We start from the raw sequence: 71,678 nt of genomic DNA on the forward strand, positions 1-71,678 counted from the left end.
TAGCTACAATATATTATCGATCACATAGTTATGAAATTATAATTATTATAATACTTGAGTAAACTATTCAACTCAACTCATTAATCATTGAATAACATATTATAGTAGATATGAACAATAGTTATTACAACATAGATATATTTAAGTAGGTAAATAATAATTTTAAGTGGGATTTTTAGTACCATAAATCTTAAAATATTAACTTGTCGATCCATGAGGTTCAAATTCAATTGGTTCAGGATTAAAAAATTTAAATCAATTAGACTTAGGGTGTTAGGGTTGATCATAAGAAGATGGGGTGGAATTTTTTTTTTTTACGATTTCAATTGTTTTAGTCTGAATACAGAGGTGCAGTAATGACTTCTGAAATAAGAAATTGGCAAGAACAAGATGATTCAGTATAGGAGTAGACAGGAGCATAATGACTCAATAGAAGGAATCAACAAGAGCAAGATGACTTGATAGGAGTCGACTTCATTAAATCAACTTTGTGCGATATATGATTGATTCCTAGAGAAAGTAACATGTATCATAAGACTTACCGGGAGTTTCCTGGATGAGGTCTCTCTGATGCCTAAGTTATGAGGGAGCCCAAAAAATATAAAATGGAGATAATAATAAAGAATATGTAAAGTAAATGAGATAGTTAATGATGATATGATTTTTCTTTAGAATCGATAGCCCTCCTTTTTTCTTAAAGCATCATCTGATCCCCTTAGAATCTCCCTCTCTTTATCTTATATTGGGAGAGAAGTTTAAGAGAATTTTTAGCCTTGTTTTAACGCTCATCTACTTGTGATTCATTGCATATGCTAAACTTTGTCACACCTTATTCTTTTATAATTGCATATTTCTACTCTTTTGCTTGGAGATCTGCTTTTTGTATATTTTACTTAACAGGATGTGATTTAGAGCCAAAATGATGCATTATTGATGGTGGAGCAAATAGTGGAGAAAGAGGCTCACACTGGCCGTGCTCGCTGTCACGGGAGAGTCTCTTATGTAGCAAACACGAAGAAATGGAGGAGAAGAAGAAACAAGGCAGAACATGGTCGTGCCTACCAAGCACGACCGTGCCTCATATTTCCAGGTTTAGACACGGCCGTGTAACACTAGGAGACACGACCGTGTCCCTCCAACAGAACGACGACAACAGGAGCTGTGCCTATCAGGCACGGCCGTGCCCACTTCTTCAGCCTGATCCAGCAGCAGCCAGGACATGGTCGTGCCTCACAAGCACGACCGTGTCCCATTTCTAGTGCCGTGTCTACCTTTGGCCATGCCTTATTGCACAACTGTGCCTCCCAAAAGCCGCGACCTTGTGAGACCGTACCTCATAGGCACGGGCATGCCTGGCAACAGAGCAGCGGCTGCACCCGTGCCTCCTAGGCACGGCCGTGTGACGGGGCGTGCTGGGGGCGTGTGCCTATAAATACATCCTTATGCACTTTTTGAAGGCTATCTTGGGTCATTCTCCAAAACCCTTGGTCTTGGCTTGGCGGCGGCGCCTCCCCCTCTCTAGGGGAGGCCCTAAACGCTCCATCCTTTGCCAGTCCACCTCGCCATTCATCTCCACCGATCCATCCTATACCGGAGCAAGAAGAACTTCAAGAGGATGCTCACGCTTCAAAGATAAGTCTCCCCCTCTTTGGTGGATGATGTTTATTATGCATACTTGTTGTAACCTTCTTGTAATGGAGTAGATCCTTGAGTTTAGGATGTAGGATGAACATCTATGTAATGATGGTGATGTATGAACTAGTTTATGTCATTTTCCCTATTCAATGAAATGTGTACATTTGTTTCATGTATCATGTGTCTTGAATGTGTTTGATGAAATGTTTGTGTGAGCGCATATGCATGATTATGAGGGGTAGATTACTTTGTAGGGAGATCCTAGGATCGTATACCCGGGACGCCTCGTGACAGGAGGAAAGCCTTAACCGGACCTTCCGAGGTGATTCCTACATAGTGGTAAACTCCCATAAGGGATATCTAATGGTTGATGGCCACTGGGACAAGGTCCTTAACAGGGTACTCTGTGACAGAGGGTAGGCGTTGGATCGTATACCGGGGCGCCTCGTGACAGGAGGAAAGCCTTAAACTGGGCTTTCTAACGTACCTTTACTAGAGGGCCACAACATAGGACTCTAAGGTAAATTGCCAACAAAGTCTGACGAGGTCGAGTTGGTATTTTGGTTAGAATCCCTACAAGGTGGTGAACATTGAGAGTAAGGGAACAAACATGAATTAGGGATATCGCCTAGCATTGATGTGAAACCGAAGTCCTAAACTTATCCATCTCACCCATAAACCCCAAGTCAATCTCTCTTTCTCTCACACACACAACCAAATCCTCAACCAATCCGTTTTCCTTGGAGTCTAGACAACTATCTTAGTGACATCACTATAGCTAATACACAGTCCCTGTGGTTCGATATCTTTTTATTACTTGACGACAACCGTATACTTGTGGGAGTCAGTGGTTAGTCCGATCAAGAGCAGGCCTGCTTTGATACAAATTGTAGGATTGTAGATGCGCGCTAGAGGGGGTCGAATAGCGTATATGTCGTTTCTCGTTCGTTCGTTCTATCAGAAACACTTAAGCAGCGGAATTAGTAAATTAGCACAGGGACTCACAGATTTTACTTGGTTCCTAACCCCCCACGGTTAGTACATCTAAGGCCTATATATAGGAGGCGCCCGTCCACTAGTGGTCTCCTTTTCGAACCTTGTTCGGAGGAAGAGAAACTCATCTTACAGTCCAATAAAGATAATAATAAAATACAGAAAGTAAGACAATAAGAAATTAAACCAAACACGTGTGTCGAAGCTGATCTGGAAGTCCTGAGCGCCACGCACTCCTCCTGGAACTTCCCCGGTTGCAAGAGCTTGGCCCCGTTCGCGTTCAGCAACAACACTAATGGAGAGGATGGCTTATAGAAGTTATGTTCTGGTTATGCACGTTCATCCTAATTATATAGCCCCTTCCAGGCAACTGGAAACCTTATCTAGGCGACTAGATAAGATCTGATCCGATCTGATCTTCTCGATCTTATCCGGGTTGAGTCTTCCAGATAGAGGCACCTAGAAGTCCACCTTAGAGGCGCCTAGACCATCCTGGTCGACTGGATCTGAATAGAGGCACCTAGATCCAGTTGACTCAGGTTTGACCTGAGTTAACCCCAGGCTTGGTTCAGCTGCCTCTGTTTTCTCCACTTATATTTTCTCCGTCTTGCTTCCAGCTCCTGGTTCCTGCAAAACAAGCATACAAACAAATAACCTAAGCCTTACCCTGTGGGTCTAACTTCGGATTTCTACCAAAATCCTGTGTTAGTTTGACGCCTACTGTTCCCACACTAGGAACGCGCCCTTACCCACTCCACTCAGGAGAATATTTTGCCAACAAGTCCTCCAGACTTGTTGGACTTTCCGCTTAGCCTTGATCCTCGGCCCCCAGGATTTGCTGCTAGGCTACCGGTCTACCTGACCGCCTAGACTTCCACCAAGCATTCGGTCCTCTGACCTATTTGGATTTTTGTCATGCTTCCCGGTCCTCCTAACACTGCCTGGACTTGCACCTGGTGCACTTGACCTTGCTAAGACTTCTGCCTGATCCTCCAAATCAGGACTTGCCTTTGCCTAGCCTACAACTAGGACTTTCCCTACCTAGCTTCACTCACCAGAACTTCCTTGCCCAATCTTCCTGATCAGGACTTCCACAAGCCTAGTCTAACCGACTAGAACTTCTCGCTAGTCATCTGACTAGACTTCACTCACATCCAAACATTAGGTCCTGTTTGGATCAACCCTTGGTCAAACAGAACTGACCTAGGTGTATTGTCAAACATCAAAACTCTAGGACCAGACCTAGTGCACCTTGCACCAACAGAAAAATCCATTTTAGAAACATAAGCAATGCATCATTGCTACTGAAGTGACAAGAATGTCGAGATCCGACATAACCTTCGTGACTATGATAATGTATGATCATGTCCTTCTATCCTCGATATATAGATTGATCAATGAGGCATAGATTGTGTCATCCTCTTATCAATCTTTATATTTCTTAATCCCCAAGTAGACTCACTCAAGCAAATGAACTCAATATCTTATATTGACTCATTTCAACATGGTCATGCATTTCGTGGTCCTACTCTATCAAGACGCCTCAAGATATCACTCCCGTCATATGGGAGGGATAGATTTCATCTACATCACTCACATCCTTTCGCATAATTTGACAACACCAAAGTACATAACTCCTTATGTAGGGAATCATAGTGACTTCAAGTCAAAGGATTATTCATACTAATAGTCACATGAGAAAATTTATGATACTCATATAACGATCCATAAAACTTTCTCATGATGGGTCAATTCAGTATACATTCTCTAATGTATACATATGTATCAACTCGATATCTTATATCCATGACTTGTGAGATCAAGTTATCCAGTTGACCTACATGTTAGTCTCAACGCATTAATATCGTCCTTAAATATTAATGTTTGACTATGAATGATTAATAGTAGTGTTCTCTACATCATCTCATTATCAACTCAAACAATCGATATGATATAGATTAGAACTAGCTACCTAAGAATATTATTATACTTAGTTATTTGGCATAAATATAAAATAAGTATAATAATCAAAACCCTTGCCTTTATTAATAATAGAATATGATACAAAAATCCCTAGTCAATCATCACATAATTGGCTTTAGGGTTATTACCAATAAAAAGACAAGCACATTGTGTGTTTCTCTCACAACCAAAATGAACATTATCAAAATCAATGTCCAAAGGGTAGGCTTTCAAGTAAGAACAAAGGAGGGAGCTCAAATCAAGGAGAAGCACCTAAGACAAGATCCGAGGTACCATTAATTAATGATATTTCTTTATTTTAAGATAAAGAGCATGTAGAAATAAATTTTATCATCTTAGTGCCAATTATCATGAAAATAGGAAATATGATAGACCTAAGGATAACTTTAGGATATCTCATGGTAGACCTACGAAATCTAAGGATAAGAATACTCTAGGCAAGAATCCTAAGGAAATTATATTTATGCTTAGAAAAAAATATTCAAAGCAATCATGAAAAATCAAAACTTGGGAATTTGATGATTGAAAATCAAGTTTTGAGGTCAAGACTTGATAAATTGAAGAATACCTTAGAAAATATGTTCAAACAAAGAAACAAGGTCTAAGCTTGAATATACATGAACCATCCAAGGACAAGAAAGGTTTGGGTTACAAACCTATGTCCAAGGACAATGTGCCCTGATATCATAAAGTTTCATATAGTCATGAAACTCACTCTAGGTCTAGGAGTCAAGTTAAGGTTACAAGAGAGGTTATTCTTAGTGTCAACCTTAAGGAGACTTGCATGACTAAAGCTTCTAACAAGCCTAGAAATGTCATTAAGAATGTATCTAGGGAAGCTATCGCTAGTGAGTGCCTAGTGTACCCAAAGAGCTCCAATAGATATTGGATTTCTAAGAGTGTAATATCTTTACACTAAATGGGTATAAGGTGTGTCAACTCTAATTGGAAGGGTGGTTAACCCAACAATGGTGAAGTTGACATTTTAAGATATTTTCAAGATATTATGATATCTTGAGAATGATCATCTTTGAAGGTTTCTATAGTGTGCTCAATAAGAATTGAGTGTTAAAACCGATGGAATCAAAATATCTCCACAATGGTATGATATTGTCCACTTTAGGCCTAAGCCCTCATGACTTTGTTCTTGGGCTCTCCCCAAAAGGCTTCATACCAATTGAGATACTTTCCATCCTTTTAACCCCATGATCTTTTCCATGTACTTTAGATGTGGGACTATGTTTGTACCCTTGCAACCCAACAATCCCCCCTCAAACAAAGGACTACAGGCCTCCCTCAACGTCATTTTTGATGTCTGAATCCTCAACCCACCATGACTTTTTGCCCCTCGGTCCATCCGACCTACTAGGACTTCCCACCTAGTCGCAGCTAGGACTTTTTGCCCCTCGGTCCACCCGACCTACTAGGACTTTCCACCTAGTCGCAATCTAGGACTTTTTGCCCCTCGGTCCACCCGACCTACTAGGACTTCTCACCTGGTGTCTGGTCCTCTTAATTCAGACACGGGAGCACCCACTGCTTCCTTTGTTTAAGGTTCAAACCACATGGTTAGATCTGGATCATGGCTCATCCGGCGGTTAGTCCGGTGAAGAGCGATCTCGCTCTGATACCACTTGTTAAAATCGATGGAATCAAAATATCTCCACAATGGTATGATATTATCCACTTTGGGCCTAAGCCCTCATGGCTTTGTTTTTGGGCTCTCCCCAAAAGGCCTCATACCAATAGAGATACTTTCCATCCTTTTAACCTCATGATCTTTGATTCCATTTTGAGAGATTGAAAAGAGCACTATCTCGTTGAAAGGTTCTATACATCTGCCCTTTCTCAACGCATTTCTTTAGAGAAAGACTCCGTTTTTTTTTCCTCTTTCCAGATGGGAAATCCTTCTCAGAACATGGAGTGTGAATCAAATCCATGTTTGAATTGAAACTGAGATACTCATGCAAGTTCTTCCCTTCTGAATCAGATAGATTCATATCTGAAAGAGGCTGACAATAAGTTCTTTCAAAATTAACTATTTGTTCCTCTGTTAGAGGTGTTGTAGAAATGTCTGCGATCGAGTAAATAGCTCTACGAACGAATGGCTCGGATCGAATTGGAAAATGGAAAAATTTGTACAAGTTATACCTTTCGTCACCACTTTGTGTAAAATCGTTAGGTATAAATATGTCAGATACCTGTGACTCGATTGGCAAAATAGTCTCTCTCTCCCCAAAAATATGTTTTTTTTTACCGACGCACGAAGAAAATATTTTGTTGCGAATGAACAAGATAGTGAGGAATTGTCCATATGTAGGATCATAATTATTGATACGGGTCTTTTCCACATAAAAAGGGAATCTTTTGTTACAATAGAACCAGAAGCGATTTGGATCATTCAAGAATAAATGGTTTCACGGGATTCAGCCAATTGTCTCGATCATGGAATATCATTGATAAATAGGAATCCGTGTTATCAAAGGATTTCCTGCGATTATATTCTTTGTAATTAAGAACAAATGACATTAGTTGACATACTAGGGAAGATAATCAAATTTAGAATGCCTAGATAGAGATGTATGATTCCTTGATTTAGGAAAAACTTATTTTACATCTTATAAAAACTCATAGGATAACTTGTACATGTATTGACATACTTTAGATATAAGTGAGATGTTAGGATGATGAACAAGGCTCAAGATGTTGATTTAGTGCATTAAAATGAGCTTTAATTTCATCAAACCAAATGCATTTTGTGTTGACCAATCATGGGAAAAGCTAATGTGCAAGTGATGTACATTTAGCTCATAGATCATAGTTAAAATTATGTTTGAAAATCATTTTAAAAGTACTTTGAAAAACCTTGGTGAAGTCTATTTGCTAAAAGGAATCACTATTAATTAGGTTGATACAAAGTTAGAGTGAAATATTAAAATTTTTAAGGGTTTTCAACTTTATGCCATTCTTTAAAAATAAGATATACTTTCATATAAAACTATTTTTTTAGATAATATTTGACATAAGTAATATCTATATAAAATTTTATAATTTTTTAAAAATTATAGAATTACTTATGCATTTCTAAAATTCAGTCTAAGAATTAAAATTTTAAATTTTCAGACCACCGATTGATTGGTGTCAATTACCAATCGATTGGTAGCTGTATTTTTGGCTAAAATAGGATGTTTAAGCCATTTAAACTCACCCTAGGTATTGTAACTATCCATAGCCCTCTGATATGCTTAGATAAGCATTCAAAGGCAATTTTCTTGATGAAAATGAGAAAGAGATGTTAAAAAGAGAAGAATGTGAAATTAAGGAGGATGTTTAGATTCAAGGTTAAACTTTTAATCTCATGACTTTGATTTTAAAATTTTTTTATGGTTTAGGAATTCAAAATCATTGTTGGTGTAATGATGAAGCATGCTTTGATGGGGAGGTCCACCTTAAAGGCATGAGTTGGATATGAAAGGGGGAAGATTTGGAGAATTTAAGGATTGTGTGCTCTAGTTTGAGCATTGGATGAAATGGAAGATATGCAACCTTTATTTGTGAGGATTGAATAATATGAATGAGTTTTGAGAAGATATTTTTGATGTGTGTCAAAAAGGAAGAATGTAGGGTTTAAGTTAGGAAACCATCGTTCATTCATGCTTTGGCATGAAAAGAAGGATGAAGATGAAAGTTGGGTTAATGAGTTAGCCTAACTTAAACATATTATCAAATATCAAAAAGGGGGAGATTATTGGTGCAATCGACCTCAAGTCAAGATTGACCAAGTTAACTAAGCTCGAGTTGACTTGAGTTGGATTTCGATGTTTGATCAATATATTAGTTAGACATTAAGTAGGTCAAGATTGACTAGATACTTGATGGTGAAGGAAAGTCTAAGTAGATCAAGGTTGTTCGGATATTTGATTATCGGAAGTCCAACAGAAAGTTGGCAAGAGAAAAGTCCAAGTGGAGCAAGATTCACCAGACACTTGGTGGTCAGAAATCTAACGGAAAGTTGATAAGAGAAAAGTTCAAGTGAGTCCATGTTGACCGGACACTTGGCGATTGGATTCAATGGAAAGTTGGAAAAAGGAAAATCTAAGTGGGCCAAGGTTGATCAGGCACTCGGTGATCGAAAGTTTAATGGGAATTGGCATGAGAAGGGAAGTCCAAGTGAATCATGGAAGACTAGACATTTAATGATGATGGAAGTCCTAGCAGGTCAATATTGATTGGAAGGCAACGATGAAGTCCCGACAGGTTAAGATTGATTGGATGTTATGCAATGAAAAATCTTTCCAGGTCAAAGTTGATCAAATGCTAAGTAAAGAAAGTCTCAGTAGATTGAGGTCAATCGAATACTAGGCAAGATGAGAATTCAAGCCTTGATAAGGTAAAAACATGAGTATTAGTTGATCATTGGGTGTATCGATCGATAGATGGACTCTAAATCTCAAAATTAGGATTTAAGGTGTTAATTAATTAGGGTTGCTACAGTAGCTAGGGTTTGTTGTAGATACTAAATCCCAAAAAATAGGATATACTACAGTAATTAGGGTTTGCTGCAGTAACTTTAGGGTTTGCTATAGTAATCAGATTTTGAGTTTTCTACTACTTTTGTTACTATAGTCAATCGATTAAAACAATGTAGTAGCAAACAGAATGCTTCAATTGACCAAGTAAAATAGTCGTTTTGTAGGTTTAAAATAGTCAAATTTGATATAACAATCGATTGGTAAGTAAGGTCAATTGATTAGTTGACAGAAATCAACCCCAAGAATATCCTTTAAAAGAGGGTTTCAAGGCAAATAGGCATGGTCGATTCTGAGAGTTTTGGAGCAAAGTGTTGTCACATTTCCAAACTAACAAGAGGCATTTCCAAGCTATAAGAAAGCACTCAAAGTAAGATTCTCATTGTAAAGTCATTTTCGATTTCATTTATAATTGTATCTTGTTTTTATTTCATTCTTGTAAGAAGCTTGTGTAAGAGGCTTCTCCACCTCTGAAAGATATCCGAAAAGGAAGAGTTCATAGTGGAGATAGTGAGCTCGGAGTAGACCCTTGGATTAATCGCATTACGGAGGTAGATATCAAGTAAAATCTCAGAGTTGTACATGTGGAATTACATTTGAATCAAAATTTCCGCTATGTATTCAAACAACAAGCACAAATCAAGACATAAAGTCATCGAAGTTATTCACCCCTCCCCTTCTAGCTCGCACGAGTCCTAACATAAGCAAGCAGTGTGACGCTTGACAGCCTAAGATTATCAACTTAGGTCATCTCACAGATAAGTCTAAAGTTAATTTATAATTCAGATTATTCCCCTTGATCTCCAACAACAGGATTGTGTAACAAAAACAAATATCCTACTAGACCTCTAAGCATCGCTAGAGGGAACAAATTTATTTTAAGAAAATTATAATTAACACAAGCCTCAATAGTGCTAGCACTCCTCCCCACTCCATAGCTCGAAGCTCAACCTACTTGAGCCACTCGACACTTGGTAGCTCAGGCACTAGGCTAACTCGAACTCTCAACATCTTAGGCACTCAGACAGTTCGAGTACTCGACAACTCAGGCACTCGGTTAGCTCGAGCACTCAACAACTTAACCCACTCGACACTTGATAGCTTAGTCCACTTGGCACTTGTCCCATTCGAGCACTCAACAACTCAACTTTAAAGTGAGGTCTTTCTAGTTTGACAATTTTAAGTTTAGCATGTTAAATCATCTTGGCAGATCAGATAAATTTGAATTTTAAATTCTACAATTTTATTATATTTTTAAAATCACATTTTAGTTTGGAAATTCATAGAAGTACACATCAAATTATTTCACCTTCTCTTTTCTACCTCTTTGAAATACCTTAGCTTTATAAATTTATATTTATATCTCTAATTCATTTTGAGGTTCAAAGTTTTATTGTGTGACAAATAAAGGTATATTCAGAGTCGCTAGAGAAAAATTATATTTGAGTTGTAAAAAATATTTTGGATATGCATTAAAATATTGGTCTCCAACCACTTTTAAATCTTCCTAATTGCCTCTAAAATGAAAATTAAAATCAGATTTAAGTTTGCATGAATAATAATAAACATGAGCTGCTTGAGTCATTAAAGTTTACAACGTTCTTTGTAGTGCCAAAAGTTTTTTTTTAAATCAAAAAAAAATGAAAATATTCAATTCGTTACAACAATACAAACAAACATGAGATAAAAAAGACTGTATATTTCTAAAATTAATTGAGTGTATATATTGATACTTGCAAATATCCAAGTCATACAAACATGCACGACACTTGCAAACATCCAAAATCATATAAATAGCTATGATATCTACAAGGTCATTGTAAGGGTTTTAAGGACATCATCGTTGTCAATGTTTGTGTATGCAACTTGGCTTAGCTCGTTTATAGCCTAACAACGCCTGTGTGCAATACCGACTTGCGAAGAAGAAGCTAAACAAGAACAAGTATGTTTTAGTAGTTCAAATTTGGTTCATAGTCACAATGGGAGTGGATTAATGTGGAATTAGCTTTTCTTTATAGGACTTCATTAGGTTTTTATTCATGAGCATTTTTTGTATAATAGTAACTACTATATAGTAATTATTAATAATAATATTAGAATAAAAATATTTTTGATATGAAAAATAAGATAAAAAGATTCTTTTAACTAATAATTACGGGTGCCCATTTGATTTTAGCCCTAAGTTCTAACATTATCTTGGCTCCTAAGAATTCTGATATGGACGGCTGCGATCGGAAGTTGATCCAGCAACAGGATTGTATGAACACCGTACGATTTCACAATTCGAATGGCGCTCGATAATCCTCCGGTCTCAATAGAATCAAGGGCGAATTCCAACATTAACCCTATCGAACGATTCTGATTGGCGTCGACTGATTATTAAGATCTGGGCATTTGGGTAATTACGAAAGAAAGCGCGCCTTCGAAGAGACCACCGCCGGCGAGACGCCAGAGCAAGGAGAGGACTAAATAGGGCCGCTACGGAGGCTAGGGCGGAGGGCCGATGCTGACGTTGAAGGGGAATCCGGCGGCGAAGAGAAAGGCGAGATCAAAGGTTTATGGGCTGCGGACCTTCCTCGACCCAGGGTACCCGGCGAACTTCTACGAGGCGTTCCGCGATAACATCCGGCATTTCCTCCGCGAATGCGCGGACGTTGAGGAGCGGACGACGGCGGGCATGCCGACCTGGTGCACGCTTCTGGTGGACGAGCGGTGCGGCGCGGTGGTGCCGCTCTACACCGTCGAAGAGAGCGCCTACCATTCCGCCACCCCCTTCTGCGACTACTGCCGCTGCAGCGGTAATCTCTCTCTCGTATTGCAGTTTGGGTTTGTGTAGGGTTTTCTGTCTTGCTTGTTCTGTTCGATTCCAAATTGAGAATTTGTAGGCAGTCTATCCCCAATTTCTCTTTATCGTCTTCGAATGACGATTCTTTCGATCCGTGATTTAGGTTTTCCAGATGAATTTGCTCATTTCGAAGAAAGGTCGATTTTTTTTTCCATCTCGATTGCTTGAATTGGGGATTTCTGTGTAGTTCTATTTGGCTCTGATTCTTGTTTGTTTTTGACGCGACGGTGATCATTCTTAGTTTGGCTTGGCAGGATGGAGTCACCATTTGGTGTCGAAGCGGCGTTACCATTTGATCATACCGTCCGATAACGACTGGGACAAACCCCTGCGCTCCGACGCCTTCTTCCTTCACAACCACCTCTTTCACGCCCTCCTCCACTGCAATGGTTTCGGCCACCTCATCTTCCTTAATGGCCGTGAGGGCGGCTCCAAGTTCATCTCCGGCAGCCGCATTATGGACCTCTTCGATCGCCTATGCACCGCGCTCCGGATCCGGTGCGTTATTGAGCAGGACGTCCCTCTGTTCCATTGGACCTAGCATTTTGCCATTTTGCTTAGTATGTGGATCGAATTCTTGCCAGGGCAGTGTCGTTGGAGGACGTGTCGCGGAAGGGATCCATCGACCTTCGTCTCCTGCTCAGCTTGTCCCATGGCGCGCCTTGGTTCGCTCGCTGGGGTTATCGCTTCTTGCGGGGAAGTTATGGCGTCACACAGGAGGCCTACGAGCGCGCCATTGGCTTTGTGGCGTCCCTCAACCTCGATGACCTCATCAAGAACGTCGCCGACGCCGCTCAAAACCGAGAGCTTCGACGCATCGTTTTCGCCTACCGGAATATGTGCCTGCCCGATCGCCACACTCCGCCGCTTGTCACCGTCCGCGACCTCCTCCGCTTCCTGCTCGATCTGAAGCGCCGGCCACCTCAACAAACACCGCCAGCCCTCCAAACGCTGCCCCCACCACTCCCGCTCCCGCTCCCTCCCACGCCCTCGCCCCTGCTCCCGCCCGGGTCATCCTCGAGGAGGTCGACCAAAAAGGCTGGAAGGAAAGGGTGCCGCGACTTCGCGAGGGTCGCGGCGGAGCTGCAGAGTAGGTGGCCCGTGCGGCGTCTCCATACTTCTGCTCAGGTGGTGGTGGATGCTCTCAAGAAGCACGGGAGGAGAATGACGCGGCAAGAGGTCCGGGAAGCCGCGCGGTTAACCATCGGCGATACTGGTCTCCTCGACTTCGTTTTGAAGTCCCTCGGCGATTGCATCGTTGGTGGCCACATTGTGCGCCGCGTTTCCAATCCGGCCACAAGGGTTCTCGAGTTCAGCTTGGAGGAGATGCCATCTACAGCAGTGGCAACGGAGCCGGTGCCGGAGCCGGAGCCTGAGCCGGAGCCTGGGCCAGAGCAGGAGCAGGAAGTAGTTGAAGTGGCAAGGCCTACATGGCACAGTGCCCGGCAGGTAGAAAGGGACCTTGCGGCATTGTGCCGGGGGCTGTTGATGGCGCAGCCAGAGGCGGGCGCGATAGTGCTGCACGCCAAGCACTGGGTGAAGGAGTGGGATCTGCAGGACGACGTGGACGACAGCCTTCGGTTCCTGGTGATGTGGATGCCGAACCCGGAGGAGCTGCGCGAGCTTACACGGCCGCTGGCGCCGCCGGAAGTGGTGGTAATGGAGGCGACGGCGTCGGTGGGGGAGCTTAGGGAGGAGGCGGGGACGGCGCTAAGGGACACGTACTGCGCGCTGGAGGGGTTCATAGCGGAGGAAGTGAAGGGTGTGGAGGGGGAGCCGTGGGAGCCGGTGCTGTTGGGCGGCGCGGAGTCGGGGTCGACGATCTGGGTGCGCGGGGAGGGGGCCGACATGAACTGCGAACTCATGTACGAGGGTGGCCCCGACACGTGGTCGGTGGGCTGCGCCTGCGGCGCGCGCGACGATGACGGCGAGCGCATGGTGGCCTGCGACGCCTGCGATGTGTGGCACCACACTCGCTGCGCAGGCATCCCCGACGGGCAGCCGGTGCCGCCCATCTTCTACTGCGCCAGGTGCCGAAGGTCAGCGGTGGCGGCCGGGGGCATGATGGAGTAAGAAAGTTCCGGCTGCCGCGACTGTATCTTCCCGCTGCCAGTGACAAGGCGGGTTAAGTAATCACCGCGGGCAGGTCCAAAGCCATTGGCTCTTCTGCCTTTTTGAGCTGGAAGCCATGGCTCTGTTCAGCTTCTAGCAAGCGTCGATAGCTGCTGCTGCTATTCATTCATTTGTTCATTTTCTTAGCTGCTGAAAAGCATGTCCGGACCGGCACATTGGAGCATTCCATAAGCCATTGTAAGAGTAAAAACAAAAGATAGATGATGTAATTTTTTCTGGAGGGGGTTGAATAATTTCTCCTATCATTTTTCACTCGTTTTCTTCATCCAATCTTGCAGGACTGCATTGTTCTTGGTGTAAATGAATGAAGAGAAAGGTTTCAGCCTTTGGTGCTAATTGACTTGGTGAATTAGGATCGAGGCAAGTTCACGGTCTCGGCTTATGGTTAGTGCGTGAAACGTGAAAGCTGCATAAAGATTTGGTGGCCCAGCACTAGTGTTTGTCAACGTCGAACCTCACTGCCTAGACAGAATTTGATGAGGTTAATCAATGCAATGATCAGTAAAAGTGTTTCAACTTAGATTGACCAGCAAATTCAGAAAGTTAAAATAAAAATTAGGTCAAAAATTTACGAATTTTAAATGTTATGATAATGATTTTGAAATTTTAAAATTATCCTGATAGATCAAATAAACTTTCAAGGCGAAGTTAAATTTTCCCTTTTTTTCAATCTAACACACATTGTAACTGGAAGGCATCAGGATTCTCCTCCGACACACACACACAGAGCATGTCTGTCTGTGTTCGCATCATCATGATCGTCCATGTCTCCAGAGTCAAAAGAGGAAAGAAAGTCCCATTGATGGAGTTGAGTGAGCCAAAACATTCATTCCAATTTCTTCCCATGTTTCAAATTCAACATCACAGCGTTTCAAGCCTACATCTCCAGTCGATAGGCAAATGAATTTTTGATTTTCTGATACTTGAACTAATGAAAAATCATAGTCGAAGGAGTTTTGCTGATCCCTTCAAAATGCAGATTTATTTTTAAAAAAAAATAATTTTTGCAACAAGCAAACCAAAATTATTTTTCCACTATGTTTTGCGAGCAATGTCCTTGATTTTGTTTAGTTTTATTAAAATTTTGCTAGCCACCAACTCCCTTCTAATTGCCACCCGCAATAGCTTGGCAAGTTATCTTTCTACCTACCCAAGATGTCTCCTCCACCCTACCAGCGATAACTTAATCACTCAGCTGGAGCAGGCAATAAATATTGAATGATGTGTGCACTGGGTAAATTCTAGATCAATAGAGGCTTAGCCGTCTAACGTCAAACTTGTGCTAATAACCTGGATCGATAAAAAAAATCCTTAAAATATTTGAGACACCTTATAGAGCAAACAAATTTTACAATCGAGCAAGTGATCCTTGTACAGGAAGATGTTTAATCACCTGCTCCAGCTTTTTGTACCACTATTTTTTACAACATATTACTACCCTTCTCAGCTCCCAAATGTTTTGATCGATGTTGGCTCTTGGGTTCTTCATTGGCTCTGCAAGAAAAGCATAGCTGCGTGAGATTTTATTTGAGTAATGGAACACTAATTAAATGGTCAAAGTTTGAAAATAGGAACAGTAAATTCACGAACTTCTAATAAGAGTCGTGCCTTATGAAGCTAAAGGAAATACAATCGCACGAATTTGTTCAGCGCCCGAGTAAAACATATCTAAGCAGGTAGGGAGTTCAACGTAAATTAAAAATGTAAATTTAAAAGCAACCAACAAAAACACAAATTCTAAATTATACCAAGTTAACATCCCTGGAAAAGAAGTAAAAAACAAAAGAGACTAAAATACTTTTGCATCTTGCAAAATGCCAAATATATACTAAGTTGACATTCCTGTAAAATAAGTGAATCAAAAGAGATTACGATACTTTGGCAGCTTGCAAAATGCCAAATGACTAGGATGCACCAGGCTATACACACAAGGCATATTGTCCCACCAAAATAACAGGTCATGGAGTTAGCAAAAGGCAAACCCAAGCATCACTTGCAGTGGCTAACTACAGTTGAAGTAAGCTGCAAATATATCTCATTCAGTAGCACAGCTACCTAACGCTGGTGCAAGGTTGGCTGGTGCCAGATTCAGTCTAAAAATATAAGAAAATAAGAGGGGAAGCATACCGAGGAAGAAGTAGCCTGATGCAGAATCTCTTAGATACTTTTAGACCTGGTATTTTGTTGTCAAAGATTGCGAAACAATCCACTTCGTGGAGCAGTCCTGAAATTGGAACAAAGCCGTAAGCCAAAAAGGCAACATAGTTATACATACGTTACCTTAATTTTGAATCCAAAACAATACCAATCTAGTTCGTCACACTAGTATGCAAATGGTGTTTATATTCAAATGTTAATAGTGTGTACAACAAAAACAGATCAGTTTAAATAAAACGACATGCTTAAGAAAACTTGTTGCTACATTTATACCCAGTATGACCATTGTCATTAGAAGCCTGTATCTGATCTGAGATGGAATGCTATCATAAAGATTTAAAAAGGCACTTCAGAATTCGCTTAGTGATAATTCGCAAATAAGCCATATCCAGAGAAAACTCTCATCAGGTAATTGCATAATTCATTATCATCATCAAACCATGTCAGCCCCAATTATTTGAGATTGGCTGCACAGAATTGGCATCATTGACATATTATAAGGCCAAATCAAAAGGCAAATTAAATGAACCAACCACATGCTACATTTTGTGTCATATCAAAGGGAGCCATACAAGTGAAAAAGGAAGAAAAAATCTGGCTGCATCTTAAAAGGGATCAAAAGCAAACTACTCATCTAACATGCATTTTCTAAGAAGGAAAATATAATTCGAATTTACTTTACACAAATGTTCCTACTAGGAATAAGTATTATCCATTTAATGAAAATTGAATAGTGAAAAGCTATGAAGTTTTTTTATGAGGCTTAGTTCTCCTACTCCATGCCCCAAGCATGGTAAAGAATCACCCCAAGAACCAGAAATGGTCAATCTGCAAACATTTCCAAATTCAATCGATTTATTGCAGTAACAATTTTATACACAGTTTATACAATGAAGGATTATATGCATGACCAGGGCCTATTAACCTATAAAAGAAGTAATTGCCAAACTTATATCAAATTAATGCTGAAAAAAAAACCATCAAAGCCTTGTTAGATCATATCATCATGAAACCATCAAAAGAAGTAATTGATGTTTTCTTTGGATTCCCAATACCCCTAACTCCTACTTTCATGGATTCAACTCCTACTACTTTCATGGATTCAACTCTTCTAAATACAAAATGCAATCTCAACCTAATTTCTCTCGTTTTATCAGCGGAATGTTACCAAACCACGCATCCAAAGTTTCATATTTACCAAAGAGTAAACCACAAGTTAGAATTTACCAAATGACACACCTCATGGCCCTTTAGTGGGCAAAAAATTTTGATAACCTTTAAGTAGTCAAAATCAACAAAGGCATAAATTGATTCCTGAGGGCAAGAAGAATCTGGTGGTCTTATCTTGTTATTTTGATACACTAAAGTGTTTTAATTAACACAACTTGATGGCCATTTTGATGACCTTTAAGTGGGCAAAATCAACAAACGAAGGCAAGAAACAATTCCTGTGAGCCTGACGAATCAAATGGTCTTATTTTGTCACTTTGACCAAGAAAAGGTCATAAGGTGGTTTGGTCAAAACACTTTGATGGTCATCTTGAGGTCTTTTAGTGGTTAAAGTAAAAGGAATTAATAGACTCCTGGGAGCACTATGAATGCAACGATGGCCTTGTATTACCATTTTGGCCACTACAAGGTGGTCAAGATAGTCATCAAGGTGATTTGTTAAAACAAGCTGGTGCTGTTCCAATTGTCAAAATGGTGAATATGAGATCACCATTATGTTCATGGTACGCCCAAAAGTTCATGCTCCTGACTTTTTAATTTTGACAATTAAAAGGCATCAAAATGGCAATCAAATGCCTTGGCAATCAAATGCCTTGATGACCACCTTGATGCTCCTCTTTTAGCAATCAAATGCCTTGGTAAAAACCACCTTGATGGTCTTTTTTGATGACCTTGGTCCAAATCAACAATGACACGAATCAATTCCTCATACCATGACAATTCCAATGATGTCTTATGGTTAAACCACATTCATAACCATCTTCAGCCCTTTTCATGGACATAATGACAAAATAAGACCATTGGATTCATGAAGCTTCAAGAATCAATTCGTAGCCTCACTGACAACCACTGAAAGGACATCAAAATAATTTAAAAAGTTGCCTTAAAATATAGAATGTGCCCTTTTAGTTAAAATACAGGAATTTTTTGAGAATAAGATGTGCTCTTTGGTAAATTCTAACTTGTGGTGCACAGTTGAGTAAATACGAAACTTTTGGGAATGCCCTTTAGTAAAATGTTATTTTATCATTTATTGAACTACGCCTAAATTTTTGAATTTAGCATATTGTATTTTGTCTAACAGCTCCACATATCCATCTTAGCATTCTCATCTTTACTAATTGTCAGCATATATATTTTGAGCATATCTAAGTAGGGAAAATTGGAGCTTTATTATGCTCATGATTACCGAGCTTGTTTAGGTTCATTTATTAAACCCTAAACTCAAGTTTTTTATTGAGCTCAACAAGAAACATTATTTTATTTATAATTTAGTTAAAACATTATGTTCCTTTTTTGACATAGTATAAACAATATAAAAGTATTGAATTTGTAAAATATGTATTTCTTTGTATAGTTGAATATAAGACTAAAAAAGTCAAGGTCGAGCTTTATACAAGCTAATAAACATGTTCATTCATAAATTACTTTTCAAAGTTTCAAACAAGACAAGCTCACTAGCATTCAAGCTTATTTAATTATCTAGTTTTAAATGTTAAACAAACATAGCAAAGCTCTTATCAAGTTGAATGTTAAGCTTGCTCACGATTCATGAACATTTATAGCCTCAAAACTAAGAGATAATATAGCCTACATTCTAAAGTCAACGAAATCATGCCTTAAATATACTATTTTCATGTGTTCCGAAGATTACTTGTATGTATTCATTATAAGAATGTCCCGATTTATTCTACACAAATAGTAAAGTTTGTCCAGTAGAAAAGTAGTATACATTTACCATTAAGGCACAATATCCCTAGTCCTTGCAAACACCATTTACAAGATTAAATGGGAAAGAAACTTACGATGTGTTTGGTTCATAGGAATAGCTATTATATTCCCTATAAACTCCCATAAAATAAGTATTCATATGTTTGATTGCAATAGTGGATTCAGAATATCAATTCCCATGGAATTATGATTACAATAGCTATTCCTTATAAGGAATCACAATTCCATGGGAATAGAATGATAATATTCCATGCCAGGACATTTGGCAAGCAGATACGGCAGATTGTGACAAGCTGGTCAGGTGAGCATGAGGATCAATCATGTTAGATGGATCAGATGAACCATGCAAGCAGACCGATCGGATTGGTCAGATAGAGCAAGTGGAGTGGTTAGACTTGTTGAGCAAGGCAGGATAAGCGAGTTAAACAGGTCAATCAAAGTGTCAGGAAGATCATGCTCAATGGGCCAGCAAAACTAGGAGAGTGGAACAATCAGCCATCCTTGTCTATTTCAATTCGCAAACCAAATGCACCATTGGGGAATAGGATCTTTAATCATACAATTACTGCATTTGCTAATGAAGGTTTTCAGAAGTTAAAAGGACAAGTGAAAATTTTATCCACATCCAAAAGAAAATTTGGTTCATTATGTTCAAGAGAAAACCACCAATCAATCTCAAGCCCCAGTGAAGGAAAAAAGAAAAAGTTGGATGCAGCATTAGGCCTAGACAACACCAAAATTTGCCTAAACCAATGAACATATATAGTTCATCTTATTTTTCATGAAACCAGATTATTGCTGCAAGTGGATGTGAAGAATCTTCACCACCCATGTACCTTGATAAGCATAGGATGGTATAAGAGGCCATCTAAAAGTGACCTGTCAAATCAACTGTAGAATGTGATAGAAGGGTTGTCACATTATTGTGGACATAGTTGGTATAATGGGCATTAGTTTCAGTATAATCAATCAACAAACCTACGTATCAGCTGTATCAAATTAGTAGAATTGGTGAAATCAAAATTCATAGTAAAATAAATAAAATGAAAATATACAAAAAAAATTGTTTAATGTATGAGATAGTGACAATAATTCAAAACCCCTAAGTACTACATGAAAGTATATCCTTATTATGTCAAATGTGTCATTGAGAAACTTTGCTATATTCTAAAAAACTAAATGAGATTTAAATAAATATATTAGGAATTATTAGAAGTTACAGGCATTAAATAGGGATTTTGCGACTAAACCAAGTAGTTTAAAAGCTAATTTAATGATTCTTTATCCAAATTTGAGGATAACTGGGGTTAGAGAGGTTGATTAAAACAGGCAGTCCAGTGCACAAAGCTCCCGCCAAATGTGGGGTTCCGAGGAAGGGTATATTGCATGCAATCTTATCCTGCTTTGCAATAGACTATTTATGTGACTCAAACCCATGAGCTCCATGTCACACGGTAGCAACTTTACCATTGCGCCAAGGTTCCCCTTCATTAGAGAGGCTGATTAAAGGTAAAATAATGTGTGGATCAATTTAATTTCTCTTTGGGCTCAAAAAGGATTTAAAAAGGGGTTTTAGGGTTGAACTAACTTTGGACCAAATTAAACTGGTCAAAATGATTTTTGTTGACTGGTTCAATTGACTAGGTTTATTTGGATTCGGAATTTGGGAATTTTAAATGCTCTGATTATTCCTCCTCGGCCTAATCTCGTGAGAAGCACATAACTCCTCCCTGTTCTCGCCGTTCAGTGAGAGCAGAACCCGTGACTCTTCTTCCTTCTCTCAATACAACTTCAATGCCATGCGCTCCTTGTGATTTCAGTAGAAAGAACTCCTCTCCTCCCCTTTCCCAAGGCAGCTTCATTGATTCTCTCCTGCACTTCTCAACCTCGTGCAGGAGCCCCAGATCATGCCACTACTGCTGGTTGCAGATTAAGCTTCTGTTGCTTCCAATTCACGTAGGTGTGGGAAACCCCTCAACTGCCAATTGCTCCTCTTCTTCTTAGAAGCCAACCATCACTTGAGATCCATCAGTTGGCCTTTGTTGCCCCAGTAACCAAGGTTGTTGCTGTTGTTTGCTGTCTCTTGCTACCCATAGTCATGCAACCTCACCTTTCCCTCACTGAGAAAAATTGAACCTTTCCCTTTATAGCTGCAAGTTGATGCTACTTCTGCAACCAAGGTTTAGGGTCTAAACCCTAAACCCTAACCAAGGTTGTAGCTGTTGTTTGCTGTCTCTTGCTACCCATAGTCATGCAAGTATGCAACCTCATCTTTCCCTCCCTGAGAAAAATTGAACCTTTCCCTTTATAGCTGCAAGTTGATGCTACTTCTGCAACCACGAATTCCTATTCGAGGAGGTGAGATTGTGTCCCTTTTCATATAAGTCCCTGGTTGCAATAAGTATGAAATTCATTTGTATAGCATTGTTGTAAGATGGTGTTTTCACTGTTTCTCTTCTAGAGCAGCACCCAAGTGAGTAAATTCTAGTCATTTCAGTAAATCTCAGAGAAGGTAAATTTTTGCCCCTCTTGTTGAATTGGAAGGACTCGCAAGAAAGGAGTATCTAGATAGGCATACATAAATTGGATCGGAAGTCTCGATATTACCTTATTTACTCGCATGTTTGATTATTGTTCATATAATTCCTCTTGGACTATGTTTATTTGCATTGAAAATGTACATCATATTAGATAGATTTATGTTAATATGTTGATGTTGTACCTTAGATGTGTCATGCAGTTTTATTTTTTGTTGTTAATTGATGTGGACTAGAAGGCTACAAAAAAGGCTAGACCATGGTAAACCTAAGCATATCCTCATAATTGGATGACTTTATTATGAATCTGGATTATATGGCAGATATTTTATTGTGGATGATCTCAGACCATTTAGCAGTTATACTAATCTTTCCACTTTGACCATGCATTCGCCTTCCAGCGAGTTTGATGTATTAGATGCAGGGACTGCCATCAATAGTCAATACACATGTTGGAGTGTATGCAGGTATCATTATTTATTGAGGATGGAAGAGTGCAGGGTTCCCGTTTATTGGACCAGTCCAACCACACTCATTGATTGGTATTAGTAATTTGCATTAATCAAGTGATTTTCGAGTTAGTGGCGGTGTAATTTCTTTTCTTGAGGTTGCTAGTTATTATTTTGTTATTCATTGTATAATATATTTTTTCATTTTTTGTTTCCCTTATTACCATTTATCATATTGCTTGCTCTACTTAGTTTTCCCTACTGAGTTTCTTCCCTTGCCACTCCAAAGCCATAAGCGAACGCTAATTTAAGTTTGGGTGGATTAAGATCTCACCATTGATAGGCAGAGGCTCTAAGGGCACTTTGCAAAATTCTTTTTGAAGATTCTCAAACTTTATGATTTTATGCTATTGTTTATTTCTTGTTCTAGTAGTTAGAGTTCTTTTATATATTCTAGGCATTTATGTTATTGTTTATTTCTCAAAGTATTGTAAGACTATTTTTAATAATGGAAGTTGGATTTTCTCTACAATTTCTCATTGTGAACAGTATTTAAAAACGTAATCAATTAAAAATATTTACATGTGGTTCTACTAAATAGATGATTGACCAAGCAAGAGTCAAGGAAAATTATAGCGTGGTCGTCATTAGTGCCCTGCCATGCCTATGACCGTGGAGACTCCACTTGGGGCATGACAAACTCATTAAGCTTTGTCAAGCAATATACAATGGAATGAAAATTTTAGACGTTTTATGAGATTGCAATCACTGGAATTGTAGTTTTTTCCTTTCCAATTACCTCATCCATATTAGCATTTGTATTATTGTTGCACTAACTTTTTACATGTGCTGTTTCCTGTTTATCCAACTAATAAAGTATCTTATCAAATTTTCATTTTGCCTAAGTACACATAAAAGGTGACTCTAGGAACTCTTCTTTATTTTAACCACTCTTTAATAGCATTGGTATCTTTATCAATAGCTCCATGTTGAATTAGAGATCCAAGGTATGTAAAGCTTTTACTTGTAAGAATTCTCTTATATATATTTAATTATTTCCATTTTTTCTTATTGTGACAAATAGATTCCATATCTTTATTTTAGTTCTACTTAATTTAAAATTCTTAGTTTTGCAGTCCCTCCCCACCCCCCCCCCCCCCCCCCCCCCCCCCCCCCAATTCAAGCTGAGTTTATTCTGTTACCATTCTCATCAATTAGCACACTATCCTCCACAAATAATTGAATATGACTAGTAAACTTCCACTGGTGTTCATGTAAGAAGATATGAACTAAGTGGAAATCCTTGATGAAAGTCTTGAAGGTTATAGAAAAAAATGGTGTGCACCCAATAGACCTATCATTGCTACCTGTCGTTAGAGTATTGACTAACCACTTATCCCAAAGGTTCACGCTGTAAGAAAAGAAACCAATTTGTTCTTCTATTTATATAATGATCACCACACTTATCCATATGGGACAAATGAGCATAGAGCCTCCTGGCTTCAGCATGTCCTCTCACACTCATCATGAGTCAGAAGTATCAACTCATTATGAGTCAGAAATATGAGTGGCTTTTTTTAACACAAGTAGGATTCAAACACTTGACCTCCTGCCCTGAAACCATGTTAGATTAATTAATTAACCACTTATCCGAAAAGATCAAGTTATTAGGAAGGAAACCAATTTATATTCATATTTATGTATAATGGGCTACCACACTTGTCCATAGAGGAGTAATGGGCATGGAACCTCCAACTTCAACAACAATATTACTACATGTATTTATCACATTGATATGACAATTATACATTTGTTACTTCTCGAAAGACTCAATAATTTTCTAGAGCTCCTCATGAAATTTTATAAATGAATAACACCATGTGCAAAATCATTTTTCTTTTTTCCATATTTCTCTATCAATTATCTAGTTAAATAAATAATATTTATCATCAATATCAAAGGCATAAAAGTATATTGATTATCATAAATTTTTATTATCTCTTATTCAGTCCCAATTGCCTTTTCCTAAAGCTTCATGATATGACTTATGAATTTAATCCCCTTATAATTAGAATAAAATCATATTTCACATTTGTTCATATATCAATACTGATTTTTCATCATTTATCATACATCTTAATTATACTAAAACTGTATATTTATTGAGGCATCAATTTTCAATTATATCACAGAGCCACAACAATAACATAAAGCAAGATTAGAATGCAGATCTTAGAAAACGGATCATCAAATATCACATATAAAACCCCTGAACAATTGTACCTCCCAGGCAGCATTTGAGAGCTAGTAGTTGGACCCTTGGAACCACCAACACCAAGTCGTTTTGACTTGTTATCTTGTACTTTCTCCACCCGCATAGCAGCCACCTCTTTCTCCATCGCAGCTACTTCTCTTCTCATCTTTTTTGCCTCCACTTCCATTGCTTTAGTCAACATATCAACTTTCTTGGCCAGCATCTGATTTGGAAGCTGAAGGGTCAGCAAGAAAGGATGACTTTAGAACAGGAACTTGTTATGAGAGGCCATTTACCTCGATTGCATCATCCTTGTCCTGTAAGCTTTGGTCCTTCTCGTGGCATGCTTTTCTTAATGTAACTACCTCCTTCTGCAACATGTCATACAATAGTCCAGAGACACAATCTTCTGACTCAACAATAGGGAACTCACAGGTTTTCTCAGATGGGGTTTCCTTCCACCTATTAGGTGAGACACTATCGCTGGTTACATCAGAAGATCTATTTAGAGACACACCTGTGCCATTCCCAATGACTTTGTTAGGACCCAATGTTCTTGTCCCACCATCAAATGACTTTGATGCCCCTTTGGCATGTTTCAGTACCATGGTACTAGAAACAGAAGATCTCATCTGAAAAGATGGTCTCTTAGATAGGAAGCCATTAATGCTCTTAGAATTATTCTCAGCTCCACCAAGGGACTGGCGACGTAAAGGACCATTGCCTACACTTTTTCCCTCTACACAAGCACGGATTATACCACTCCCTGGCATTCTCAATCCCTCTTCCAGAACCTTAAGCCTCAATTGGAACTTCTCCTGAAACACCAAAAGGTTTTCAGTCACATAGCTTTTGTCACTAACAAAAAAGTTTAAAACATAACGTGTAAATTTAAATTGTCAAATCTTAGACATCCAAAGCTAGGCATTGTACTTTCAATTGAGCTTCAGATCTTGCAGTCCTTTCTGCTATAGCAAGCTTATCTCGAAGTTGCTGCATTTCACCCTGCAAAAATGTTTGTGGCGATATTTATAATAAATATGGAAAGATGGGCATGTAAACAGAACTTTGTAAAAGACTAGTATAATCTAGAAAAGAAGAAATATCTCCAAACATAACATCTGCACTTGAACAAAATCAAGGAACAGCTAAATCTAACCTGAATGAATCTACGTTCCTCAAGCCATTGTTTAACGGGCATTACTTTGTCACTAGCATCTTTCCAGTCATTTGCCACTACCACAGCAACCCTGTTAGCTGAAACCTTGGCTCGAGAGAGTTCCCGGTCAAGCGTTTTCATCTCTTCCTGAATAAACAAATAACAGAATGATGAGGGGGAAAGTACCAACTATGTTATAATGAGTAAAAAGAATTCACAACTTTTAGGAGCATCATCATATTGATTGTGGTAAAGCTAGATGTATTACACTCATTTCCTGAACTTTCCGTTGGTAATCTCTAACAGCATTTGCCGCTGCACCACCAGCAAGAACGGCCTCCTCTAGTTCTCGCACTGTTTGGCTAAACTTTTCAACCTCTGCAACCTTCTGTCGATGCATTTTATCCATGATCTTGTTCTCCTCCTGAAGAATAAAATGAGTGGATAATTAATTTTTAATAGAAGTAGGGCCAAAAGAATTTTGGCCCAAAGATTGTTTCATAAATGAATACCTGACAAATCTCAATTTGTTTCATTAACTCCTGATTCTTGTTTTGTAGGTCATCCACCATGGCAGCTTTTGCTAAAGCAATTTGTACAGTCCTTTCTGCTTCCAATAATGCAGCTTCCTTTGATTTGGTGAGTCGATCTAATGCCCTGTTGTCATCCTGTAACTTTGCAATCTGAAAAAGAGAAAAACAATTGGGTAGGAATAATAAAGAAGGAATATATCTTACAGTTTAAGCTCTTTCTAGATTCTTTCTGCCAATACATGAGGAAGCCCAAGGTTTATATTTGAACAAAATAGGTGCTATCAACTAGCAGAAGTATTAACCCTCAACAAAAGTGACGGATATGGCAATAACTTACAAAATAACTAAGCTTACAGAGCACACTAAAGTCAAACTCTAACAGCAACAGAAATCCAACTGATAAGACTTGATACCTTTAACAAATTTGGTTCAGGGCAAAAGTTAGCAAATGGATGTTACAATAATAAATGCAATTAGTTCATGCAAAAAAGGGATAGCCAACACTGAAATTGCATAGAGAATTATCAGTGCATAAATGAAACAAGAAAGGAAATACCTCACTAGTAATTTTAAAACATTTGAGTTGTTTATAAACTTGAGACAAAGTGGAGGTTATTTAGTGATAACACACAACGGCTTGTCATTATTTTTAAATTTTAGGAGCGGCATTGTGTCCAAGAAAATTGACAAAATAAAATTTTGCATGAGCAAGATTTCTAAGGAATACCTCCTGCCGTGCTATCTTTAACTCTGCCTCAAGGGGTGCAAGAATTGCTTCAATAGGAGGCATATCATCATCTTTTTCAGCTGCATGGACCCTTCTAAGTGTTGCCTCAGCTGCAAACTGGGCAGCCAAGGCTGCTCTCTTATCATCATTTATCTTCTTAATTTCAAGATTCTGCATGGTTACTTCTCATTAACACTTCTTCATTATAGAACCATATATGAAAATAAGAGGGAAAAGAATATTAGGAATTCTGCAAGTACTCTGTTTTCTAGAAGTGATTCAGTTAGCTTGAGCTTTTCATCCATCTTGTTCAATTCATCTGTTAGCTGACAGTTGAGAAAGGAATCAGAATGCATCCTATTGATATCATCACAATCTTTTATTTACTTATATAAAAATGAGAACATAAAGGAAAAAGAGAAAGAAACGCAACAACTTGGAGGGAAAATAAATCCTCTGATAATATGCAAAGGCAAAGTTACAACCAAATTAATAAAAGTCAAGGTTATAAACTTTTTTAGTAAAACCAATTTTAACACATTTCCATCACTATAAAATTTTTATCGATGAATGTACACATGAAGTAATAAGATCCAATCACATTTCCTTTAACAAAATAAAAATTAGTATGCCATATTTAGAATCTTCAAGAACCTTCATTAATTTTTTTACTAAAGGCAGAAATGATTTAGTTCTTGTAGATTTCCAACTAAAAAACATATTGACAAAGATAACCAAGACGTATAAGGTGTAGAAGAAGAAACGACATTTTACTACCGTGCATGCAGGTTTCGAGATTTCTTATTTCGTGTACCTAACTTTCATAATACTCAAATCACGCAGTGCATTCCCGTTATACCCCTCCTTTCACTACTCTCAAAAATTTCTCTCTCTTCTTCAAATTTTTGATCTATTCATTCAAAAATTCACTGCTCTCAATTTACATTACCAAATTCAAATGTAAGAGCATGGATACATTAAAAATGCTTCTTAGAGTACATTGATTTTGATTTGAAATGATTCGAAGTTCTCTAGATCCATCAGTCAGTTTTGTCTTCAAATTTGAATTCGACGACGTAAATTGAGAACAGTGAATTTTTAAACTTACAAAGGCGTGACAAAATTTATCACAAGCTCATTATAAGGCATAGGACAATGGCACTCACTAATCAACACCACCAATGAGTTCCTAAGACTCCCTTGGTTCAAAAAATATCAAACTTTTAAATTTTCGAATGGTGTAGATCGATCAACCAGTTTCGACTTTTGAATCACTTCAAACCAAAACCAATTTACTCATGGAAGCCTCCTTAATTTATCTATGCTCTTAAATCTGAATTCGATAGCGTAAATTAAGAGCAGTGAATTTTTAAACTTGCAAAGACTTGATAAAATTTGTCATAAACTCATTATAAGGCCTAGAACAATGATATTCACTAACCAACACCACCAATGGATTCCAAGAACTCACTTGGTTTGAAAAATATCAAACTTTTGAATTTTCGAATAGTGCTGGTCAATTGTCAGTTTCATCCAAAACTAGCTAATGGACCTAGAGAACTCCGAATCAGCTTAAAACAAAATTCAATGTACTCCTGAAAGCCTCCTTAATGTATCCATGCCCTCATATCTAAATTCGACAGCGTAAAACTTGCATGCGCAGTTCAATAAAATGCCAAAGAAGAAATCAACACAACTATTTCATCCAACAGTCTAAATTTGAAAGAAAAGTCACTACCTGATGCAAATTAAAAAACAATAATAATAAAGCACAATTTTGTTCAAAGTGTTATTCACTCTACACTAACTATCAAACTGACATGTAAAAACATGAGGATCTAAAAGAGGGGAAAAAATAACTTTTTGATTCTCAATAGAATGTAATTACAACCTAAAGCCTTGAATACAAATGAGAAGGATAGAAGATATGAGGGATGGACGAGGTTCATGTTGTTTAGTTTGGAGTATGAATTGTTTTATTGTTTATTGCTTTGTTTATTTGAGAGGAAGACTAGAAGGATTTGAACTTAAAATGACACCAATACCCTTAACATGTGCAATTGTGGACAAGGCAAGAACAGGTATGACGTTGCTGAAGAAGCATGAGTAATGCAGTTGTTCGCATGGTAGCTGGTGGCTAAGTAGGAAAAAAACGTTTGTAGAAAGACTATAGTATAATTTTTCCAAAGGAAAGGAACAATATAGTCATTCGACAATGCAAGAACTTTCCATCCAATTTATGCCCACATTTGGATGAAAATTGAGCTAAGAAAAAGTTGGAGAGTTTAGCAGTGTTGTTTTGCCTAAGGGTTTCCATCTAAGTAAATATCCAAAAAGGCATTTATCAGTATTTTCTATTTACTCCTTTTCATCCGCACCATTTGCCATGAAAGTAAATGAAACAGATAGCTTTCATGCAAAAACTAGATTCAGATTATAGTCTAGAACTAAAAACTAGATGTTCTTATCTATTTTATGACAGTAATAAGACTCCAAGAGAATGAATTAAAAAGTCTAGAATATGATTCCAATAAAACAGGGAAAGATCATAAGCAAGCAACCAATGACCGAGCAGGATGTTAATTAGCCTACTGACCTCTTCCACTGCCTTCTCTCTAGCACGTTCAGACAACCTTAGAGCTTTGATCTCTGCCAGTGCTTCAGACAATTCTCGATCTTTGTCTGTAAACCCCCAGACACAAGCAACCAGCTTACACATATACAAAAAAAAACTCCAAACAAATTAAAATAAAGAGAAACACGCAAAAAAACAAAACTGCATTCCACCTCTCAATTCGTTCTCAAGCCTATTGAGTTCGACCTTCACCGGATCTGAGCCATGGAGAAGATTAATGAACTCCTCCACGTCCAAGTTAGGCCTCATTGAGGCCCTTCGCCTCAAAGCAGACGGCGCCCTCCCTTCACCCTTGAATGAGGCGGACGCCGTCAGAACCGCCGCCGACTGCGGCGGAGCATTAGCCCCGACGGCGCCCACATAGATCCCCTCCCCAGCGTCGTCGTACCGATCTGACATCCTGGATCTAATTGTCTCGCATTTACCAGGAACCCAGTTCAAAAAGAACAAAGAAAAAAAACGGACATGGTGATCTCAACGCCGAATCAAGGAAGCGTCTAGCGCTCTCCCTCCGCATCCTCGGCCGAGAGATCTTCCGAGAGCTTCGATTGCCTGCGAAAGGAACCCTAGCTACGCCTCTTCCTCCAATCGCCCCCGTCCCGAAGCAATGCGTGATTTGGAGGTGTATTAACTAGGGACACACTGACAGCAACAGGAGAACGCCACTCTTATGCTAAGCTACCAATTACCATATACAAAAATAAAATAAAATAAAATTTCCTTTTACAAATATTTGAACCAGAGAATAAAATTTGCAACCACTATCACAGAAATGGAAAAAAAAACATACACTTTGCAAAATCACAAATTAATTATGAATAAACAACAGATCTGTTCCCGCAAGGAGTAACTGCCGGTTCTCGTGATGACATAACTACTCATTCATCACTCATCGTCTCTGCCTTATACTCCATTAACGTATCAGATCTATTAAAAAAATTAAGGCAGGTGAAAACTTAATGTTCAGCTTAATAAAAATTTATTTATATTAGTTTAATATTTATAAAATTAATTAAATAAATAAATTTAAATGGTTCATTAATATTTAATTTGTTAATATTTATGAAAAAAATTATAAATTATTCATCAATAATATTCATAATAAAAATTATAAATCATATTCATCAATAAACTCTCATCAATATAATAAATAAATAAATATAATTTTAAAATAAAAAATAAACTTATATTATCAAACTTATAATCAATCAAATAATCTTAAAATTATAAAATTTTCAAACAAACTTAACTACGAGTTCAATAACATTTAAATGAATTAACCTCAAACCAAGTTTAAATCAAGTTCACACTCATAAAAAATAAGTCAAGTTTGAATATCATTTTAACAACTTAATTTATTTTAGATTAGGCTTAGTTTGATTCAACTAGGTTATTTTATCATATAAATTTAAACACCACAAAATTAACTCATTTACGATCTAAAAATAATAATTAATTGTTGTGTATAAATTGTATTTAGATTTATCCGAGAAAATCGTTTATTTTTAAAATTTTTTAAAAAAAAACAAAGGTCATCTACCTCCCTTTGGTGTTCATGGTGCAGCCCGTCAATCTATCGATGACTGAGCTCATCTAAGTGAGCTAGGGAGGGCCATTTGAATAGGTACAAAGGTGACTTTTTAGCCTTTCTCTTTTTACCCAAACAAACATTTCGTATCTATAACTCCTTTCTCTCCTTATGCAAATCACTCCATGTCTTTTTTTCTTACTCTACTTTCTAAAGAGTGTTAAAAGTCTGTCGAGTTTAAAATGTTACTCTTTTGAATCATGTCATTATAGTTAGGAAGTAAGCTCCTAGATTAAAGAATATCATGAAAGAATGTTTGCCTTTTCTATGATTTTAATTCTCTTATCCACAAATTATCCAAAAGGATGAATTAACTCGAAATTGTGTATAGACATACATCTATAAAAATGATTCTACTATCTACATTATTATATTGGTGATCAACAATAGTAAATTAATGATGATACGTACTGCAAGCGATGCATGTATCATCCTATGCAGATTATGGTGCGATGGTAGCAATGGTAAGAAATGAGATGAATTTTTTAGACAATGAGAGTTCAAAAGAGTTTGAAAATTTTATGATATTTTACAGTCCGTTATGATTTATATGTGCTTTACGATTTACGAATTCATATGTGCTTTCTGATTTGTCCTGGATAGTCGATAGAAAATTTTGGTAAGACATAACTAATTACCTTAGATTAGATAGTAAAAAATAATACTTAGATAAAAAATCAAAATAATGTATCAAGAATATAAAACACCATTTATTGACAAAAGAATACAACATACTAACAATAGAAATTAAAAATAAATACACAATATTACTTTTGAAATTAACTCCATATATTTTGTCTTTTATTCTGAAATATTAATCACTTTCAACTTCATTTCTCCAATTAAATGAAAAGAAATTCATCTTCTCAGAAAGATAAAAAATAATCACCCTGAATGTGTCCTAGAGAAACATTCAACACCGACCCACAAGAAAATATTAAAACTTCTAATGTTAGGGATACTTCATTTTTAAAATAGTATATTTTTGTTAAATATTTTGAGAAAATCAATCTTCCATCCGTAGAATTGCATGCAAATTATAAGTATTGCAAAGCTTCCTAAAAATTCAAATCGGGTGATGATCATGAGTCATTAAAGTGACACATCAAAATCAAGCACTTGATAAAATTTAGAGTCGAACATTCTTCAACGCAATTATCTAGATTTGATATTGATTCAAGTTTATTTAAATATTCTTATAATAAATTAAGAAAATTATTAGTTAGATTTATTTTTATAAAATATCTTTCTTTTATTTTGGATCTAAATACACATTTTAAATTTTTTTTTTATCAAGAATCACTTAATTCATTTGTTATTAGTTTTCTCCGAACAACACTTACTCGTACAATCGAAAAATTAATAAGACAAAAGTAAAAATTTAATTAAAAAATTTAGTAAATTAAATAAAAAAGTACTTTTTTATATTTTGATATTTAAAGTAATCATCGGACAAACTTATTAATATATGAATGTGACTTGTTTATAATAAAAGATGAGATTATCAGTGAAATTTTTTGTCCATAATTTGTAATGGCTAGAGTTAGGTTTGGCTAACAATATTTAATTTTTTTCTTGGCCAAAGTTAGATCTGACCTATAATTTTAAAATTTTCACCTGTCAAAATTAAATTTCATTGGTAATATTAAATATTTTACTGATCAAAGTTAGATTTGACCTATAATTATAAATTTTTACCAATCAAATTTATATTTCATCAAAAATTTAAATGTTTACCTGTCAAAGTTAGATTTGATTAATAATTTTAAAGTTTTTAATGATTAAAGTTTAATTTGACCGGTAATTTTAATTTTTTACCTAGCAAAGTTGAATTTCGCTTGTAATTTATAATTTTTCTATCCAAAATTAAATATGATCGCTAATTTTTAATTTTTTATTTACTAACTAGGTTTGACCAGTAAATTAAAAATATTTATTGGTCATACTTATTGTTAATTAATTTTTTTTATAGAAAAACCTTTTAAAATTTGGACATGTTAGAAATTTTTATGTTTAATTTTTTTAATAAAAACATATTTAATATTACATTAAATTATTTCTTTTTAAATGTTACTCTTTCTCTATCTTTCTTCTTTCTTGTGTCATCATTTTTATACTATTGTTGTTGTGCTCTTCTGTTAAAAAGTGGAACTCCGCCATCTCAGCAGTTCTACATGATCAATTTCATAATTATTTATGAGAAAATAAATTGAAAAATTACAGTTAATCGTGACGGAGATATTATTATTGTGCTCGCTTGTTGTGCACATGTAATTCATGGTCCATGCCAAGAAAGAATTAATTATCAGTTAAATATTTTTACTAAATAAATTTAGCTAATAATTTATCTAAGTTAAAAATTGATCAATAAAAAAATTTAAAAATAACAATTAAAGTGTATATTAATTAATATTATAATAATTTATCACAATTTATCAAATTTAACTAATATTTTTTTTATAGTTTACTAGCCAAATATATTATTCTTTAAATAAATTATGCTTGAAATTTGTCCTCATTTTTCCTCCTTTCGTCTACGGCAATAAGTAATATCTTATATTAATTTTGATTTCTAAAAAATTAAAAATATCATCTAATTATTTTATGGTCTTTTCTTGCAAAATTTGTTACTGTGTTAATTTTTTAAAAAAATAAAAAATATCATAAGATTTGATAAAATATCAATACAAAAATAATTGATCAGTAATTATAGTAAATAAAAATTAATGTTTCCAATATTTATATTTACTTTAAGTAAAAAATTTAAAAATATCATTTGAAATTTATTTTGTTAACATATTTTTTATAAAATTTTGACTATTTGAATTTTTATTTTTTAAAATTGTATGATAACGTTTAATAAGATTTTCGATAAAAATTTAGTAGATAATTATTATAACAAATAAAAATTAATTTATAAATCAATTTTTAGCCAATAATTATATTACGAATTAAAGCCAGTAAACTCAGAAGTCTGAATTGTAAAAGGTGAGAAAATAAATTTTGAGATGTAATATTAGGACTTGGATGAAGGATCGATAAAAGTGATAAAGAGAGATAAATATCGCTTGTAAAATAAAAGTTTAAAATTTTTTTCTTTTCAAGAGTTAGAACGTAGCGAAAATAAAAAGAAAACATAGCAAAAAAACATAGTAGTTTTACTTTGTTCATAGCCCTCGGAACTGATACTCTAAGGCCTGTGATTCAATCATAGATCGTTTATGAGTAGGCAAACACTAACTTTCTCTTTTTCTAAATAATTTTTGAAGATGAAGAAATCTCTTACAGTGAAAGGGTTACAACAACACTTTATCATTCCCTTTTAAAATGAATGCAAGAAATAAAAGATTATGGACAATAAAGCAAGATTGAAGCTTTAGCGTTGGTTGTTGGACAGCACAATAGTACAAAATAGTTGCTTTAGCACGAGACCAGAGCTTAAGAAGTGTGTAAGAGATGATCTGAACCATCTGTTCCAACCTTTTTTATACCTTTTTATCGGTCGACTGATCTAGCTTTCTGATTGATTATTCACCTTAATAACCGAATACAGATATGATTTATCGGTTGATTGATCGCCTTTTTCGATCGATCGAGTTGTCATGTCAGTTTTTTTCCTAGTTTCATAGTTGACTTGCCTCTTCTAGTTGCTTGATCCGAATTTTTTGATCGCTTGAATGCCACTAAGTCAATTTGTATCGTTATCCAGTTGCCACATCAATTGCTCGAGGTCTATCATCTGCCACATTAACAAAGATAAAGTCCATCTTTGATCGTGCAACGTCCACATCAGATGTCACGTCAACACAATAGACACTTCAACTGCCATGCATTTGTCTATGCGACATCAACTTCCAATAGACTAAATCTTACTATTTGATCATTCGAACCTTACTGTTTGATCATCCAAACTTTACTGTTCTATCCCCGAACTATTCAGTCGATCGAACTTAACTTTCAACCAACTGAACCCTGCAAAATAAAGTTAGCACAGAATAATAAGAATTATAATATATGAATGACCTAACTTTAGTCGAATCAAGTAACTATCTAATCTCGACTTCGAAATCCAAGTTGAATTCTTAGTCGAATCAATACCTAACTTTAGTCCCCTTAATGAGGGCATGTTCTCACTACCTTTTTTTTTTCTTCAAAATGACATCTCCCTTCCAGGACATTCCTTTACTTATCCTTTTTGCCAAACATTCGGTCGGGCTGATCTATTTAGGCTTCCTCTACTTAGCATCTGATCCTTTGACCTACTATATCTTTCTTTGACTCGATGTCCGATCTTCTGACCCATCTGTTGTTGCAATCATGCCCATAAGTTATGTTTTGACGTTTGACACCAATAAACCTTAGAGCACAAGATGAGATATCTAACTTGTGTGTTAAGTGTGCAGGAAAGTCCTTACGAAGTAAGGCAAGTGGAGAAAGTCCAAGAGGGAGTCTTGGCATGAACAAGTCCAAGAGGGTTGGGGAGCGAGCTCTTGACACGGGAAAACCCTTACGAGGTAAGACACATGAAGATCAAGAAGGTCGACGACCAGAGTCTTGATCAAGTGAGGAAAAATTCATTTCAGCCATATTTCACTGTTACCAGTCGACTGGAGGGTAAGCTCAGTCGACTGGCACCAAGTATTATGCCTGATACGCAGGTTCAGTCGACCAAGATACGGGCCAGTCGAGTCAATTGTAAGTTCAGTTGACTAGATTTTAAGGCTAGTCGACTGAGGCAACACAGAAGGCTGAAGGACTCGACTATTGTAAGTTCAGTCGACTAGATTTTAAGGCTAGTCGACTGAGGCAACACAGAAGGCTGAAGGACTCGACTATTGTAAGTTCAGTCGACTAGATTTTAAGGCTAGTCGACTGAGGCAATACAGAAGGCTGAAGGACTCGACTAAGGTCAAAATCAGTCGATTAAAGGGAAAATTCAGTCGACTGAGTTTTGAATTCTGACGAAAATCAGACGTGATATCAGCAGTTTAGTGGCCGTTGTCAAGGTTTGACCACATCAGTCGACTGGAGTGGTAAATCTAGTCGACTGGTGACCTAAAAGTTGAGCTGGTATAAGAGATGAGTGCACTTCGTGGAAGAGGCACAACCTTCATTCAAACTCCAAGATTTTGTGCTCTAGTGATCAAGCAACCACTTGGTGTTCAACCCTAAAGCTTGGAGCAATCTTGTGAAGAAGAAAAAGCTCTATACATTATAATCATCTCTTCTCTTCTTCTTCATTTGTGTACTTCATTTGTGGAACTTGGTGTAAGAAGGTTTCTCCTCCTTCGGTATTTTGACCGAGAATGAGAGGAATAGTGGAAGAGTGGTTGAGTGAAGATCCTTAGATTAGTCGCCTAAAGGAGGCGGATACCAAGTAAAAATCCTTCTTGTTAGCATTGTAGAGTTGTGAGCAGTGTAGAGTGGTTTCCTTCATCGACTAAAGTTCGAAGAGAAGCTATTCAACCCCTCTTCTAGCTTCACAAGGTCCTTACACCATCAAGTCCTTCTTGTCATATGTCTAATCTCGATTGTAGGTCTAGGAAAGCAATAAAGGATGGGGGTGAATATCACTCATAAAAACTATTATTTTCTTTTGAAGACAAATCAAAGTTGTTGCAGAAATAATAAAGATAAGAAACACAAAAGACACAAATCAATTTACTTAGGTTATAGTCCTCTGGACTGTGAGCAGTTATAGTAACTACCCACGGAGTGTGTGCACTCTGTGTGATGCGCTCCATGTGTGGCCTCTCCCTATAAAAAGGGAGAGGAAATCCTTGAGTTGGGATCGATCAAACAAGGAGCAATTGAGAAGTGTGCGTCCAAGCCGAAGCAGAGAAAGAAGGAGAGGAACGTTGCTGGTGAAGAACTCCAATCAAAGGATTTAGTTTGTGAAAACCTGAGAAGCTTTCCCCTTCGTGATCGTTCCTTTGACATAAGCTATCCCAACCAGGTAATCACGCAACAACAGGTAATATCGTAAAATTCTTACATTGGTATCAGAGTAGTAGTATATTACCTGTTTAGTTTCCCTACAATAGAACAGAGAAATCGTAGCAATTCTCTGTTCTGGCCGACATTGATGCTGCAATTTTTTTGTTGCTCGTCTCTGGTTTGTCCGGCGACGCCCTACAATAGAGTGATTTTTGCGCTGCCCGTCTCTGTTCTTGGTTGGAGACGTGTGCTCGCGGCAGCGCACAAGTGCTGTCCGCGACCAGTGACTTGTTCCCTTGATTTCGGCGAGGCTGGCGTAGAGCCGGCGGCTAGTGTCAAGGGGAAGCAATGCTCATGAGCGTTGGTTTTATCTTCTGGCAGCAAGGCAGGCGCTGGTCTCGGGCACCGACGAGGCTGGTGCTGGCGAGGCCACGCTGCTGATGAGGCCGGCGCCGGCTAGATAGGTACCGGCGGCAGGAGGAAAGTTTAGGGCACGAGAACTGAAAAAAAAGGAACGAAGAAAAAAATGGCGGCGACAAGGAAAATGTGTTTAGCGTTGTGCATAGGGCACTGCGGTAAAGTAAAATCACAGTGATTTCATTTTCCTGGAAAAAAGGGCATTTTTTTATTAAAAAAAAGAAAAACAAATGTAATTTTTGTTAATTGGGTACTAATTAATTGGGTTAGCCCAATTAAGTGGTGGTCCAACCCAATTAAAAAAAAGGAAGATTAAATGTGTTGCTGCCGAGATTTGATCTAAGGTCTCCACAGCCACGAAGAGAGAAACTCACCAATAGTCCACAACCATATATATAAAAAAATTTGTTTCATTTACATATTGATCTAATTAATTGGGCTGTTTAAGTCTGCTCAATTAAGCCCATTGGGCTTCCCAATTTTTTGGTAATTGGGTATTGACCAATTATTGGACAGGGATCAAATTAATTGGACTTGGTTAGAGTTGACATTGGTCAACCATACTCATAATTGAGAAGTTGTTTGAATAACTTATACTTAAGAAACAACTCAAAAGGCTTAGTCAACATGGTTTAAGATGATGAGAAAATTAAATATCATGCATGGTGCTCAGGTGCCTGGGGTGCTTGGAGCTATGTGATATTTTAGTTCTCATGGAACTTGCCATGTTGAGTCTTCAAGGTGCCGATCGACTGGTCAAAGGATCAGTTGACAAAGCCCCTATAAATCAAGAAGATTTATTTTTCTTGATTTATTGTGTTAGTTCTATGCCTGTATAAATTGAATTAAGCTGGTATATGTGCTGGTTTGTCAGTTTTGTACTGACTTCATTAATTTCAATTTTTTCAGATGGCACGGACGATTACCACTATGACTCGACGCGATGTGATGCGCAATAAGCTGAGGGAAGCTATCCAGTGGATAGAATATGACCCAGTTTATGGAGTTAGTGGACACATGGGGAGATTGGACAGACTGTTTTGGCGCCTAGAGATGCAGGATTTTTCGATTCTGGATAATTACAGGATTTGGACTTTGATTCGTTCATTGCCTGAAAACCTGCGACATGTAGCACTTCAGATATGGGGGCTCTATGAAGGGCGCATTTCTTATACCCAGTTGTGCACAGAGTTGCTTCACTATGCAGATTGTGAAGAGGATCCAGAAGAAGATCCAAATGAAGACTCTGTAGAGGACACTTCTGTGGGATATTTGGGTTCGATACAGGATTCTGTGTCCTGGCATCATCCAAATAGCATCCCAGCTGAAGATGTTTCTGTTCAGCCTAAAAAGATAGACTATGTATGGATTATTACTGCGCTAGTATTTATCCTAGTGGGAGTGATAGTTGCTTATCTAGTTTGTTAGAGTTGTTTTCTAGTTAATTATGAGTAGAAATGTTATAGGTAACATTTAAAGTAGAGTTCTTGTTATTTGTTAACAATGTACAACATGTTTATTTTAATGATATATTCATTTTATGTTGTTTGCTCTAAATGATGTGTGATATTTATTTATTAATGTATACTCTTTGATTAGTTCATTATGAGTATAATTAATTAACTATTAAATGATAAGTTCATTTAATGATAAATATCATGATTAATTAATGATTAAGTTCATTAAGATGGGATGTATGTAATAAAATAGATCAATGTAAGTTAGGGTGTTTGGTTTAAGGTTCCCCAGATGTAAATGTTCCGTTGAGTTCTCGAAATTTGTGCAATGGACAGATGATGGGTGTTTGGGTTTAGATGGTGAATGTACATATGGGGTTGGGGTAACCGGAAATTGGGGGTTGGCAAAAAGGACCTGTGGAGGTCCTTTTTGCCAACCTGAAAGTTCAAATTACACATCTACCCTTGTGAAAAATATATAAGGATTTTTTCAAGTTTTTTATTCTCTGAAAACCAGCCCCCAAATCACGCCCCTAGGTTTCTTCTTGTCGCGATTTCGGATGCTGCGATCGTTCATGTACGTGTTCCTTCGTCGATTCTTACAGTTCGTGCAATGTTGTTGTCGCATTCGTCGTTGTGTACGTTTTGGGAAGAAATATTCACGCAAAAAGGCTTCTTTTTGCGTCGCTTTTTGTATCCTTGTGATGTGAATTCCTCCCACCTCCTCGCGAATCGATTATTGCGTCACTTTTTGTGTATGTGTCGTTGTTGTTATCCCGTCGACTATTATTCTTCTTGTGTAGGTGACGTCCTTAGATTTCGTCATCGATTATTATCGCCAATCCATTTTGTGTAGGGTTTCTTTTTTGCAGTAAATTGTTACACAAAGTTGTTTGTAAGTGTAAATTTCATCCATGTAAATTTATAGAGAAATGACGAATCCAGAAGTCGAGGGAAGCGACAAGGCAAATTGGAATGATACCAACACTAGGCATTTTATTTCCGCATGTCTCACACAGGTTATTCTCATGTTTTTTTGAAATTGGTTTCCCACGTAGTTTGCAAGTAATAGAATATTTGTTTGGAGCAACTTTGAGTTCGATTCCTCCAAGTCTGTTTAAAATTTGCCTCTGGTTCTGTGTGTGAACTAGTGTAGCGTGCCTAAATTCAACTTGTCTATCGTCGGCTTTTCCTTTGTCTGTTGTTGCGTATTTATGTTGTATTCCCTGTTGAAAAGAGTACTTTCTGGCATTAGAACTTAGCTGAAATGTTCTCAAACAACGATACAGTCCCAAATCAACCTTCTCTAGTCTACAAACAAGCTTCCTTCTCAATGTTGTTTGCAATTGCTTGTAAGAATATTTGTTTGGAATGTTTTGGCTTCGATTCAGTATTTCTTTGCCATGAATGGTGTATGGAAAACATTATTATAAATTCTTCATGTTGGATCACACAGTTTTCAGTTTTCGCATATCTAGTGGCATTCTAGTTGGCGACTGCTTTTGTTTGTACCTGGAAATATGAATCAAGTCAATTAATATGGAAAACTTGTGAATCGGAACCAATCTTGTTGGCACTACTTTGCAATCTTGCTGGTATTTGACGCTACTCTAGTTTTGCATGTTGCATTGATCACTGTTGGCTTTTCATTCGCTAATCTCAGGTACGTGACGGAAATCGTCCTGGCGCCAACTTGAACATTGTCGGCTACACGTTGGCTAGACAGGAGTTTAACAAGCTTTCTGGATTGTGCTATTCTATGAAGCAGATCCGCACAAAGTGGGAAAATATGAGGAAGGAATGGATACTGTGGAAGAAGCTTTTGCTGGACACTGGAACGGGCTGGAGCTACGAAGGAGGCACGATTAAGGCTACCGAAGAGTGGTGGAAGCGAAAGAAAGCGGTACTACATTCCAGCGTCGTTGTTACACTTATTTGTGCTTAGTTTTCCACTTGAATGTGTGACATGTTGAATCTGCCTGCACTTTCGATGTAGGAAAACAAAGAATATGGAAAATTCAAACATCGGGGACCTTTACTCCCCGAAGAGCAAGAGGAGCTGTTTGGCAAGTCTTTGGCAACCGGTGGCTTCGCTGTTACAAGTGCAGAAATTCCACAAGAGGCAGCCGAGAAATTGTCCCAACCACTGTATTGGAGCGAGGAAGCTGACAACCTCGGGTCTGAATATCAAGGCTCGTTGGTTCAACTCTTGGAGTTGGGAAATCATACTGCGCCATCTCCTGAAACGACTCATGTGAAGACTCCACCAGTCTCTTCGGCTGACAAGAAGAAAAGGAAGAAAAATCACCAAGAGTTGAGCAAATCAATAGCCAACTTGAATGACACTGTCTCCTCGTACATGGCGCACACGGCATCCTCTTCCCGTGGTGATATCTATAGCATCCAAGCTTGTATTGAGGAAATGGACAGCATCCCAGAGGTCAGTTCGAATCCTACACTGTATGTGAATGGGTTGTTTCTTTTTAGGGATCCTCTTTACCGGGAAATGTTCATACTCACTAAGCAAGTTGATAAGAAGGTGGAGTTCCTAAGGCGTGGGGGTGAGAAGTGATCTTCAAACTGCAGCATTTTCATTTTTCTGGTTGTGTCATTCGTGAGATTGTTGTTTTATCGATCCTCGTGAACTAGCGTGAGATGTTATAAACCATTTGTTGCATTTGATGCATTTGTCTTTTATTCGTTTGATGTAATGTGAATTGGACGAGTTCTTGTTCTGTTATAAACCAACTGTCGCATTTCTCTTCACTGCTTTTGTCTTCTACTCGTTTGTTGCTTTGCATTGGCTTTGAAAAGAGGTTAAACGAGGTTCAACTTGTCATTTTTATCAAGTAGACATGGAGTTCCTGACCAAAGATCCATTTCTGTATCAGACAGGAGGCTCGAACCAAACTGGTTGCGACACCAAACCAACATTATCCGTTGCACATCAGTTTGTTTCATGTCGCTGCGTGGATTTTGAAATGTAATAACGTTCCAAGAAGAAATGAAAAAGCAGCAAACACAGAATCTCCACTACACAGAAACAATGAAATTTGGAATTCGTATCAAAAAACTCTAAAGATTATGATAAATAACAAGCAAATCCGAACTGATTAACATCTGGTTCTCGGATTTCTTAGCAATAACAAAGAGTGGAAGCTACAAAAGCGAGACAATGAGATCGGGTGTTAGCTACGCAATCACCTACGTGCCCACAATTCATCGCGTATAGTATCACGGAGTGTGATCATCGCGCTGTCGTCCGCAACATTCGGGGCACCCCTTTCCTCTTGTCGCCGCACATGGGGAATCCAGTTTTGAAATCGGATGAAATCCTCATCGGCTGCGTCTGCCAAGCGTATGAAGTTGTGGATTGCGGCTGTGGCCAATACCATACTCACTTGGTCAGCATACTTATACCCCCATGGATAATCGTCGATGGTAGGGAACTTCGCTTTCCAAACTCCAAAAGTCCGCTCAATAGTCATGCGTAAAGAGGAATGTCGATGGTTGAAGAGCTCCTCAGGAAACTTGTACGTGCTATTGTCTCGAAATTTAGTCAAATGATACTTGTGCCCTCTGTAAGGGGTGAGCAAACCAGACTGCAAACCGTAACCGGAATCACCAAGATAGTATTTCCCTTCGGGTGCCCTTGGAAAACCACGCCTCCCGTCTCCTGTCATCTCCTTAAAAACTCTACTGTCATGGTAAGACCCCTCAAATCCTGCAGCTACGAAGGTGAAACACATATCAAAATCGCAAACCGCTAATATATTTTGAGTAGGCTTCCCAGATTTCCCGAAGAATGGAATTTGTAGATCCTGTTTCACTTTTGCAGAAACATGAGTCCCATCTAAAGCTCCAATACAATCCTGCATCAATATAACAATGTCAAAGTCATGGAAACGCATGTTATGGACTGAAATAACTGACCTTAAAAAAGGGGAAATGCCGGTTGTTGTCTCGAATGTATGGATGAGTTGTTGAGTGATCATGTCGCGGACGGATCCAATCTTTAGACATAGCGTAACAACCGTCCAAAATAGCATGAAAATGTCTAGAAATTGTTTCACCGGAATGCTGCAAGTGCTCCTGAATCATTCTGTGGCCTTGCTGATGACAAACAACCAAAAGAAATGTAGCAAGTTGTTCTTGTACGGGCGTTCTTCTTGTTGCTTTGACCTCGTACTTGTTTTCAAGTAGTTCTGCCAGCTTGAAGAATACAAACTTCTTCATTCTAAACACTTCATAGCAACGCTCCCCGTGCCCTCGAAGAATGTCTTGTAACCACTGGGAACCTGAGTATGGCCGAGTGTGCTTCGGAGTTTTCGAGTATATCGTAGAATAAAATCCATTGCATACTGCAGTGGCTTCGAGCAAGACTCTTCTGATTTCTTTCTCAATGTCATCCTGTGTTGGAACATTTCCGACATCTGGTTGTGCATCCATCAACGTGCCCTAGCAAATTCTGTGGACAGGAAAGAATTTGTACGTTCAGTCACCAAACAGCCCCAAAATCGTTCCTACAATCTCAATTCAAGATTCTGTCGACAAATATGAAAAAATAGAGATTGACAACTAGTAAAAATAGATAACGATCCAGGCAGTAGCATAAAATTCATGCATCAGGAAAATAGAAACCCGTTTTACAGAAAACTGATAAAATCGTTCCTAAAATCTAATAATGCAAGGTAGGTGGGTGCCTTGAGTTAGTGAGCGTCCACCATTAGAGACATTTCTGCATTGGTTCAACAAATGAAAATAAAAAATAAAAACTAAAAAAAACAATAAATATCTTCGTTCAACAAATGGCGAACTCAGAAATCAAACCAATAGGAGCAAGACGGCGTGGTCGCGGCTGGAGATTGGCGGGACGGCGAGGCGCATACTGGTATACTGCTTTCCAAACTAAAATTAAATAATTTTTTAATTTTCTTAGTAAGGGTAAATAAGTAAATGGACATCCAAAATACAACTCAACCTCATATTCACCAAACACTCCATTTACATTTACATTTTCTCAACCTTTTCTCAACCCCAACTATACATTTACATATTTTCAACCCCAACTTTCCGTTGAAAAAATACAACTTAAAACCAAACACCTCCTTAATTGAACAAGTTGTTCCTATTTAGAATTAATGTGGTAACCTAATAAGGTGTGGTTCTTGTTTAGAAGGTTGATGATGAAGTGAGTTTTGTTGTTTAGAAAGTAAATAGAATATCTTGTATTGTATGGTGAACAATTGTTGTATTTATGAACCGGTTCATGTTAACTTATGTTTAGTTGTAATTGATTTGTTGAATAAATAGTAATTTGTGGAAGTTGTACTTTATTGTAATTATGTGAATTAAATAGGATTGATATTGTAAAATGGATTATTATCTGAAAAATTATAATTAGGGTGTATGATTAGTCTTAATTTGTAAATTATGTGTACTTAATATTCATTTGTAAATTTTAGGATTTAATTGTTAATAAAAAGATTTTTTGGATAATTAGAAGTGAATACGATCAACAAATAAAACTCAGCACCATGTTGTCTAGGATAACTCTCTATCATTGATTGCATGAGAGACGACCTGAACATCTACTATGTTACTTGAGTGATAAATAAAGATTTTGATTAATTATAAATTTTAATTTTGAAGAGTATGAGTGACAAATAAAAATATTAAAATAATTTAATTAAACACACCCCATTATCATAGAAGATTGGATTATTTGTCATTGCAATTGCAGACATATTATCACAATAAATTATTATTTGTTCATCTTGCTTGAATTTTAAATCTTTCTAAATTCTTCTGATCCAAACTGCCTCACAAGTTGCATTTGTTGTAGCTATATATTCTGCTTCTGTCGAAGATAATGCTATAGATTTTTGCTTCTTTGAGCTCCAAGATATCACATTAGATCCTAGGCAAAAGATATATCCAGAGGTGCTTTTTCGATCATCGATCTATCGATATAGCTAAATCACTATTTGTGTATCCAATAAGCTTATAATTGTTTTTTTTCTCAACTAATGGGGTGATTCTTTGTACCTTTAAGATATCTTAAAATCCTTTTTGTCACTATAAAATGAATTTTGCTTGGTTCATTTAAGGATCTAGAAATCAAATTTACCGAATTTGTGATATTCAGCCTTGTGTTTGTGTTGAGATAGATCAAGGAACCAATTAATTTTCTGTAGAGAGTGATATTGACCATTTCACTATTATCATTCATTTGAAAATTTTCATTTAACACCATAAGAGTAGAGAACACATACTCTAAAGCAATTAATGTTTGCAGGGATACATATCAGAAATTTAAATAACTGATTTAATATTAAACATGAAGTCATAATTCAAAATAACATGTATAGATGATCTAATATGATCAAAGTCTTAGATATCATAGATGAGCTTTGAGAATTTCAATATGTGATCAGGCTGCAAAGCGATGGCCACCGAGAGGCCACCATCCCCGGCGGGACTTGGCAGGACTAACGACAGACCATCGGAGCCACGGCCGGCTGGACCCATGAAAATTGGTCGGCCCCACCCGAAGTCTGCATCGTGGATGGGCAGACGCGCCCAGCTGCTGCAGCAGAGGGATGGGCATCTGAAAGTGTGAGCGCCCCTCACCAGAGCCTCCAGATTTGGCTGCGTCTCCAGGTAGTCCAATGCCGACTGCAAGTAGGTGGCGTCCATCCTCACCAAAGCCTCCTGGATCATCTTGGCCGCCGGGGAAGGACCGCCCTCCGGAGAGGTCACCTCCCCTGCTGCTGCGATGAGCGTGGCCGTGAAGACCACGTTCCCGAAGTAGCCCTGCGGAAGTGGTGGCTGCACTCGGTGTCGGCCGTCGGTTGGAATATACATCTTGGTCATCTGGTCGGGCGGGAGGTCGCGCGCTATGCACGCGCAGCGCCACACGTGGGCCGCGAGGAGGACGTACGTGCTGTAGCTGCCACCTGGGGGAGCTTTGGCTTTGAGGAGTTTAAGCTGCTCCTGGGTGAACTTGAAGATGCCGGCAGCAGCGGCAGGGCTTGGGACGTGGGCAGCAGAGGTAGGACTGTTCATGGAAGGAGGGGGATGGTACTCGATGTGAGTAAAAGAAGGGTTGGGTGGGTCGCGAGGGCGGAGGAGGGTCCGGTCGATGACTGGCTGGACGGAGATGCCAAGGCCGCGGGCAACTTCGGACCAGGAGTTTATCAAGTGAATGTCTGAGAAGCCGTCGACGGCTTGATGCTGCGCGCCGACGCCCAAGGCTGCACCACCGCACTTGAAATGCGTGATCTGTGTGCATGCATCGATTAAATTGAATTACAATTAAAATGATACCAAACTTGGGAAAAGAGATCATCAAATCTGTTTAACCTTTCTAAAATGTGTATAGATTTATTATTATTTTTAAAAAAAATAGTAAACAAATTAAAATTAAAAAACCTTCATACAATGGCAGAATCAAAATTTTATAATCAGCCCCAGCTAAATTTTTTTCAACGACAAACAATATAGATTAACCTCAAGTGATACTGTAATAATTTTATTTATTCATCAAAATCAAGATAATCTTTCATTAAAATTATAATAAAATTTGAAATGGACCCTGGACGGAAGCCCAGGTACGTTTGTACCTGGCTCCGCCCTTGCCTTCATATTTCATTTATAAAAATAAGATGAACATAATTGACACTACCTTAGACTATATTTAATTTAGTCTGTTTTTACACTTGTACCTTCGAGTTGTATTACATAGCTCTCGAGACATGCATGATTGAATTGGTTATAACAAAGTAAACTTATTTAAATAAGCAAGAGTTGAATATCTACGAAGCTGATGTAATGCCTTCTCTGTGATAGTTAACTGTAATTTTACGATTTACTTTATAATTATATGATTGTGGAATTGACTATATATATATATAGAGAAGTGATCTACTGCGCGAATCCCCGTCCGCGAACCGTGCGCGACACCCGACCCACGCCCACTGCCGCCGCTGCCGTTCCGCCGTCCGGCCACCTCCGGCGACCGGACCGGGCCCGATCGACGCACCACTCGCCGGCGCATCGACCGGCGTCGGTCCGGCGGCCTCCGGTGACCGGACAGCCGCGAATTCGGCCGGAATCCGTAGCTCTGCCACCCACAGCCACTGCCGCCGCGATTTCATCGCCGTCCGGCCATCTCCGAAACAGTAGAACATAAAGATCTATGCCCACTAATAAGATTAAACAAGTATTTTATTTAAAATATTTATTTTTTTATTGCACATTAGGAAATTTCATATTTTTACAATACACATTTAAATTTCACAAAAAATGGGATTTAGAGCCATACACATTTTTAATTGTTTTCTACCATAAATTTAACACACCTGGAGGAGCAAGAGCGGGAAGGCGGAGATGCCGTCGGCGTAGTCTGCGTTTGGCTTGGGGACGAGGTGGTCCAACTCTCCGGTGGGTGCGAAGTCGCCGAAGTCGTCCACCGTCGCCTCCGCATCAGCCTCCACAAACAGCGCCCCCTCGCCGTTGCAGTCGATCACGATCCGACCGTCCTCGCCGCGCGCCAGCCGCCCGGCCATGGGATAGAAGGGCACCAGCACCCGGGCCAGCGCGCGGCGCAGCACCCCCGCGTCAAAGAAGTTGGCCGACCCATCCGGCCGGTAGAAGTAGACGGTCATCGTGTGGTGATGCGGCATCACCAGATCCAGGCTGGAGAGCCACAGCCGTCGCTGCGGCGTCGCTTCCGCCGGCTGCACCATCATCGACCGACGCACGTTGATCACAACCATGGCTCCCTACAGCAAATTAAATTAATTCATGACAGCGTACGTGTGGTTCAGTCGTCACCACCAAAAATTCTCGATTTTTCCAGTCAAAGAATAAATCGGAGTAATCGTGAAAATTCCAAATTACGTAATCTGAGTTGAAATCTATTAGAAAACAAGGAAAACAGTATATGATCAATTTCCCATGCATATATAAATCAAGCAGCAATCTCCAAACTGAAGGATAAAAGGCGAATACAGTAAAGAGCTGTGCCCCTAGCTCCAAAGCTGCAGGAACTGGAATTACAAAGAGTTGGGCGAAGCAACCTGTGCCGCAGTGAGCGTTAAATAGCCAAAACATATGATTAGAGCTTTAAAGTGCGCTGCGGGTGGTTGGTGGAAGCCTGGAAGGGCTCCATGACCCGCTGGCTGGATACAGAAGGCAAGAGAAAAGAAAAGGGTGAAAAGAATCAGCGATGGAAAAGAAAAAGATAGAAGTAGATAAAGGAAAGGACGAGCTAAAATAAAGATATATTTTAAATTTCCAGTAATTAATGAATCGGGACGTCCTATATATCTTACGCCCATTGTTTAACAGATGGTTTTTCTTCCAGAGTACGTCCCACACGCGTAGGACAACAGATGCCATGCCCTATCTTTTACCAGCAAAGAGTACCAACCGCAGGTTCTGTCACTTAGAAACCTTCCCATTAGCCTTCTCTCTCGAATTCTACCGTGAAGCAAATTCTTTGGAATTCTCTTTGATTGCCAAATTAACTTGAATCAACCCAAACTGCCTCGTCGAGGAGATTTTGGACGACTATTTTGACAAATAAAGGTCCGGCATAGTGAGAGCGACTGTGTAATTGCTCCTCGTTCACTCTCTTATTCGTCTTTCATTTTTATATCCTTCCATCTCTTGCATTAACAAATACTCCCTCTTGCTCCCTCTTCCCTGATTATTCATATCCATTATAGTTAACCAATTTAGCACAACAAACTCGAAAACAATTCCATGTTGCAGAACAAAATAATTGATTGCTTGTTGTACCCATTGCGGAACAGTAACCGCCATTATATGTATGTTGGATTATCTTTCTTGGACTTACATTCAGCCTCTCACCCACATTAGTGGTTGCTAGATTGGATCACTGCCATCCCCTGAGAAAGGACAGCAGCTACCGCCGTTGGTCGTCGGCGTCACCTTGTTCAATGATGTCGCTAGATAATGATCAAATTTAAGGTAAGAATTAGTAATTACTTATTAATTAATATTGAAAAATATATAAATAATTTAAATTAATTACAAATGCATTGTGCAAATTAGATTGGCCCGAGCGTTTCCTATCCAAAGGAAAAATTACTAGTTATAAATTTTATTTTACTAAATTTTTATTTAGATTGGTTAGATAAATTTATTATTCAATAGTAATAATAGATGTCATATATAGAATCAAGATTGTAGGATCCACAGATAGCAGGATCCTCTTTCGTTGAATCAAATAAATCACTTTTAAAATTAACAAAGCTAACCTATAACCAGAAGTTGTTCTACCAAGATGAATCATTGTTAGGACGACAAATATACAGAAATTCAAGAAGAACAAGAACTGAAAGGTTAACTGAACCTATAAATTTGCTAAAGCAGTGTGCAAGTTGAAATGAACCCCTCTACAGAAATTAGAAACTGAAAAATAAATAACGAGAATGAAGGGAAATGGGGATGAATATCATGAAACTCAGGGAATAACAAAGGCTGCTCCTAGAGCTGCATGGTTAGCCTCGCCATCTCCAACCACAATGAAACCCCCTTACAGATTAATGACCAGCACGTGCCGCTTTCAACATGATTATACATAAAACTACCAAACTCTAGCAGTTTGGAATGTGAATGTCGAGTTGATCATAGGATCTAGAATGTCAGCAACCACAAGGAAAATTAGAAAGCAGTAATTGCTGCGAAAAATCAAGAATGTAACTCGTAATTAGCTGACTCAGAGAAAGTAATCGGGGGTTCTGCGAGTCACATCTGGCTCTCCTCTCCTGGGTGCCGGCTCAAACTGCAAAAGAAAAATCACATTGATTATGAAAGTTGTTTATTGTCCGTTTACAAAACCATACTTGACCACTAAAGCTGTCTGAAGAATTTTATGGAAAAAAATCCACTAGGCAGTAATTCTTTACACCATGAGTACTTGACCTAAAAAAGGAAGAAAAAAGAAAGTGCTGCAGAGAGCTGTCAAATGTACTTGTCAGTTGTCACCAACTCACCCTTGACACAATAGATGAAGCATGATGTTTAGGAATTTTATCTAGACTAGAACAAGTAGCTCCTTACAGGAGAGAACAATATACACAACTTCCTAGTTAGAACAAGCACAAATTGATAATCTCTAGCAGGCAGAGTAACTTATATTGAAGTCAGTATTTATACCCAAAAAAAAGGAGCGAAATATTTTTATATTGCAAAATTTTTGAAGTGTCAATTTGTATCTTAATCTAAATGCCAAATGTTTTGCCAGTGTTGACTGTATACCTATTAGTATTACAATGAAAACATTCAGATGAAATAATATATAAATCACGAAACATTATCAACTTTAACACACCAACACAGAATAGAGATACATGAGAGAGATACCTGAATGAATGTATGACCTTTACAGTCATCAACTTCCAAGATGGAGGCCATATTTCCACACCGATAGCAATAATTAGGGGCACTGAATATGGTAACCACCTTTTGGTCCTATTTGGAAACAAAACCAACTATAAGAATCAGGACTTAAAAAATTTGAGCAGAAAACACTGAAAAGGATAAAATAGGTAAGTACGTGTCCCCAGTTGTATCCTTCCATGACTAATTGATGTGCTCTGGCTATCAGCTTAAGGTTATTAGTATGATTGAATTGTTCTGATATATCCTGAGATTGAAATTACCCAAGGTTGCTAAGTAAAGACAAGTAGACACAATCATAAGGAAACAAAAGCATAACATTGTACTTGACCAAATGTATATCCAGCACCACGAGGAGAAATACCCCAACCACATCTGTCATCAGGATCAGACCATAAAAGATCACACATAGCTCCCTCGTGTGGAACTTCTTGAACACGATCAAAGCTCCGTATGCCATCAAGGGTTTCAATAGATGGAGATAACCCACCGTGCAGGCAAAATATTTCAGATTCGACCTGAAAATACAACAAAGAGGTTGTCATTAAATTTGGGAACTTGTTTCCATGAGGTAATTGTTATAGGATCAACAAACCACAGACATTCATCATCCACATCAATGAACCGTATTTGTCCCAACTATTTGAGGTCAACTACATAAATCTTATCCCTCCATTGAGCTTCATGCAAAGCTAATCACGAGTATATACAAATCAAGTCTACTTTTATTGCATTGGCTAATGTTTCATTTCATCTCCAAGGTATTAAAAGGTGGTTCCATGCAATAAGCGGTCAACCCACTGCTTAGCGCCTAGACGGTAGTTAAAAGTTAGGTGATCAAAATTAAAATAATATTTAAATAGAGAAGATAAACAGATATGCAATGTTTAGAGTACTAACCAAGGCTGTCAATGGGAAATAATCAAATAAATCAGTGAAGGTCTTCCATACATTTGCACTGCCATATCTGTCATCAAATAATGAAAGAAAACATTCTAAGGAACTAAAGTACAGCAAATAGCTGTGAAATCTAGAACAAGTTGAAATTGATACGCCTGAAGTTTACAGTACAATCAGAGTGCAAATCAAGAAGTGTCATGGTTTTGTTTTCTGTAGAACCAAAAATACATGCAAAACCAGTAAGGAGGATTATACATTTGACTTTGATGCTTAATGACTTTGAGTGTTGTTAAAGACCGATTTTCTTTTAGTGGGAGAAGAGGAAGAGCTTCCTTTCTGAAGAAGAGATGAGAGATTGGAATGCATAGCTCCTCCAGAAGAAGAAGTGCCCCCTCTCGGAAGAAGAGGAAGAAGAAGAAGAAGATCCTGCCGAGGAAGAAGCCCCCCCTCTTTCTTTCTTACTAGAGCTCTTCCTTATGTAGGCACACCAGGAGACCAAACCTGACATATATGTCCTTGCCTCTTGCTTCCTTTTGGCATTATGTGCAGGGAAAAGAGCATCTTCTATGACAACTTTATAAAGGCTGTCTTGGAACATGTGTGATTTGTTGAATCCACAAAAGACAAATATTGACCAGCCCATTTGACTAGTCTTGCCAAATCAGCCTCATTCTTGACTCCCCCTTGACCCTTGACTTTTACCTTAGAGAAAGAGCCACGTCATTTATGCACCGGCATCACAAGTCTCCCCATCAAGTCTAGTCGAAGGAGGCGTAGTCCGACTGACTGGACTATGTGTAACGACTTAACCATCTCTTTCATCATACTGATGCTGAGATGCTGAACTACTGAGATAGTTGAAATGTTGAGGTGCTGAGATGAGGTGGCCGGGATGAGGTGGTCGAGATGGCCAAGAGACCTGGATAAGTGGCTGAATACCGGGATGAGTAGCTGAGAGCTTGGATGAGCAGCTGAGGGCCCTGATGAGTAGCTGAGAGCCAGGATGAGCAGCTGAGGGCCCGGATGAATGACTGAGCACTTTGGGTGAATGACTGAGCACCTTAGATGAGTGACCGAAACGAGATGTGATGCTGAAACAACACGTGAGGAGTTGAACTTCGACGGGCCATAACTTTTGACTCGGGAATCAAAACGAGGCACGGTCGGATGCGTTTCGAAGCTCTTTCAGAGACCTTTATTTCGTATGGGTGAAATCCATACCAGCCCACTTTCAACCCCATCTGACATCATTTAGTGGTCCGTTCGCACCTCCGAAGTTATTTTTTACTATTCATAGGCGTGTTTTAGCTTTTTTCGACCTTTTTAAAGGCGAAGTAAGGCCAAAGCCGAGTCAGGTTGAAGTCAGGTAAGACTGAGCGAGCTCAAGGTCAAGATGACAGAATTATTGAGCTGACTGAGCTGCTAACTAAGCTGCTAGGCAGATCGAGCTGACAGAGCTGCTAAACAGATGGCCGAGGAGGTTGAGTAAACAGGGAGGCCTGAGGAGGCTGATCGCAGGCAAGCCTGGGAAGGCTGAGCTGAGCATCAGGGAAGCCTGAGAAAGCTGAGCGTGGGGAAGCCTGGGAAGGCTAAGCATGGGGAAAGCTTGGGAAGGCTGAGCTTGGGAAGCTTGGGAAGGCTGAGTGCAGGGAAGCCTAAGCAGTAGGGAAGGCTGTGCAAGGAAGGCTGAGCAGGCTGAGTGCAGGGAAGCCTGAGCAGGCTGAGTGCAGGGAAGCCTGGGAAGGCTGAGTGCTGGGAAGACTGAGCAGGCTGAGTGCAGCGAAACCTGGGAAGGCTGAGCAGGGGAAGCCTGGGAAGGCTGAGTGCTGGGAAGCCTGGGAAGGCTGAGTACAGGGAAGCCTGGGAAGGCTGAGCAGGGGAAGCCTGGGAAGGCTGAGTGCTGGGAAGACTGAGCAGGCTGAGTGCAGGGAAGCCTGGGAAGGCTGAGTACAGGGAAACCTGGGAAGGCTGAGCAGGGGAAGCCTGGGAAGGCTGAGTGCTGGGAAGACTGAGCAGGCTGAGTGCAGGACAGCCTAAGCAGGGAAGCAGAGCCAGAGAGACTTCCTAGCGGAGCTGAGCTAAGGAGGCTGAGTCAGGGAAGCAGAACCAGGGTGGCAGCGTTGACTGAGCTAATAGAGCTACTAAGATGACTGAGCTACCGAGCTAATAGAGCTGCTGAGCTGAATAATAAAACTGCTGAGCCGACTGAGATAATAGAGTGGCTGAGTTGCCGAGCTGCTAGGCTAACTAAGCTAATAGAGCTACTGACTGAGTTGACTAATAGAGCTGCTGACTGAGTTAATAGAGTGACAGGGTGGCTGAGTAGCCGAGCTGCTAGGCTGACTGAGCTGCTGAGCTGCTGAGCTGACTAATAGAGCTGCTGAGCTAATAGAGCTACTGATTGAGTTAATAGAGTAGTAGGGTGGCTGAGTAGCCGAGCTATTAGGCTGACTGAGCTAATAGAGCTGTGAAAGTCTGAGCCGAGAACGAGAGCTGGGCTTGTCTCGGGTCTGTGCCGAGATCAAGATAGGACGCCGGATCTGAGCTGGGCAATGATCACCGGGTCTGTGCCAGGAATAAGAACCGAACTTGTCTCGGGTCTGTATCGAGATCAAGGTACAGCGCCGGATCTGGTCCGGGCTTTGAGAATCCAACTTGTCCTGGGTCTGTGCCGAGATCAAGGTGGAGCACCGGGTCTGAGCCGGGCAATGATCACCGGGTCTATGCCGGGAATAAGAACCGAACTTGTCTCGGGTCAGCGGTGTGACTGAGGTGTATAAAAAAGTGGCATAAAAGAGGCATATGATCAAGTGAGCAGTATTTTCATATTGAATGAGCATAGGAAACCGGCAAGGATACAAAAAAGGATACATATCAGGCGCAATATGACCGGAGGTGCGTCACATGCCGTGGCCGGGGAAGCTCTTTGTTTTGGGATCAGCCAAGTAGTAGGATCCTCCTTCGAGCCGGCATATAACCCGATATGGGCCTTCCCATCATGGCTCCAGCTTCCCAGCTCCCTCTAATGCCTTCCTCTTCTTCCAGACAAAGTAAGTTGAGTGCAGGGAAGGCTGAGCAGGCTGAGTGTAGGGAAGGTCAAGCAGGCTGGCCTGAGCAGGGAAGAGGCCAAACCATGGCGGCCGAGCCAAGATGACCGAACCAGGGCGACCGAGCCAGGGAGGCTGATCCAGGGTGACGGAGCCAGGGCGATAGGCCAGGGCGACAGAGCCAGGGAGACAGAGCCAGGGCGACAGGCCAGGGCGACAGAGCCAGGGAGGCTGAGCCAGGGCGACGGAGCCAGGGCGACAGGCCAGGGCAACAGAGCCAGGGCGACAGAGCCAGGGCGACAGAGCTAGGGCGACAGGCCAGGGCGACAGAGCCAGGGAGACAATCCAGGGCGACAGAGCCAGGGAGGCTAAGCTAGGGTGACAAAGCCAGGGCGACAGAGCCAGGGAGACAGGCCAGGGCGACAGAGCCAGGGCGACAGGGCCAGGGCGACAGAGCCAGGGCGACAGGACAGGGCGACAGACCAGGGCGACAGAGCCAGAGAGACAGGCCAGGGCGACGGAGCCAGGGAGGTTGATGGGGGTGACTGTGTCGCGGATGACGGACCAGGAGAAAGCAATGAGGAGCTGGTCCTTGACGACGCCGGCGACGTTCATGGCGAGCGCCGAGGTCTTCCCAACAAGCAGGAAGACAGCGAGGTTGAGGGCGAAGGCGCAGAAGGAGCCGGTGCCGAAGATGAGAAGATCGGGGGGGAAGGCGGCCTGACTGCGAAGGAGGGGCAACTCGATGAAGGACAATGGGAGGAGGAGGAAGACAAAACAGCAAGGGGCGACGTAATAGAGGGAGGTGATCGGGTTGAGGGAGATTCCCTTGAAGGTGAGCAAGATCAAGATGAGAACGAGACGGGTGGCCTCGAACGTGACGACGCCGAGCTGGACGACGCCGAGCTGGAGTGTGACACCCCAGCCGTCGAATCGGGACTCGCCATAGGCGGCGATGGCGACGCCGAAGGAGATAGAGAGCATGTTGAGGAGGATGCCGATGGAGTAGACAGCGACCGACATTAGGGCTTTGAGCATCTGGATGAAGGAGACGGAGAGGTAGAGGTCTGGAATAAAGAAGGCGAACTTGAGCAAAGAAAGCAGGCAAGCATGCCTATGGCAGCCTTCCTCATGTCTTTTCTTATTATTTCTTTTTTTTTTTCTTATTTCCAACCAAGTAAACACAACATAAATATTTTACATTATATTGGCCAACTTCAATCTTGCTCCTTTCCATATTATAAAAAAATTGTACGTACAATCACAAATAATTGAACGTGCCAGGCATGCAAAATCCCAAAAGCATTATACAATTAGCTGATAGAAAAGTATGGTATTAATTGATAGAAAAATTTAGAAAGAAGATTCAGGATAGAACCAATCTGATCATTTATGCAAACAAACTATATGAGACTAACATTCAAATTTTACTCACAAATAACTGGTTCGGGTGGAATTTGATGCATGTCACAATACCCCGGTGACCTTTGAAGAAATGTGTGCAAAATCCTCCGTCTACATCCCACACACAAACCATTCTGTCTGCTCCACCTGTAGCTAGCAATCCACCAGAAGAATGGCATGCCATGTTCTTTACTGGACCATCATGGCCCTACACAAAAATGTAGACAGCGCATAAAATTACAAATACTTTTTTCTTATGCATACCTCGTGAGTATTTATAACAGATAGTTATTCCCCGCATCCAGCAACAAAGAAAAGCAAATTTTTTGATGGTATGAAATTATGCATTTTCCTTTAAGAATTTTATATTCCTCGAGTAAATGATTGAAAACAGTACAATGTTAAACTAGAATGAGCAACCGCAGTGCATATATAAGAAAAACTCATGTGGAGCAACATTTTCAACTTCGAAGAAAAATATAAAAGGAGAATAAAAAAGCAAAGGAACAAAGTTTCTCAAACCAGGAATTCCCACAACACTGATGAAACAGATTCAGTGACAACGATCGAAAAAATCAGAGAACTTAGATAATTAATATAATTGTAATTAACTTACGATTATAAAAAACAAGATGAATGCATGTATGTTTGGCTTTGTATTAAGTTTTCTCCTCGAGAAGAATCACACGCATTTAAATAAGTACTTCAAAAAATCAGTTTTTAGAAGTAAATTACAAAAAAAAAAAAAAAAAACAGGTTAGACAGATGCCTTTTGGCTTAAAGGTACCGTCTATTAACTCTACATACCTTCCACGAACGAATGCACTTACGGGAGGAAAGCTCCCAAACTCGAATTTGACGGCTATCGGCAGCAGTGAAAAGGAACCTGTCATCAGGGCTCAAGGTGAAGGAGGTACTAGACTCCGAAAATCCGCCAAGACTCCCTAAGACGGAGGCATCGGACGAGCTCACGAGTTTTATCTCGTCGCCGCAGGAGCAAACGAGGAAGGAACCGTCGAAGGACACAGCAAAAGATCCACCGTCGTAGAACTGTTGCAGCGACGACACGCAGCGGTAGCTTTGCTTCAGAACCAGAGACGATAGCGCGCCCATCGCCAACGGCGGCTCGTAAGGTCCGGCTCGGATAGCAAGAGAGAAATGAACAAGCGGGCGGCAGCGGCGCGGCAGGAGTTTTAGGTTTTATGCGGCGCTTGATGGGCGAGGGAATTTAATCGTGAAGCAAGAGAGAAATGAACAAGAGCGCGGCGGCGGCGGCGGCGGCGCGGCGGGAGTTTTAGGTTTTATGCGGCGCTTGATGGGCGAGGGAATTCAATCGTGAAAATTAAATTAAATTGCAATTAACGAAGACTTTAAATAGATTTGCATGCATCAATTCTATATTACAGTGCAGACAGTGGAGTGGAGTGATTATATAATTCTTTTTCATTAGAATTATGATTTCTAACAAGAATATAAGCAAAGGTTTTAAATTTATAGGGAAAAGAAAATATTATTTTTTATTAATTTCAATAAAAAGTGAAATCCACACATTGTCTCGGTTTCATCAAGATTTGATTTGACGCTTGTCCAAACATTGTCTCGGTTTCATCGAGATTTGATTTGACGCTTGTTCATCCACAACCATCTATAAGAAAGTAAATCGAGAAGAAGATGTAGTTGACCCTATTGATTATCTCTAGGGGTCACCGACCCGACCCCATGGAAGTTTCTCACCGGCCACCAGGATAAATCAGGAAGTGCACGCAGTGGTCAGCCCAAATGCCCAACATTCTTTGATTGTGTTCTCTATTTGGAGAAAAATTCCTACAAATACGTCGTAGGTGAGGATCGAACCGCAGGTATCTGGGTGACAACTTGAATGTCCTACCGCGGCACCATTGCCCCGGGGACTAATAATAAATTCCAGTTAGTCCCATTAACTATCTCTGGGGTGATCGGTCCGGTCTCACGGAAGTTTCCTACCAATTACCAGGATAAATCTGGTAAATCGGGAAGGACACGCAACAAATATTTTTTTATTAATTTAATAATCCCAGTAGCCACATCTCTGGGGGTGGTCGGCCCGGTCCCACGGAAGTTTCCCACCGACCACCAGGGTAAATCGAGAAGCACATACGGCGGTCAATCCAGATGCTCAGCATCCTTTGATTGCGTTCCCCATTTGGAGGAAAATTCCTGCAAATACGCCGTAGCTGGAGATCGAATCGCGGGTCCCTAGGTTACAACTGAGATGTCCTACCGTTGCACCATTGCCCCGGGGATAAATATTTTTTTATTAATGATCCTTAGGATCGTGGTATGTCATACCATTTAAAAAATTTTAATATCATATGGTATATCATATCAAAAATTTTAATAGTTAAAAAAATACACATCGATAACGTATTCAAAATTTTGATATATCATATTTTCTATATGGTATAAAAAAAAATTCAATATTTTGATATTCAAAACTCGTAAAAAATTATATTTATTTATCCAATTGTTCATAAAAATTGTTTTACATTTTATTACTTTGAGATATACCGATATATTCGATATATATCAATATGATGTTTTTTCTTTCGCCCGTTGTCTGCAAGAAAACTAATTAATTTTATTGCAATTAAATTTTAACTAAGATTAATTAATTAATCTACAGTCGTACTTTGAAATTCAATATTTATTTTTTATTTAATTTTCAATCAATCTTTAAAATAAAATATTGTGCCATATATTATCTATCATTTTTATCGATCCGAGTCAAGAAATATTTTGATTTATATTTTTCAATCGTCAAATCATATATACATTTATTGATGATTAAGACTTAAAGTGACAGGATTAAAGATGCGCGTGGGCTCGAATCGAATATTTTACTTATGTAATCAAATATCTAATCGAGTAGATTAAAAATATATATAATGCAATTATAAATTACATTTTATTTATAAAAAATAAATTTGTGAGAAATAAGTACAAATTTATAAATCAAGGAGCAGCAATCTCCACGAGTTCGATATTGATAAAATATATATAATATTAGAATTCGAATCTTAATAAAAATAAATATTCTATAAATCAAATTTTAAATATACATAAGCTGAAGGATAAATCATGAAAAAGACATTATTAATTGGACAAAATATGAACAACTAAATTAATTAAAAAGAAAAAACACATAACTACAAGATTTTGTGTTAGAGATGGATTTGTAGAATTTAAAGGAGCAGGCAGAGTGTGACTATGAAAAAAAAGATAAATCACAGTCAGTCTCAGTCTCATGGACTCAATCCCTGGGGATGGTCGGCCCGGTCCCATGGAAGTTTCCCACTGACCACCAGGGTAAATCGGGAAACACATACGACGGTCAATCCAGATGCCCAACATCCTTTGATTACGTTCCCTATTTGGAAGAAAATTTTTGTAAATACGCCGTAGCTGGGGATCGAACCGTGGATCTCTGAGTCACAACTCGAATGTCCTATCGTTGCACCATTATCCCGGGATGGCAGAGTGTGACTATGAGTATATATATATATATGTGACACATATAGATAGAAAGGGAATGATTGATGTGTCTTGCTCATGAATTGTCCATTCTCTTCTCACTAAATACATAGCAACGATTTTTGTTACCCATTTTTTTATTATAAATAGAATCTAAAAAGATTATGAACACCGGCCTCTAAAATGTTCACCTCTTCTAAGAAAAGATCTTTAACCATCATAAAATAATAATAATAATAAATTACTATAACAAAATCTTTAAGAATGAAAAACATAAAAATTAAAATCAAATAACAATTGATTCAGCGCAAGTCACCCATCATGCATCCTACATCAATCAGTGAATGATCTATATATTTATTATTGAATGTAACTATTTCTTAATCTTTTATATTCTCAAATATAATGCTATTATTTATTTCAGTGACAATCAAATAGTATAATTTTCTTGAAAGATGTTCTTAATGTCGACCCTAACTTTAATGAACATTAATTTTCACTATAGTGGATCGGAGTGAATATATTAGGTCACTAATAATTTTCATTGGAATGATGATTTTTAACAGGAATATAAACAAAGTTTTTAATTTTTTTAAGAAAAATTAAATAATATTTTTTATTCCAATCTAGATGGTATATACTATACGGTATATATCATAAATTTTAATATCATATCGTAAGCCCTATCAAAAATTTTAATATTTAACAAAATATATATCGATATCGTATCAAATATTTTAATATATTAAATTTTTAATCTGATATTTTAATATTTTTGATAATCAAAATTATAAAAAAATTATATTTGTTCAATTGATCATTAAATTTGTTGGTATTTTATTATTTTAATTAGTATATATCAAAAATATCAAAGATACTGATATATTCGATATATTTTGATATATTCGATATATATTGATCCGATAGATACTATATATATATATATATATATCGAAATTTTTAATATTTTGCTCGCTGTCGTCCTTGATATAGGAAAATTAATTAATTAAATAATCTACGGTACGGTCTTAATTTTTGCTGTTCATATTTTTTATTTTTCGCCCAATCTTTAAAATATCGTGTTGATATTGACCCAGAAGGAAAATAAATAGACTTAAAATATTACTTTATCTAACTGCAAGTTGATCTGATATTTTATTTGCAATAAGTATGTGTGTTAGATACCAATCCAACGCAAAAGAATGACATTTAACCGCAGTTAAGCGAATCCTAAGATATATAAAAGGAACACTTAATGTTGGAATATGGTATCCTTGAAATACTAACTTTGACTTAGTAGGTTATTTTGACTCAAATTACGCTGGCTGCAAACTAGATCGTAAAAGTACAAGTGAAGGATGATAGTTCTTTGATCCTTGTCTAGTCAGCTGGTATAGTAGAAAGCAACAGTATGTTGCACTATCTACAACTGAAGCAAAGTATATAGCCTTAGGTGAATGAGTTGCTCAATTACTCTGGATGATGCACACATTAACGGATAACAACTTAAAGTATAAAAATACTAAAGTTCTAATAGATAATATAAGTTCAATTAATTTAACCAAGAACCTAGTGCACCACTCAAAAATAAAACATATAGAAATAAAACATCATTTAATTCGCAATCATGTCGCTAAGGGAGAGATTGTACTCAACTATATTGAGTCAAAATCAAACTTAGCCAACATATTTACTAAACCACTACTAGAGTCCGAATTTCACACACTTAGAAGACAATTAAGACTTTGCTTGGTAGACTAGCAAAATACAAGTTTTCAAAATTCACATCTTTTGATTTTCAAATCTATTATAAAATAGTTTTTCAAAAGTTTATTTTTTTTATTTTGAAAAATCTATTTTCAAACTTTTCTGTTTGATTTCAAAAGAAAGGAATGAATGTTTTAGCTTAGACTAGAGTCAATCCCCTAGAAAGCATGTACCTATAGATCTAGGTGGAGCATCTCACAAAGCACACTAGATACCTTACTTGTGTTTGTGAAACATATACTAGTGTGAAATGCATAAGATTCTAGCCTAAGTACAAGATATTTTAATCAGTGCATCGAACCTTACTTGAGCTTTAAAATATAGTGATCAAGTTAAGTATTCCTAAGCCTAAAGCTAGAACTACCTAAACATCTTTTCAATCCTTGGCAACGACGTCAAAAATTGATGTGAGACTTAGATTGTCGTCTAAATGAGCACACCAACTTAATTAATACCGAATCCCCTAACTAAAGTAGTATAGGGTAACTCGAGACATCTCCCAACGATTGAAGATGATGTATGATAATTCTAGTGTTTATTACGATTGGTGATTTAGATTTTCTTTTAGATTGGACAGGGGGGTTGTTTTGAATTCTAAATCTAATTAACGAAAAGGCACTAAACATAATAATAACCGAAAATATCAAGAACAAAGTGCATCAACAAAGTAAAGTAAAAAAATAAGTGCATGAATAGCAAACAAGAGAAAGCAAGATCCAAAAGTGTATGAGGAATTTAACAACATGAAATTAAAGTAATATAATGATTCTCCCTATGTTGCTAGCCGAAGGAGATGGATGCGAAGCGAGGCGAACTCCACGAATGGTGCTACGAAGGAAGGAATCCTCAACTTCAATGCAATCCGTAGATGATGGAGATGATGCGGCGGAGAAGAGAATCCTCTTGACTCCTTGGTGGATGGAGAACGGTCGGCTTGAAGAGAGGGAATCCCCTCACCTTCTTTCCGATCACGATGGAAGGGTGGCGGCGTGGCTTGGAGATGGTTGACAGCGTGGATGAGGGTGGCGGCGACTAGGTTTTTTCCAAAAGGGAGAATGCCCTAATGAATCCAACTTGCGTCCTTTTATAGCCTCCTTAGCAGGTAATGGCATGATATTGTCCACTTTGAGCCTAAGCCCTCATGGTTTTGTTCTTGGGCTCTCCCCAAAAGATCTCATACCAATGAAGATACTTTTCATCCATTTAAACCCATGATCTTTCCCATGTGTTTTAGATGTGGGACTATGTTTGCACCCTTGCAACCCAACAATCCTCCCCTCAAATAAAGGACCACTAGAAGCTCCGCTACCATTTCTCATGGTCCGGCTGTCATGTCCTCATGGTCCGAGCCTCCCCTACTTCCTTTGTTTTCCCCGAGGGTCCCCACATGGTTAGATCTGGATCATTGCTCATCCGGCGGTTAGTCCGGTGAAGAGCGGCCTCGCTCTGATACCAATTGTTGGGTCTAAAGAATGTCCACATCTCCACAATGACATGATATTGTCCACTTTGGGCCTAAGCCCTCATGGTTTTGTTCTTGGGCTCTCCCCAAAAGGCCTCATACCAATGGAGATACTTTCCATCCTTTTAAACCCATGATCTTTCCCATGTGTTTTAGATGTGGGACTATGTTTGCACCCTTGCAACCCAACAGCGGTCATAGTGGATCCTTTGTGAACCCATACCCGAATCCGAAATAGGGTGAGAAAGGATGAATCCGAGTTGGGTTGAACTCTTGAACTTGATCCAATTTCATGACTCTTTAAGTATCCTACAAAAACACATGAAAAATAGTAGATTCAATCTAAAATTTGTAGGATTAAGCAATATAGCCCAAAATAAGTTCCTACTCATAAAACGTGTTATTACTCAATAGTTACATAATGAGAAGATCAAAATATCAAGTATTAGGACCAAAATAAACTATAAAATGAGTGTTATCAGTCGAGATCAAGTCACGAGGTCTGCATATGGTGCAGGAAGCATGTCGAGACCAAGTCACGAGGTCGACACATAGTGCAGGAAGCGTGTCAAGACCAAGTCACGAGGTCGGCACATAGTACAGGAAGCTTGTCGAGACCAAGTCAAGAGGTTGACACATGGTGCAGGAAGCGTATCGAGACCAAGTCACGAGGTTGGCACATGATGCAGGAAGCATGTCGAGACTAAGTCACGAGGTCGGTACATGTTGCAGGAAGTGTGTTGAAACCAAGTCACGAGGTCGGCACATGCTGTAGAGAGTGTGCTGAGACCAAGTCACGAGGTCGGCACATGCTACAGGGAGTATGCCGAGACCGGAGCAGGAGGTCGACATATGCTTTAGAAAGCATACTGAGACTGGAGCAGGAGGTCGACACATACTGCAGGGAATATGTCGAGACCGGAGCAGGAGGTCGGCACATGCTGCAAGGAGTATGTCGAGACTGGAGCAGGAAGTCGGCACATGCTGTAGGGAGTATGCCAAGACCGGAGCAAGAGGTTGGCGTATGCTTTAGGAAGCATACCGAGATCGAAACATGAGGTCGGCACATGCTGCAAGGAGTATGCCGAGATCGGAGCTGGAGGTCGGCATATGCTTTATGAAGCATACGAAGATGAAACATACGAAGACCGAAGCAGGAGGTCGGCATATGCTGCAGGGAATATGTCGAGACCGGAGCAGGAGGTCGATGTATGCTTTAGGAAGCATACCGAGACTGAAGTAGGAGATCGACATATGCTACAGGGAGTATGTCGAGATCGGAACAGGAGGTCGGCGTATGCTTTAGGAAGCATACCGAGACTGAAGTATGAGGTCGGCACATGCTGCAGGGAATATGTCGAGACCGGAGCAGGAGGTCGGCATATGCTTTAGGAAACATACCGAGACTGAAGTATGAGGTCGACACATATTGTAGGAAGCACACCCATTTTTCTCATATTCCCTTTTACCCAACATCTACGTAACCACTAAATAACTCCACCGGGTCAATGTCAAATCGCATATTCTTCCTATACTAGGTGAATGAAACCTATATCAAAAAGAAATAATTGGTAAGATACAAATTTAACTCATAAAGTCAGACTCTTCCTCTTTATTACAGCCAACAATTAGTTTTCATACTTTGAAAACACATTTAACTCTTGTCAATATAAAAACATACTACATTTTAAAGCTAGCTCACTATTTTAGTTGCACCTTTATATTTTTTTCCATTAGATGAATTGGAGAAACTGAAATTTGCAATGCAAATCATGCTCTAGTTACACAATGGATACTATATTCTAAGAGGTTGTGATAGAAAACAAATTTAAACATATAATTTGCATAGAGAAAGTAAACTTACTTGATAATAAATTAATTCAAATAATAAAAATAAAGATTAAAGAGAACAAGTGTTCACATATCAATGTCATTTGGTAATTGAAAAGGGATATAAAAACTAAATGCAAGTTAACGCCAGTGTCCTCCGCCTCCATGCGTTTCTCCGGATTCTTTCTCCTCTTCCTTCTCCTGATTTTCATGAAATATACCCGTCAGCGAGAAAGGTTGCTTGTTTTTCTTCCCCGATTACTCCTTCCTTTTTTATTTTTATGGTTAGATCGGTGGGTCGAATTCTTGATTGCATTTCAGGTGATTCTCGATCATGACGGTATTGATCTTCGTGTTCGATGAATTAATTCCTTGTTCATGATAGAATGATAGGTAGATTTTGCCAGATCGGCGTGCGGCAGTTATAGATCTTAGGCTCTCTCAGTAGATTTAGCAAAATTTGAACTATACCTCAAGTGTCGCATGATATAATAATGCTGGTTCGCCGAAGAAAAGGATTCGATTTCATTATGTTTTCCTAAGTGATGTAACCTTCTGGATTGGTACGGAAGAATAAAATTGGAAATTGTGGCGCTCTATGAGATTAGTGAGTGCAATTTATACGCTGCTTATTGGTGCTCAAGTGACCTTGTAATGTACATCGACCCTACTCATGTCCTAAAATATTGCACCTTACCACTGCTCATATATTATCACAGAATGACTATAATCTACAGGGTAACAATGATCGCCCCTTTCAGTAACAAGGCAAGGAAAGAGTATAATTAAATTTCTAGCAAAAATATTTGTCGTGAAGATAATTTGATTAACTCGTGGACTATAAGCAGTGAGAAATTAAAGTAGTATACGATAAGAAAGCTATAGGCAATTATGAATTCTGAAATGCCAGAGTTTTGAAAGAAAGTGGAATACTCATACCATTTTCTACTGTAATTTGGCTACACTTGTTAATTTTCTTATTTACAATTTGGATCTTGTAGAAGCTCATTTGTTCATTAACTATCATAGTAGGGAAGGATATGTGTGTTGAATTTGAAGCTTTTTCTTTATAGCAACTGCCATGCTTCTTCAGTTTGGTAAACTTTCATTTTTAAGATTTCTGTTAAGGGGCAGCTGATTGCTTTACATGGCATGTAAACGAGTTTTCAGGAATTATGGTATCAATAAGCTTGTTAATGCCCTGATTAACAACTGCTAATTATATAGAAATACGATTGAAGAAAAGGGCAAAAAGAAACATGCAGCTCCAAGATTGAATGAAAGGATATTATCATCATTGTCCAGGAGATCAGTGGCTGCTCATCCTTGGCATGATCTTGAAATAGGTAGATACTTGATAATGTATTAGTGGCAACATTTTATCTACTAGTTTGAGTTTTCTTACTGCAATTTCTGTTTAGGTCCTGAGGCCCCTGCTGTGTTCAATGTTGTAAGTATTTTTTTTATTTCTTTGAATTCATATCAAGTAGGCATATTAAATCAACTATCATAATTGCAAGATATAACACTATTAGTGGGTGGGCCAAATTGCCTCCTTCCCCTCACGTAAAGAAATACAAACTGAAAGGTGTGGTTTTATTTGACAAATATGAACTGATGTCAATAATCAAGTATTTACTCAATTTGAGGAACTGCAAGTATTTGACTTTTAAACTGGAATTTCAGAGAAAATAAAGGTTTAAATGTCAGTGGAATTGTTCTTGCCTTGAGTGGAAACGTTTAGGGGTGTAAATGACCCGAGCAGAACCCTTTTACATACTTGAGTTGAGCTCAAACTTTTTATCAGGCTCAACTAAAATACTATTGTATTATAATTTAATTAAAATATTTTAATAAATCAAATATATCATTTCATCAATTTTAGCATGTTATAGATAAATGTTTTTTAAAAATTATAGAGAAATTACTAGTGTTAACAAGTTGAGTTCTGGTCAAAAAGAACATAAACAAACTCTTACTAAATTGAGCACTGAACTTGTTCACAAACATCTTATTCATTTACAGTCCTAGAAAAGTTGAAAAGGCACAAATCCAAATAGATGAGTAAACTACTGATATATAGGAGAAGACAGATATGCACAAACATTCTAGCTTTGATTTGAGGGATTAGGTGACTGAGAGGATGGAATTCTATTTCACTCCAGTAGATAATTCTGCCTGGTCTTGTGTTTGACTCACTAGATATTTGCAAATCAATTTTCTAATAAAAATAGGAGGCCACAGACACAAAAATCAAACATAATTAAGCTGTTTTGGTTATGTTTCATATCAAGTCATTTCATTTATTAAGTTGATTTCTGTAAGCTGTTTTGGTTATGTTTCATATCAAGTCATCCGTTTATTAACATTAGGTTGTGAAGATCACAAAAGGAAGTAAAGTGAAATATGAACTTGACAAAAAGACAGGACTGATTAAGGTTTGTTTTACTCTTCTACATTCCTCAACAAGTAGTCTGCTAAGACACCGGCTAATATTTAAATTTTATGTTCAAACTTTTAAACACCATTGCATGTTATTATGTGAGCTATTTTGTTGATTTTAACTGTAAATTTTTTTTCTGTTGATACTACTGAATCACTGGAGACATTCCAGGTTGATCGCATCTTGTACTCTTCAGTGGTATACCCTCATAACTACGGTTTCATTCCTCGTACACTTTGCAAAGACAATGATCCAATGGATGTTCTGGTCCTCATGCAGGTTGAACCCTACTGCTAAAAGCTATTTAATACTATGACTTATATCTTCTGTGATATGCAGTAACTATAAAGCTCTTGCATTAGTTTGTCAATGTTATTTAGCATGTCATGTTTCTTTTATCGTCTGTGCTTAGATGGTTACTATCTTTTTTTTTTTTAAAAAAAAAGACTAAAGGGAGAACCAATGTTCACCTGAACCTAGCTGGTTAATACTGTTTCATCAATGAGAATGGTGCTTATTTTATGGAAAATCACCTATGAATAGGTACCAGTTCTTCCTGGATGCTTTCTACGAGCCAGGGCCATTGGTCTTATGACTATAATTGATCAGGGGGGAAAAGATAATAAGATTATTGCAGTTTGTGCTGATGATCCTGAGTTCCATCACTTCAATAACCTTACTGAGTTATCTCCTCATCATCTTGCAGAAATAAGACACTTCTTTGAAAACTGTATCCTTTCGTACCATCTTTAAAATATTTTTCATTATGCATTCTGCATGTGTTTAATTTTTTTTCTCCAGTGATGAAATTCTAGGTTCTTGACAAGCTCTTCAGACAAAAAGAATGAGAATAAAGAGGTCGCAGTCAATGAATTCTTGCCGGCAGCTACAGCTCAAGAAGCCATTCAGTATTCAATGTAAGCTTGCTCAGTATAATTTTTCTTTTTGTGAAGTCCATTTAGCCTTAATTTCTGTTTGATTCAGTAAAACTTTCAAAAAGAAACCAAGAAAGATCAAACTTCAATAAATAGTAGTTTATCTAACACATTAACAGAACATAGACAGGTTAGTTTCATAATTAAAAAAACGAGTTTGACTCTCATGTATCTTGATCATATCATCTAATTACAATTCAGGGAGGTCACTTAGTCAACCTTGAATACTTGAAAATCATGGTTTATGGTTCTTGTTGTAGGGATCTTTATGCTGAATATACGCTGCAGACCTTGAGGCAATAAAGTGCATTCACAAATTTTAAAATTGAGATTGATTGCAGAAATCCAAAATAGAGCATTTGCAATTTGTTGTTGCGTAAGCAAACTTCGATTGAGGATCATCAATATTTGATAATTTATTAAAATGTTCAGTCACTTTTCATCTGATGCATCTTTAAGCTTCGAGCTGAAACTAGAAGATTTAGAATGCTAAGTGACAAATTGTTCATTCAGTATCCAGGGAAAATTGAAGCCACAAATCTCGAGATTCATAGATTACTAGATTACAACCCAACAAGCTAAAGATGAACAGCACCGTTCGTTAATAAAAATCAGTACTTGTGAAAAAGGCCAAGAGAAGACAACAATAATCAGAGTAGGAGGGATACAGCATGAGACCTTAAACTCAGGCCCTCTCCCCGCGGATGCGGCGAGCGAGCTGGATGTCCTTGGGCATGATGGTGACCCGCTTGGCATGGATGGCGCAGAGGTTGGTGTCTTCGAAGAGACCGACAAGGTAAGCCTCGGCCGCCTCCTGGAGCGCCGCCACGGCCGAGCTCTGGAACCGGAGGTCGGTCTTGAAGTCCTGCGCGATCTCGCGCACGAGGCGCTGGAACGGCAGCTTGCGGATGAGCAGCTCGGTGCTCTTCTGGTACTTGCGGATCTCCCTGAGAGCCACGGTCCCGGGGCGGAAGCGGTGAGGCTTCTTCACGCCGCCGGTCGCCGGCGCTGACTTCCGGGCCGCCTTCGTGGCCAGCTGCTTCCTCGGGGCCTTGCCGCCGGTAGACTTGCGAGCAGTCTGCTTCGTTCTCGCCATCGCTTTTTACCGACGCGAAATTAGGGTTCCACGAACAAGAGGCAGCAGCAGAGAAATTGAAAGTCGAGATGGGGATCGAGAGCAGCGAACGTGGTATTAAATAGAGAGAAAAGAAAAGAGGCGGGATCTGGAATTGGCAATTCGACGGTTTCGAGATTTTAGGCGCCGCGTCGATATCGTTCGTCGGATTAGATCTTCTTGAGCGATTATGATTCAGTCTAGAGGATGGCGATCCGTGGGCTTCGTGATGATTGGTTGTTCCTCTTCTTCGAGGCAATCATCGCAATAACTCGCGGGACAGATTCGCGTTGAGTGCGCGTGCCTATGTGAAATTGTAGCTCACATTTATTTATTTTTTATAATTTTGTGAGTTTAAATTTGAATTAAATAAATTCTAATTTAAAAAAATAGATCGAATTTATGTCACAAAGGTTAATTTATTTGTAATCCATTTATAAATATAAAATATCTAGTCTATGTGTATTATTTAATTATTAAAATATACAAGTTATAAATATATAATATAATAAGGTATAAATTATAATATAGAACCATGTATATTATATTATATTATATTATATTTTTTATTGTATTTAATATTTAAAATGTATTTGGCTTTAAGAAAGTCATATTATATAATTTATTTATATCGATTTGGATGAGTTTGAATTGGAATTAAAGTGTGATCTTAGAAACATAATAAACGTTATTTTTTTTATAAAGATGTGTTCGATATGACCCGTCTAGAGCAGTACCGAGCAGGGCACACAGCATTGAAAAAAATCAGATCAGTAGGATCCACTGAAACCTCTGTTTGTGATCCCTTCAATGTCAACTTCCAGAGTATAGTTGAGTTCGTTACGATGAAATAAATTTATTGCAGTGGACAAGGATCGAATTTAGACGAAATCGAGACAATGTCCTCTTTCGTTGTAGCCAATTATAATTTCTTAATTTACTTCTTTACATAATCAGATCGACCATGTGAGATTGTTAGAAAGGTGGACTTTATCTTTTACTAAAGTGATCCCTTCAATGCCTTTCATCGTATATTTTGATCATCCATTATGGCATGAGCAAATGACTTCGTAAACAATCAGCAAAGTAGCAATAATTTTGCTTACTTGGAGTAATTAATGACAATTGAGGAGGATTGAGGTACCCACCAAGTAAGCACGTGCTGAATGATGATGGCGGTGCATTTTTTTTTTTGACAAAAATTAAAAAGGCATCAAATATTGTATATCCAATAACTCTTTATTTCAGTGTTGCTGTGGATACTACACTTTGAAAAATTAATTATTTTATTTTATCAAAATTATTACATTAAAATATTTTTTATCAATTTTATTAAAATTATTTAAATTATATTAAAATTATTTTAAATTAGCTACTTAGGTAGTTATACTACAATTTTAAACTTTAAATTATAAATTTTAAATATTATTATATCAAAATACTTTTATCAACTTAGTTAAAATTATTTAAACTTCATCAAAATTATTTTAAATTGATCAATATCACTTTAAAATAATTATAACAGCTATTTAGTAGTTGCTACACAATTGTATTAGTTGTTACATGTCATGTTATATGTTGTAGTAGTTAGTCATAGTTGCTATAATAATACTGAAAATAAAAATAGTTGTAACAACTGCTATGATTAATTATTATAATAGCGTTGAAAGTAAAAGTATTCTCAAGATAAATTATCTTATTGAATACCTTTTGATTTTTTTAAAAAAAATTATTTACATAATTTGGACACCCTTTTAATTACTCATAGCTTTATGAAAATATCCATTTTTACCTTATCATTTTGCATGTGTTTTGGCTTACTAAGGGCAGAGCTAGAAAAATCATATTGGAGGGAGGAGGGGCGAAAAAAAATTTAGATAATCAATTATAAAAAAATAATATATATTTTTTTGATATGAATGTAAGAAATAATAACACTTTCTATTTAAACACATATATTCTAATTTTTAGTAATAACTTAATTACTACAATAAAAAATCATTAAAATAAAATTATAATTTAAAACAGCGTACACAAAAATAGGAACAACACTAGCAATTACAAAATAAAGATGTAATTTAAAATAACTTACATAAAAATAGGAGCAATACATACAATTTCAAAATTTTCAATTCTTCATTCATAACATTCCATAGCAATAAAACCTGCAAAAATGAAAACGAAATACTTTAATCATTATAATATAATTAATAAGATAAAAATAGATATAAAAACCATTATTTACTAATTTATTTATTATGTTTATCCATTTTTAGTCACACTCAATATTTTTCATAATTTTAAATTCATCAATAATTGATTTTACATTGAAAGTTTGAGCAATCTCAGTAATGAACTAGCCAAAAATTTATCTTCCATTTTCTTCTACAATCGTGTCTTGACAATCTTCATAGATAAAAATGTACATTTTGTAGTTATAGTAGAAATTGAAAAAGTCAAAATAAGTTTAATTAATCGATCCACAAGATAGTAATTATCTTTATTTGAGTTGGTTACTATTAGGGGTGTAATCAAACCGAGCCGAGCCAAACAATAAAAGGCTCGAGCTTGGCTCATTTGATTTTTCTCTAAGCTCGAGCTCAGCTCGAGTTTGATTCGAGCTTTAATGCTTAAGCTCGAGCTCGGTTCGTAACGAAATTAAATAGTTCGCGAACAACTTGAACTTGATTCAAAAATAGTTCGTTTAAAAATTAAACGAACTTAGTTCGAGCTCGGCTCGTTAACATATTATTTTGAGATCGATAAATAAGCTCGAGTTTGAGCTCGTTAAGCACATAATCGAGCTCGAGTTCGAGCTCGTGAAAACCCCTATAATACATGAAAATCAACTACATACAAAATATGAAAATCACTTGTAAAAATAAATACATAACATACAAAAAT

General features: G+C 38.3%; 6 protein-coding genes across 6 annotated transcripts; 2 read left to right on the plus strand and 4 right to left on the minus strand.

The window, feature by feature from the left end:
• Positions 1-11,643: 11,643 nt before the first annotated feature.
• LOC141821681 (PHD finger protein MALE MEIOCYTE DEATH 1-like) lies at positions 11,644-14,058 on the plus strand. Its single transcript, XM_074709040.1, has 3 exons — positions 11,644-11,938; positions 12,240-12,483; positions 12,570-14,058. Exons 1-3 carry the CDS (start codon positions 11,644-11,646, stop codon positions 14,056-14,058), a joined length of 2,028 nt encoding a protein of 675 aa, XP_074565141.1.
• A 1,390-nt stretch (positions 14,059-15,448) lies between these two features.
• On the minus strand, positions 15,449-30,171 carry LOC141821281 (microtubule-associated protein 70-1-like). The gene is made up of 12 exons (XM_074708690.1): positions 29,683-30,171; positions 29,492-29,577; positions 27,156-27,221; positions 26,896-27,066; positions 26,148-26,318; positions 25,904-26,059; positions 25,636-25,782; positions 25,410-25,481; positions 24,773-25,294; positions 24,506-24,699; positions 16,246-16,342; positions 15,449-15,612 (listed from the first exon to the last, which is right to left on the minus strand). The coding sequence occupies exons 1-11, from the start codon at positions 29,927-29,929 to the stop codon at positions 16,306-16,308; spliced, it is 1,869 nt and encodes a 622-aa protein (XP_074564791.1). The 5' UTR covers positions 29,930-30,171; the 3' UTR covers positions 15,449-15,612; positions 16,246-16,305.
• A 15,151-nt stretch (positions 30,172-45,322) lies between these two features.
• Positions 45,323-47,709, minus strand: LOC141822210 (hydroxycinnamoyltransferase-like). Its single transcript, XM_074709647.1, has 2 exons — positions 47,293-47,709; positions 45,323-46,213 (listed from the first exon to the last, which is right to left on the minus strand). The coding sequence occupies exons 1-2, from the start codon at positions 47,707-47,709 to the stop codon at positions 45,323-45,325; spliced, it is 1,308 nt and encodes a 435-aa protein (XP_074565748.1).
• A 1,626-nt stretch (positions 47,710-49,335) lies between these two features.
• On the minus strand, positions 49,336-51,860 carry LOC141821682 (serine/threonine-protein phosphatase PP2A-2 catalytic subunit-like). Its single transcript, XM_074709042.1, has 6 exons — positions 51,764-51,860; positions 51,263-51,417; positions 50,689-50,880; positions 50,520-50,609; positions 50,327-50,434; positions 49,336-49,745 (listed from the first exon to the last, which is right to left on the minus strand). Exons 1-6 carry the CDS (start codon positions 51,858-51,860, stop codon positions 49,680-49,682), a joined length of 708 nt encoding a protein of 235 aa, XP_074565143.1. The 3' UTR covers positions 49,336-49,679.
• An 11,415-nt stretch (positions 51,861-63,275) lies between these two features.
• LOC141821683 (soluble inorganic pyrophosphatase-like) lies at positions 63,276-67,988 on the plus strand. Its single transcript, XM_074709043.1, has 8 exons — positions 63,276-63,468; positions 65,524-65,628; positions 65,704-65,732; positions 66,655-66,720; positions 66,897-67,004; positions 67,269-67,455; positions 67,561-67,642; positions 67,921-67,988. The coding sequence occupies exons 1-8, from the start codon at positions 63,276-63,278 to the stop codon at positions 67,961-67,963; spliced, it is 813 nt and encodes a 270-aa protein (XP_074565144.1). The 3' UTR covers positions 67,964-67,988.
• A 267-nt stretch (positions 67,989-68,255) lies between these two features.
• LOC141821839 (histone H3.2) lies at positions 68,256-68,890 on the minus strand. The gene has a single exon (XM_074709209.1). The coding sequence runs from the start codon at positions 68,754-68,756 to the stop codon at positions 68,346-68,348; it is 411 nt and encodes a 136-aa protein (XP_074565310.1). The 5' UTR covers positions 68,757-68,890; the 3' UTR covers positions 68,256-68,345.
• Between the last annotated feature and the right edge of the window lie 2,788 nt (positions 68,891-71,678).

This window comes from Curcuma longa, chromosome 2 (genome assembly GCF_044706935.1).
Source record: "Curcuma longa cultivar G26 ecotype Majalengka, Jawa Barat chromosome 2, ITB_CL_G26_1.1, whole genome shotgun sequence".
NCBI lineage: Eukaryota > Viridiplantae > Streptophyta > Magnoliopsida > Zingiberales > Zingiberaceae > Curcuma > Curcuma longa.

Coding starts and splice junctions, on each gene's coding strand:
- LOC141821683 (XM_074709043.1), top strand. CDS start 63,276: ATGCCGAGACCGGAGCAGGAGGTCGACATATGCTTTAGAAAGCATACT. Junction 65,629..65,703: donor TTGGCATGATCTTGAAATAG/GTAGATACTTGA, acceptor ATTTCTGTTTAG/GTCCTGAGGCCCCTGCTGTG. Junction 67,005..67,268: donor ATGTTCTGGTCCTCATGCAG/GTTGAACCCTAC, acceptor ACCTATGAATAG/GTACCAGTTCTTCCTGGATG.
- LOC141821281 (XM_074708690.1), bottom strand. CDS start 29,929: ATGTCAGATCGGTACGACGACGCTGGGGAGGGGATCTATGTGGGCGCC. Junction 25,295..25,409: donor GATCTGAAGCTCAATTGAAA/GTACAATGCCTA, acceptor TTGGTGTTTCAG/GAGAAGTTCCAATTGAGGCT. Junction 24,700..24,772: donor ACAAGGATGATGCAATCGAG/GTAAATGGCCTC, acceptor CTTCCAAATCAG/ATGCTGGCCAAGAAAGTTGA.
- LOC141822210 (XM_074709647.1), bottom strand. CDS start 47,709: ATGGTTGTGATCAACGTGCGTCGGTCGATGATGGTGCAGCCGGCGGAA. Junction 46,214..47,292: donor TCCCGCTCTTGCTCCTCCAG/GTGTGTTAAATT, acceptor GCATGCACACAG/ATCACGCATTTCAAGTGCGG.
- LOC141821682 (XM_074709042.1), bottom strand. CDS start 51,860: ATGTTCCAAGACAGCCTTTATAAAGTTGTCATAGAAGATGCTCTTTTC. Junction 50,610..50,688: donor CTGGATATACATTTGGTCAA/GTACAATGTTAT, acceptor TTTCAATCTCAG/GATATATCAGAACAATTCAA. Junction 50,435..50,519: donor AAGGATACAACTGGGGACAC/GTACTTACCTAT, acceptor GTTTCCAAATAG/GACCAAAAGGTGGTTACCAT.
- LOC141821681 (XM_074709040.1), top strand. CDS start 11,644: ATGCTGACGTTGAAGGGGAATCCGGCGGCGAAGAGAAAGGCGAGATCA. Junction 11,939..12,239: donor CGACTACTGCCGCTGCAGCG/GTAATCTCTCTC, acceptor TTGGCTTGGCAG/GATGGAGTCACCATTTGGTG. Junction 12,484..12,569: donor TGCACCGCGCTCCGGATCCG/GTGCGTTATTGA, acceptor AATTCTTGCCAG/GGCAGTGTCGTTGGAGGACG.
- LOC141821839 (XM_074709209.1), bottom strand. CDS start 68,756: ATGGCGAGAACGAAGCAGACTGCTCGCAAGTCTACCGGCGGCAAGGCC.